This window comes from Haplochromis burtoni, unplaced genomic scaffold (assembly GCF_018398535.1).
Source record: "Haplochromis burtoni strain Fernald_Lab_line unplaced genomic scaffold, NCSU_Asbu1 Contig_9, whole genome shotgun sequence".
NCBI lineage: Eukaryota > Metazoa > Chordata > Actinopteri > Cichliformes > Cichlidae > Haplochromis > Haplochromis burtoni.
This window is the reverse complement of record NW_024582370.1, coordinates 887,729-959,817: the sequence shown is the minus strand read 5'-3', so window position 1 is coordinate 959,817 and position 72,089 is coordinate 887,729. Positions and strand designations below refer to the sequence as shown.

Sequence of the window (72,089 nt, the reverse complement as noted above, 5' to 3'; positions counted from 1 at the left end):
CTTGTGTGTCTTGTTCAGTGGTGGTCGTCTTTCAGCCTTTCTTACCTTGGCCATGTCTCTGAGTATTGCACACCTTGTGCTTTTGGGCACTCCAGTGATGTTGCAGCTCTGAAATATGGCCAAACTGGTGGCAAGTGGCATCTTGGCAGCTGCACGCTTGACTTTTCTCAGTTCATGGGCAGTTATTTTGCGCCTTGGTTTTTCCACACGCTTCTTGCGACCCTGTTGACTATTTTGAATGAAACGCTTGATTGTTCGATGATCACGCTTCAGAAGCTTTGCAATTTTGAGACTGCTGCATCCCTCTGCAAGATATCTCACTATTTTTGACTTTTCTGAGCCTGTCAAGTCCTTCTTTTGACCCATTTTGCCAAAGGAAAGGACGTTGCCTAATAATTATGCACACCTGATATAGGGTGTTGATGTCATTAGACCACACCCCTTCTCATTACAGAGATGCACATCACCTAATATGCTTAATTGGTAGTAGGCTTTCGAGCCTATACAGCTTGGAGTAAGACAACATGCATGAAGAGGATGATGTGGACAAAATACTCATTTGCCTAATAATTCTGCACTCCCTGTATACTCTGAAATATCAGTCAAGTAATTATAAATTAAATATTGACTATCACTCTTATATATGATACTGATGAACAGAAGAATGTATCGCAGAAACGTTTTATTGGCAACAGCTGGGAGTTGATCAGTTTATGTGCACTCAGTAAAACTTTCCACCTTCTCTCATCTTGTTTAAAGTGTTTTTATTCAAATAGTATATATGCGAAAGTATTTTGGTTTATGCATTGCAACCATGGAGCTACACAACCTCCCAACATTAGAAATCCTTGTTTTACCCCTGTTCACATGAGCGTGACCAACATGCTATGTCTAATTGCAATGGATTTAAAAACACTGACTGTGAAACCCTCTCCCAAGATCTGAGTGGATAGTTCATCTAAGTTCGCCTTAGCTTGTTCTCCATTAAAAAAAAAAGTTTTTCTCCATTTACAATATTTAAACAGATCATTGAAAATGACCCCCGGAGTTTCCAGTTATCAGTACACTGAAGGTCCTCAGTCCATCTCCTTTTCTGGATCAGGGTTCCTGGCCACCTACCAGTTAGGCGTCGCCCAGTGCTTCCTACATTATGCACCCTGGATACTTCACTCCGCACCTAGCATCCTTGGCTCATCTGCTGGTTCTCTGGTAGCAGCTGCTGTGGTTTGTGAAATGAATCTAAGTAAGTGACTCTTTCTTATGTTCTGCAATGACTTCTGTTGGATGTATTCATTACACATTTATTCCCCCAATCCTCTAATTCACAGTTACCATTCGGGATGAGATGATTCATTTTGCCAAGGAAGTGAAGTCTTTTACCCTTGGACCACTGAACCCCTCAGTCAAGCTTTTTCACTGGCTGGAATGTATTTTAAACAAGCATCTTCCGCCTAATGCGCACCAACTGGCCAACCGTCGCCTTGCTGTTACCATGACCCGTCTGACGGATGGCGAGCAAATTCTCATGTCTGATTTTGACTCCAAAGAAGATGTAGTACAGGTACGCTTGCTCTGCTGTTTTGGAGCTCAGAAATAAGAAAAGTAAAAAACAAACCTTAATAACTATGTTGACTAAAAACTGTTGTGTGCTGTGTTCAGGCACTGCTTTGTAGCTGTTTTTTGCCTGGTTACTGTGGTTTTGTACCTCCATCATTCAAAGGAGTAGTGAGTATTTGGTGGCCTCAAAACTTCCCTCCACGCACCTTGTGAGCCCTGTTTTCAAAATAAAAATCCCAAATGTTAATCTCTGCTGCAGTTCTATTTGGATGGTGGCTTAAGCGGCATTCAGCCTATAGCGCCTGGATCCTCCAGTCGCACACTGACCGTGTGCCCATTTTCTGGAGAGAGTGACATCTGCCCTGGCGACGCACCATGTTGGCTGGACATTGTAACGCATGGTGTCACTTTAAAGGGCAATTTAGACAACAGCTTCAGGTTCATCAATGCCATTTACCCAACTTTGGAGGTCAGACCCAAACTATATGTGGCCATATCCTATACTGCCTGTATCCCCATCTCTATCCTCAATCTATTATTGTGTAATAGTAGCAGTTTGTGTTTAACATTTTTAGAAATATAGCAAAGGAAATTAAACATTATGCTACAAAACATTACATTATTTTTGATCTTTCATTTCATTGTGTCACATTTAATTATGTTTATGTCATTTTTTCCTCTCCAGAATATGGAGGAAGCCTTTCACAGTGGCTACAAAGATGCTGTTCATTTCCTTCAGAGTAATGGTGAGTCAGGTGCTAGTTACAAACAAACAAACAAACAAACAAACAAACAGTTTTTCTTGACTAAACTTAATCTACCTAACTTTCTCTTTAATTCCTTTCTCTCATGTTCAAAACTGTCCCAAGGGCCACTTAGCGTTAATCAGAATATCACATGGCTTCATCTGGAAACCATGAAAGATGAAGAGGAGAAGAAGAAGCTGGAAAACGGGACGACCCAGCTGACATCTTTTATAGACAACGGAACCATTCAGATGAGCGACTCGACCACACAGGAAGCTGCACAATATCCTCCTCTCCATTTTGATACTGTGAAAAACGGCATGTTTTGAACACACTCGCAGGCACAAATATTACTAATAGGGAAATAGCAATTTCATAGCAATGTAAATGAAATCTGACGTTGGTCAGTTTGTCAATGTGATGTCAACAGAACGATGAATGATTCAGTAGAAACTCAACCAGAACATTCATATTGTTCCACTTTGCCTTTGCAAAGCTATCTTTGTTCATGTCTGCGTTTCAGTGTTGCTGAGCAACGTGATGACTTATCTGAACATGTTTGGACTCCCTGCAAGAATCCTATCCTACCTGCTCCTGCCCCTCATGCTGTCTTATTACGCTGTGCTGCAGAACAGGGACAGGTAATGAACACACTGAACACAGACAGGCCGGCAGAAACTCCGAAGCTCTGAAACTCTCTTTGTTTTTGTTTGATAAACAAAGAAGAAAGAAAACAGCTCGATCGTTTCACTAATGACCATAACTTTCTGAGATGATGTGATCATCATGAGGTTGCTGGATAATTCCAGGAAACGGCTGCTAATAGATGGTGACGGAGTTCTGTAATTCCTACTTTTGTGCAGAGACATAATGTGGTAATGTCTCTTATACCTTTTAGAATTACTGATAGCAGTGCTTTCCATTGTTTATCATTATGCAACACTACATTAGCTGCAACCTGCAGCTTTTTACTTAGCTTCTTAATTTTTGTTTTTAGAATGACTGATCTCGCTCAATGTTCTGCAAGAAAATAAAGAAGTCCCAGATTGTCAGACTATGGCCTTAAACAGAGGCAGCATCTCTGTAACACATCCTAATCATCCCAATACAGCACGATGACCAGCAGCTACACCTCAGACTGTACAGACTGAAGTTAGCATGTTAAAAATTAAAGTTCATGAGAGTACAGTTAGAGAAGATTGACCAAGGAGGAGTTTTTTCTAATAGTTGAGAAGGCCTCTTCTCTCTAAAAAGAAGATCGCAGCATGCCTTAAGTTTACAAAGCTGCATCTGGAACAATGTACTGTGGAGAGCCAAGATCAACGTGGGGACGTTGGATTTAATGCCCTGCGCCATATTTAGAGAAAACCAAACAGAGCATGTCGACACAAACACGCCATACAAACTGGTTCTGCCAGAACTTTCCTTCCCACTGTCTCCAGTGTAGAGCGCCTTGAGACAATTATTGGTGTTTTTTGGCACATATATATAGATCAACTTTAATTGAATTGAAGAAATCTTGTAAAGAAAATGGGCTTAAATCCCAACACAGTGATGTGAAAGACTGATTAGTCATACACAAAAAGCTCTTGCTGTTAAAGGTGTGCTTAGTTTCCTTCGTATTTTGCTAAACCAATAATTACACATTGTAATGTGTCATGTTTTATTGTTCATCTGAAGCTGTATTTATCTCATTTTAACTTCTGGTGAGGACCAGACGATATTTCCTAATATGTAAAACAATTAAAGACAGCGTATTTTCTTTTTCACATTACTGTACTTGTAGTTTGTTATTTACTTTTTATGCAGATGCAATCACTGTGACCTCTCTATTTCCACCAGGCTGGAGTTGCTGTTCAAGCAGATGCCTGAGCTTCTTCTGTTGACTTGGCACACCATGAGAGTTTTCACCTTTTTCTTTTTCGAAGGAGCTGTCTCTACCATCAAGAAGAATATAAATGAAAAGTAAGATGGCATCTCGTATCTTAAATTATTACACTGTTTATAGGATTTATATAGAATTATTTTACATGAAATCTTAACCGTTTTCAATCTCAAGTATTTCAGCCAAACTCAACTGAACTTGAATATCTGTGTTTTAGCATCATGCCGGTCGCCCGGGCGCTGTGGCAGAAAGACCAGGCGCAGGCTGAGGCATCACAAGGCCGGAGGCAGCCATCGCCTTTCAATGAGTTTTCTTCACGTTCAGAGAATGCCAGTGAAAAATCATCTCCGGTTTACAAGAAACCAAAACAACAGTCTTTGTGAAATACTGCTGTAAACAAGTGAAGTGCAGATTTCCATTTAACATTTTCTAAAGTGTTGAAGAGTTTGCAGGCTTGTAATTTACGAAAGCTGAGTACAGTATCTGTATCTATGTTTTCATACTTGTGAAATTGTGTTGCTGAGGCAGTGGAGTGCAGACCTTCACAGTTGTTTTGTCATTATTGGTTCTTTAACACTCAACGTTGTGCTGGATGTAGAATCCTTTAAAGAATTTATGAAGAAGTTATGAAACCAAACAAAACCTGAAGGTGTTTGACCTGAAGATGGTAGGATGTAAAAGGCCATTGAAAGGTGGTAATCAACCCTTCAGAATTACTTTCATTTCCTTGGAGAACATTATAACTACAATCTTTAAAATGCACTATAGTTAAGCTCTTCTAGGAAAAAGTCAACATGTCTTAGTCTTCAAAGAAACTAATGAAATGTTTTATAGTTTAACGTCATTTTTAAGCACAAAATGTGACAGCAAGTGGTTGTGGTCTGTCTGAAAATGCCGTCCTGTTTGTCTACAGTAAGTGCTCTTTCAGAGTTGAAAAATCAGAACATCACTGACAAAAACACTCATGGTTAAGAATTTAGCTGCAGGGTGACGGTCAGTCCTGTGATGAGCTGTTACACAATAGGGCTCTTTCATCGTTACCTCACTATCATTTTACAGCGATTCGGTGGTGAACCGCTGTTGCCTACGGCATGTCTTCATTTCATTTCCAGACGTAGCTTCATAACGATCAAGGAATTCTGGAAAGGGCACAAATACTAATGTGTGACAAGGCAAGTTTGATGTCAAAGGAGCAGAAACCTACTTTCTAAGGCTTATTTGCCTTGTTTCAAGTCTTTGTGTTGCTTTTCTAAAATGTAGCTGTTAAAAGCTCCTGTCTTCCAGTCTGTGCTTGATGCTTTTGGTTTCATTTGATCAGCCTGTTGTTATAAATTAGGCTAAATTGAGTTGTAGCCTTAGGACCTTCTTCATGTTTGATGCTTTTCTGCTTAATGACATTTACAATATTGGGATTAAAATAAAGCAGTTTTTTTTAAATGATATTGTGTTTGAAAAATAGATTTTATTCAAAACTACAAAATCCACCAGGATTTTATCTCAGTTGCTGAAATCATGTCACGTGCACGTGCCTGCTGCATCTGCTTTTTCATGCTGTTCAGGAAGAGTACAGTGTATTTTTAAATCGCCCAGATACATTCTATACATTGTATTTTAATTTTTTTACAAAGGCCACAACATTTAGACTTCAGCAATGTTGCCATTTGTAGCTGTTGACATTGATCGGTCTGTAAATGTCCGACCTTGTACTTATTCCCGGATTCTCCGCTAAGATTTTTCAGTAGTTCATGTTAATATTTGTAGCCTTAAGTATAAGATTCAGGAAATTCAGTCACTGTTGTCAACAAACAGTCAAATAACTGTGCTGGCTATTTCCGAGACTCATTATAAGTTGTATAGGAAAGACAGAAACAGGCCTATACTGTCAGGGCTCTGTGTGCGGGCAGGCGGAGAGGAGGATCCAAACGCAGGACTCAGACACAAACGTGAAACTCAAAACCTCAGCTTTATTGCTGACATGAAAACCAAACGTGAAGTGACCACTGAAACCGGAGACCAGGAACACACAGGCATAATCTGAGGGTACGACGCGACACTGAGCACAGGAAAACACAGGGCTAATATACACAGGGTGGTAATCAGCAAATGGGCAACAGGAGGGAGACACAGCTGGGAGAGATCAGGGTTAACGAGACGGGGGGAACCAAGCTGCCCACACCAACATAAGACGCAGACCTTCACAATAAAACAGGAACAAGAAACATCACACTAAGACACAGACTTGACATTTGAGAGACAGACAGAAAATGACACATGGAACTAGACATATACTAAGCAGACCCAACCGAAGAACAAATCCTAAACACAAACATGAAACTCTAATAATAAACATCATAATCATCATCATCATTAACACAACAAGAGAACAAGAAAACAATCCCTGATGCAAAATTACACCAAAACATAATAAACTCAAAATACTGGGTCCAACGGACCCAGAACCGTGACATATACATCAATGAGAGCAAAGCAAACTACGAATGGACTTAATGTTTGACGACCTGGAAACTGTGTGGGTTCAGTTACACCCGCTCTATGGCAGGCCTGTATTAGCAGGTTGCTGCTACAGAATATGTTGTATGTAGAACGAATCTGTGAAATGCTGGAAAGAGTAACTGAGGAAAACAAAGACAAGATCTTATTAGGAGACTTTAACATCAGTTGGTCAGCTCCTTCTTGTCCTTTAGGGAAAAAGTTCATCAGCGTCGGCTTGTTGCCTGTCTCAGATCGTCAACATTCCCACCCGGGTCACGGTCAATGCAGGAGGTCATAGGTCATCATCATGTATTGATCATATATATACAAATGTTCCTGAGCATTGCTCTAATATTGTTTCTGTTCCAGTTGGTTATAGTGACCATAATATTGTAGGTTTGACCAAGAAAACGAAACCACTGAAAACTGCACAAAAGATTATTTTTCACAGATCATGCAAAAATGTCAATGCAGACAATGTAAAGGAAATTCACTGGACTGACATCTGCCTCGAGCGTGACCCTGATTATCTATGTTTATTAAAAACTTTTGCTACCTGGCTGACAAACATGCCCCGTATGGAGATGTACTGTTAAAAAGAACTTGGCTAGATAATGAATTTAAGGCTGCAACGTCAGAAAGAGATATAGCAAAAGCAAATAAGTCTGTCAGTCCACAAGAGTGGGCAAGATATCGCGAGTTAAGAAATCAAGTAACTAAACTGAATATGTGCAAGAAGAAAGAATATTATCAACTGAAGCTCAAGGAGGCCAGTAAGGACAGAAAGCAGGTGTGGGAAGTTTTAAATATAACGGGTAGAGATCTTGCTCCGGTGGTGTCTCACATCTACACGGGTGGAACGTTTATGAGTGAAGCTAAGGCCAATAATGTTTTTAATTACTACAGCAATAAAATAACACATTTAAAATCTAATATGAGCCGAGGCGATCCCACCTTATCACTTATACAGGATGTTATCGTGAATAATAAGCAAAGCCAATTTAAGTTTGAGGCAGTGAGTGTTGAGATGGTAGAGCGTTTATTGATATCACTTCCTGACGATACATCCTCTGGTAACACAGACAGCAAACTGCTCAAAGTTGCAGCCAAGTTTGTGTCCCTATGTCACATATGTAATAGATCTTTGGCATGCAGCTCATTTCCATTGTAGTGGAAAGAATCGAAAATAATTCCCATTCCTAAAAACAAGAACGACGTTTTTAATGGTGTCAATAGCAGACCCATTACTGTTCTAAGCAAAATTATGGAGAGGATCGTCTATGATCAAATCCAACATTACCTAACAGAAAATCAGTTACTCACTCAGTTTCAACATGCCTACAAACCTGGTCACTCCACCAGCTCAGCTCAGATAACTGGTGTAAACATCTAGATGATGGGAACCTGGTCGGGTTGGCATTTGTGGACTTTAGTGCTGCATTTGATTTGATAAATCACGATCTTTTGATAGATAAACTACAATGTTATTGATTTTCACCAGCTGCTTTGTGCTGGATGGAAAGTTATTTGTCTGGAAGAAGGCAACAGGTTTATTATGATGGCTATTTCTCTGAGGGCTGTGAAATGAACTGTGCTCTACCCCAAGGCAGCTGCCTCGGTCCACTTCTCTATTCAGTCTCCATGAATGATCTGCCGTACGTCCTGGATAAATCTCATCTTGTAATGTATGCTGATGACTCCACCATGTTTTTGTCAGCCAGTGCAACTCTGAATTGACCAGTACAACAAGATTTGCTGAACATATTTGACTGAATAAGTAAAAACAACATGATTTTAAACGTATCCAAATCCATGTTAATAGGAAGTAGAGGACGCTTAGTCAACAGCTCACAGCTAAATCTTTCCATAGCTGGATCGGTATTAGAACAGGTCACCCAGACTAAATTACTTGGTGTTACCATGAACCACCACCTTTCATGGTCTCAGCACATCAACTCTGCTATAAGGAAAATGGGACAGAGCATAGCGATAGCTAGGAAATGCTCCTTTTGTATTACTTCTGTTATGAAAGATGTCATTAATGCACTAGTGTTATCTCATCTAGAGTGCTGCTCAGTCATTTGGTCAGCAGCTAATAAGACAGATCTGAACTTCAGTTAGTCCAGAACAAGGCGGCCAGATTAGTGTTAAGGTGTTCATACAATACAAATATCGATAAAATGCACAATAAACTTCCTTGGCTTTCTGTAAAAGCCAAATTATACAATGACTTACTTGTATTTTTAAAGAAAGCAATACTGGTAAACACACCATATTTGTTTTCTGCTCAGTTGCAGCATCCAGATGAAATGCATAATCATAGTACATTTGGTAACTCCTCCGGTTAAAAGCAACTTTTTGTTATATTTAGAGCATCTTTTCAGTGGAATAAGTTGCCTTATGCAATTAGAGAACTGGCTTCTATTCATAATTTTAAAAATGACTTAAAAGCCTATTTAGGCAGCTTTTAAATTATTGTAAATATTGTAAGAGGGTAAGGTCATTTGTAATGGAAATTTGTGTATTTTGTCATAGTGTTTTTCCTGGGGGTTTGGGCCCCAGGAAGACTAATGGGGTTCCTTTTAAATAAGCAAACAAATAAACAGAGATGACAGAAAAACACATCAATGGTGTCTAGACAGGCTTAAATCAGGGGTGTGGCTTTATTAACGAAAGTACACCGCTTTCTCGGGTGACCATCTAATCCACTTTCACACTCCTGTCTGAATGGTAACATGTGTCGACACAGAGAGGAACAGATGATTTTGATCTCTCAGCTCCATGTCCTTTTTCATACAGATGGCCTGCTACCTGCAGACAGATCCTCTTATATAATAAATGTGGATGGATGATACAGATAACACACACATCTGGTGCTGTTCCGCATCAGCCGCTGATCCAGCCAGTCAACTGGCAGTAAGCTGGCTTTGTGAAGAAAGAAAGATGCCCTTGCTGGTTTTTCAGTTTTTGAGAGTATGTGGCAGACTTGTCATATAAAGACAACATGGGATAAAGGCTGGAAATGCACAAGTTCTTTTTTTGTGTACTTTTAACGTTAAATTAAAAAAAACTTGTGCCAAACTAGGTCATAACGTAACGCAGAATGAGATTCATCGTCTGTCAGGATGTAAAAAATGTAACAGCATTCTCAAAAAAATGAAATGAATGTGTGCATTTTCCATCGGGCCCTGAATTATATATTGTTGTTTTTGTTTTTTGTTTTAACTGGGCCCTTACTCGTCAAACCCTCTGCTCAAAAGCAATAAAAAATTTGGACTGACATCAGTAAAACTGAGTTCACATTGGTCACTGTCTCTTTAACGACGATATCTCTAAAAGTACATTCAGTAATCTGCAACTCAGTGAGTATACCGTAGAGTGATTGCTATGTGAGTTGAGGAATAATTGATTCTAGGTTGTTTTTTTGCTTCTTTATGAAATTTCTGTCACTGATAAAATGCTGCAGAGACACATCTGGAGGTTGACTTGTTTTTTAATGATAGTCTTAATGCTTTTTTGTTGCTTGAGATGATGAAAATGGGTTTTGACAAATACTGCCTTAAAGGTATAGATGATCTCCATCTGGTTCTCCGTGCTATTAAAGCACACACGCATAAACACAACGTCAAACCAAGAGAAACACATCAGATATGTGTCTCAGTAAAAATATGTATCTTGTGTTTGTGTGAGAGTTTATGCTCGTTTATCTTTGCCCAGTGTCACTGAAAACACTTCTACAAATCAAAGTGAACCAAAATCTCTCCTCAAGTAAATACAAAAAGGCATTTTTAAAATTTATGATTTCATTTATTAACCTCCTGGCATCCACATATGTGGACATCACATTTTGGGTTATTTAGACCAAAATACTCAATTTTGCTCTACAAGGGCCTGATATCCACTGACGAGGACATCCTGCTGCTATTCTATCAAAATTTTAAACGAATATCCTCATATGTGGCTCTGATTTTTCTTAGAAACAAAAATAAGGTGAAAAAAACCCTGGTAATTCTTTGTTTTAACATTCATCAGGTCCCAGTCAGCCCAAATATCAAAGAGAAATAAAAAATGCTGCTGTGGAAGCTCTCCGTGTGTCTACCTGGCCCCATGTGAAAAAGTAGTTGCCCCCTAATGGTAATAACTGGTTGTGCCACCCTTGCCAGCAAGAACTGCAATCCAGTGTTTGCGGTAGCTTGCAATAAGTCTTTCCTATCGCTTTTAGTCTACTCTTCTTTGAAGGATTGTTTTAATTCATCCACACAGGGGGATTTTCAAAGTTTAAAGTCAGGCTAAAGCATCTAAACTGTTGCTTTGAGTCAGTCGGAGATAGATTTTCTGCTGTGTTTCAGATCATCGTCCTGCTGCAAAACCCAAGTGTGCTTGAGCTGCTTAGGGTACGAGCATTATCAGCATCTACATAACTCTTGGAAATTGTTTGAATTACACTTTCATGATTAAAAATTATATAATTTATGTGTAGTTAATATAAAAATGTGGCTGTAACTGACTACTTCGTCTTACACAGTGAACATGTTTCATTGTGTAGCGGGCAGGAAATAGAACGCAAGCGCAGGACTCATACGAGGGGAGGGATGAACTCAAAACGGCAGCTTTACTGCTGAAAAAAAAAACAGATTGGTACTGAACTAAACACAAGGAGCTATAAACAAGAAACTCAAATCAAAAACCAGAGACATGAGGGAGCTACACTGGGAACACAGGGAACTGGAGCACGGAGGAAACACACAGCGTGAGGGAACGATGCGACAATGAATGGAGGTGAGCACAGACAATAAATGCACAACGAGACCCTAACCCCCCTCCGACAGCCAAACCCATCTGTTCTCTGATTGGATTGTTACATTTGTGATTGACATGAGATTGACCAATCAGATGAAAGGAAGAAAAATAGGGTCAAAATTCGTACTTGTAACTTGCAGGGGTTTTTTTTGGCTAAGTGCACACACAAATTCTTTTTACACATACAAATCCCGATTTACAAGTACAAAAATATTGCTTTGATTTATTTATTTTATTATTATTATTTGCCTGTCATATCTGGCACTGTAGCAATCAGAAGTATTGTCCTAAGGCCAAGCAAAATGCCCAACAGATTTATTTTCCCAATTGGACCATCATGGCTTTTGCTATACTGGTCCACTTGATTGTCATAGTTTATTTGATCTTTATTATCATTATATTTTTATTTTAAGTCAATACAATCAGAAGGGACAGGACCAGAGGACGGGAAAGAGAAAGAAGAAGGAAAGAGACGTTTGTAAGAGAGTTAACAGAAGGCGAGGAGGGATAGAGAGAGGACAGACACTAAAAATCAGCTTTCACCTGCTGAAAAACAGACACAAGCAAAAAGCAGACAACACAACACAGTCGGGAAACCATAGCAACAACGAACACAACAGTAATAATAATTAATAAATATGATTATTTGAATAAATGTAAATAAATTGAATGTAAGTAAATAATAAATATTGAATGTTACTGAGCAGCATACAGTACTAATGCATGATATGTTTAGATGCAGCAGCCAACCCAGACAGTGTGTGTCTGTGGGTACCTGTGTGCACACCTGTGTGTGCGAGCTCGTTTGTATTCATAAAGTTCTCCATATAAGTGTCTAGTAGGTGTGGCCCTGCCCCCCAGGACATGAAGCAGGCATGGACGAGACCCAGGCCCCAGACATCTAGATGCCCCCCAGAGCACGAGAGCCCGAGGACGACCACTGCAGAGGCAATCGTGCCACCCACCCAGAAAAGAGCTGAGGAGTGCCTTGGACGGGTGTCACCCGGCAGCCACGGTGCAGGAGTCACAGGGCTACGCCAGAGCAGACCAAGGCCCGGGCCCAGAGGTCCACGATCTGAGGGGCCCCCACACTCAAGGGGTCCAACCGAGCTGGGGGGGCTTGGTCAGATTTGGTTTTTGTGGTTAGAAAAGCTGATGAAAGTTGATAATAGTTAGGAGTTATTTTAAAATAAAACAGATTATGTGGTGTCACCATTCTAAATTAAGCTGTAGCAACGCTGTTTGTTGTGTCAGGAAAACCAGTGAAATGAATATCGAAGTATTATCTACTGTTTAATATGCCCTCATGTGTGAGACATAAATAACAAGAGCCAACTGCTGTGTATCTCATGACTGGATATGGTGAAACACTGTTGTGTTGTGAAATTGTTGCACAAGAACGTGGTTTAACCACCGTTCCCGTGTTACCGCCTCATGACGGGCAGATAAGCACAGTGGAAACTCTTCACAGATGAGATGATTGTATCCATGCTGATGTTTTCATGCTGTTATTCCCCCTGTCCTCCCCAACCCCATCCAGAACACGAAGCTTCCCTCTGCACAGTTGAATAAATTCCCCTGTTGAGATGAGAGATGAGAGATGAGAGAGCCTTTATTTGTCAGTTGCAGGTCTTTTGCCCACAACCGAGATGACAGACCTTGCCGACCGTACATACAATACACAAACATCACATTGGGGAGACAGGTCAGGCTAAGTAGCGAGGAAAAAAACATCGAAATGTGTAACACAAAAGGATAATCCAGATAATACTGTTGTGTTGGCCTTAGGTGATCCAGCTAACCAAAATGAAAACAGGGTTTTTGTTTTGTATGTGGCGTTGTATTCTGCTGGTCCCTGAAGTTTTTGATTACCTTCTACATAAACCATTTCTACACAGTCTTGCCTTGTTAATGGTTTACTGTTTGACATTTATCTCATTAAACTCCATTTATACCATCTGACAATTTTTAATAGAAAAAACTAAAACAAAACATTTCGTTATAGCTGTAAGGCTTTGTTGAGGATTGCCACTCCCAACAGAATCAGTGTTACTTTTTTTCTTTTTAGTTGCTTCTTCTTCTTTGTGATTGGCAAAGATGCAAAAATAACTATCATATTAACAAAAGATTTCTTACTGTCCTGGCAATGCAGACAAACATCACTCTGTGTGTAGAATTAAATACCCATTCCCGCTGCCTTCTCCTTTGCACAGTGGAAACACCAGTTCTAATCAAAACTGTGAAAATGGAGAGGAAAATAAATAATACAGGGCCTTTAACCCCCCCCCCTGCCCTCCTCCAAAAAAAGCCTAAAATCAATCACAAGGAGAAAAACAACAACAACAACAACCAGTGAGCCAATAAATCTGTCAGGGTCTGTTCTGTAATGTATGTATACACACCATGACAGCAGGATCACCGGATGCAGTTAATTATGGATGAAAGCACACACACACATGCACACACATGCACACACACGCACACTCGCACACACACATGCACACACACACACACACATGCACACACATCACATGCACACCACACACACATAGCACCACACACACACACACACACACACACACACACACACACGCACGCACCACACACAGCACAGCACACACACAACACACACACAGCACACATGCACACACACGATCCCCACACCACACGCACACACACGCCACACACGCACACACGCACACACACGCACACACACACACACACACACACACACACACACACACACATGCACACACACATGCACACACACACACTGAAGTTCAAAAGAGGGACACACCAGTCCTCACAGAAATTCTCTCTCCCATGTGTCACACAGACTCTGTCTGCAACACTGTGCGCTCCTCTGTCTTCCTTCATATCTCGCTCCGTTTATCTCGCACTCAGTTGTGGAATTTTCCATCAAAGCAGCTCGTTAATGATGGAGCACCTTCATGCATCTTTAAGCATTTGACAGGGATCTTCCACTGTGCAGTTTCAGCCCAACGCTCACACAAATCACACTGAAACCACTTTTTCTTTGTTTAATGTTTCCTTTTTTTGATAAAAGTCAACAATGTAGCTACTTTGTTAACAACAGAGCATGAAAAACAAAACCAGGCCCAATCCTCATTTGATGCTTAAATGTTTAAAAGTTATGTGCACACATCTTTGTGGGTATTTACAACTGTTTGGATCCATGTGAATGAAATCCTGTCATTTACATCGTGTGTGTAAATGTAGACAACCTCCTGCTGTCACCTCCACCTACACAATGAGTGTTGAGGCAAAACAAAGCGCTCCCTGAGCCAGTCACTCAAAATGTTATTTTCACTGTACCTGAATTGACCTGACTGTTGATGGCTGCTGCCATCATTATGTTTTCAAATTCCACTATATTCCCACCTTGTATACATGTGTGTGGTGCCCTCTGTACATGCATAGGACAGTGAAATATTTATGCTTTTTTGAGGTTTTCATATAAGTATAACTGATTTTATGATGGCCACAACACCACAAAAACACACAAAATAAAACACACTAGTCATACATAATAAAAACCCACATTATTGAAAGGATATTCCTTTAGGATAGTTTTGAGGGGAGAGTGAGAACCAAGAATTCAAAGAAAAAAAAAGAGGAGACCGTCATGTCTTTATGAAAAGTAAAAAAGTTTCAGATGCCATGGTTTGACATTTGTAAATTTATATATCATTCAATATATATGTTTCTACAACAAATCCTGAAGGTAATCTGGAAGTATCTTTTACTCTGTTTGGGTAACCCCTGGGATTATATTACCAATTACAATTTTGATGAGGTATCTAGTGTCTGTAATGGACACAATTTTAGAAACCTAACCAACCTTGCCAGGGATGTAGTCGGATTGACTGGATGTTGTTAAAACCCCACTCCAAGAGAAAATGGGACACACACAAACACAAGCCAACATAAACACATTCTGGATAAATAAGCAGGAGGATTAATATCAAAAGCTGTTTTTACTTCTAGCTGATTTGATGGCTGATATTTTCATTTAGCATTTTAGATGGGTAAGTCCTCTTCAAATTTCTCTCGTAATCCATGTTAGCGATGAGGCTCAGTTGTGTTACTTGTGAAAATACAGCTGTTGCAAGCTTAGAGACCTGAACGATCATCAAAGACAACAATGATGTGTTGGTATGAAGGCCTCCTCTTAATCTGCTAAAGGATAGGAAATTGGTTTAGCATTAATGATATGAATGAGGAAAGTCCTTTTGTCTGTTGTCTTAGAACACATAGCAACAGGCACCAAAGCAGCTCCACTGTATATCTGACAACAATAAAAACAACTCTTACCCAGAACAAAGAACTGCAAAGTGTGTAAACCTGACAGTTAGATGAAAATCATTTCACTGAAATGCAAGTATGAAAACACAAACTTTATTTTTGATGCTATGGTTTACTGTGCAATTTTCTACACTAACAGACCCTCCAAGCTCCACTTTGCACTCCAATGTGTTGAATCAAATTGTAATATTTTAGTTTTTATATCACTTAGCAGGTATTTGATGCACACATTCAAAACAAGCAAAAGAGAGTAACAACAACAACAACAACAACAACAACAACAATCTGTATAAATACAATACAATGTGCCGTTTTTTAATTAGGGAATTTTCTGTATATTTGTTTAAGGTTTTGTTTTTTGTTTTTTTCTTTGCTGCACCTGAATGTGCAGTGTTTAAGTTTGCCAAGGATTCTTTTTCCCACTGTACTTTTTAACCACACATTTGTCCATTTATGGAATTATCAGTTTAAAAATGTAGTGACAGGACATTTTCTGTTTTTTAAGCTTTTTTTTCCACTGTAGCTGTTAATTCAGCCAACAGGAGTCGTGAAGTTTCTTTAACAGGCAGATTTGCATCGTCGTTAATGTGAAATGTCACCCACTGCCTTTGTGATAATAATAATAATTTAGATTTTCATAGCATCTTTCAAGAAAGAAAATTAATAACCGGGGGTTTAATGGACAAATGTTACTCCTGTTGCATTCTACATGATGGAAGTAGTAACCTCTGTTTATAAAAAAGGACTTGATAACTACAATGTGCTAAAGTTCATCACAATTCTGACTTTTATTAGCTTGTTGTTCTTCTTGAAACTCTAATTATTGTTTGATTTCCATTGTGTGCGCGTGTGTGTGTGTCTGTACGGGTTCTTATACTGGTGGGGACCAGAATCCAGGCCCGCACAGGGTTGAAGACATTTTTCACATTCAAAATGTGAAAAAGCAGCTGGGAAAGCATTATGTCATTGGGATGTCCCCACGAGGATAGCAAACCAGACATCTGTCTATGTGTGTGATCTTTGTGTGTGCCAGATGTCTGTTTCACTCGCAACCTTCTGCACCTGCTTGTAACTTATATGACAGTCCACTACCACGGACCAGGTGGCGTGTCAACTCTCACCTTCCATCTCCTCCCAGGTGTCATTCAGTCCTCCTTTCTCCCAGCCAGGTGGCTGTAGCTCAGGTGGCAGAGCAGGTCAGCCACTAATCAGAAGGTCGGTGGTTCGATCCCAGGCTGCATGCCAAATATCCTTGGGCAAGATACTAACCCCGTGTTTGCCTACTGGTGGTGGTCAGAGGGCCCGTTGGCGCCAGTGTCCGGCAGCCTCGCCTCTGTCAGTGCGCCCCAGGGCGGCTGTGGCTCCAATGTAGCTGCCATCACGAATGTGTGGATGACTGAATGTAGTGTGAAGCGCTTTGGGGACTAGAAAAGCGCTATACAAATGCAGGCCATTTTCACTCATTGCCTTGGACGCCTCTCATTATGATCATAATCTGGGTCATATATTCATTTTTTGAGGTTCCTGTTATAGAAATTTCCTGGAGAAAACAACCTGTTCTAGTAAAGCACCCACAAAGTCATCTGAGGAGCAAGAACTCTCAAAGAGTAATCATCTGTTCTCTTCAGCAGCATTTAATTTGAAATGTCAAAAGCACTGCTTGCTTTATTGTTCCCACTATGAATATTTATATTGTGTTTAGGCACAGTTGGTGTGGAGCACCTGCAAGTTCATTGTACATGTACAATGACAATAAAGGGCTATTTTATTCTAACCTTGCAAAATAACACAGCATTTGTGATGTGACACAGGAGGAAATTCAGCTGCTGCTAACAGGAATTTCTTGCAAATTCGAGGTTAGAAAGACAGTGTTGTTAATCATCTTCATTTTATCTTCTGTTTTCAAGATGAATGTGTAAAGGCACACTACAACAATCACACAGTCTGTCCGCTCAGGAATGTGGTCGTGTATTCTCTGGTTACGTTTATGTCACTCAGAGACACAATTGTTGCACCGACAGTCATCATACCAACTTACTCTAATAGCACATCTTCACTCAACATAATCAAGGCATAATTATATGATGAAACTGCTTTCTGAAGTGTATATATGGGGGAAAAAATCCGACTTTAAGTTCTATTCAAAGTGTTTTATACATTTCTCATTTCTCATGAGGTGTGTGATATCTTGTAAATTTGCATTTAAGCTACATTAGTAATATATAAACATTTTCTTGAATGTCTGTATTAGATATACAGATGTACACTTTTACAGCCTTCAGAATGCCTTCATTCTTTGTAGCATGGATTCAGCGTGGTGCTGGGAATATTCCTCAGTGATTTTGGTCCATATTCAGATGATGGCATCATACAGATGCCACAGATGTGGTGAATGAACACCCATGATGGGAATTTCCCATTACATCCCATCGCAAAGGTGATCTACTGGATTGAGATCTGATGACTGTGCAGGGCACGAGTACAGAGAACTCATCATGTTCAAGAAACCAGTTTGAGATGATGTGAGCTTTGTGACATGGAGTATTATCCTGCTTTGAGCAGCTTCATGGGCACACTCTGGTCATAAAGAGATGGACATGGCCAGCAACAATATTCAGGTACAAGCTGGCATTTAAACAATTCTCAGTTTGTTCTAAGCCACACCAATATATCACCACCAGCAGCAGCCTGAGCTGTTCATGCCAAACAGGGGGCTTCCATGGTGTTTAGCTAAATTTGACTCGACCATCCAAAAGCTAAAGTAGAAAATGAGACTCATCAGACCAGCAATATTTTCAGTCTTTGGTTTGGTTTTGGTCAGCACGTCCAGATTGTTGTCTCAGTTAACTGTTGGTAGTCCTGTGCTGCCTATTTAAACTTCAAGAGGTCACAATCAGAGCACGTTGCTATTATGTTATGTTGCAGAAATTCTGGAATACTGGATATGCAATCATTAACATCATAAATAAAAGTAGAAACTTTTAATCACTCACATGATTGTGGTGTCAGTATCGCCGTTGTTGCCGTTCACCTTTGCACCCTGTTAAGTGTCTTTTCCTTTTCACTGGCCGTGATTTGGTTTCTGTTCACTTCAGCCTCATTCACTTGATGAGCACTATCATGAGGATTCGTGAAATTCTGCTGATAAGTGAAATTTATTTAAAATTATTTTTATTATACAGACACAATATTTTGTATTATTGTTTGCCAGATCTGGAGAATCCAAAAATACCTACATGGTTAAAAAAAAAAAAAAAAAAAGAGACCACCAGTGTTGATAACTATATTGCAAGTGGGCACAATAGACTATTTCACTGAGTCCACATTTAGGCCAACACCTAATGTGCAGTACAGTTTAGATGATGTACTTTATTGTACTGGTTTATTTCACTGAGATGAGCTGTTATATCTACAGACAACAGTATCAGGTGATAGCAGACTTCTCCATGTGAACCAGAGACTGGCATCCTGCTGGTACCTCACAGACTACCAGTGTTTGTGTGTGTGTGGCACTAGCATTACAGTGAAAGCAGAGACTGCTGAATGAAAGTCATGACGAAATCTTATATAACGTTGGGGATTTTCTTACCTGAAGGGGGAACACAGAGGGAATACAAGAAAGTTCACTCCTCTCTATCTCTTTCACCAAACATGCACACCTATGTATCTCCATTCACACAAGCACAACTTTCTATAAACACACCAGTGCACATAAAACATGAGAAGCAAACATTTAAAATCCCAGGATGTATTACATCTTCATTACAGTAAATCGTATGTTTTCATACATATAAATACAGTGTAAAGGTCTTCGTAATGAAATAAACTCTGGCTTATGGTTTTCATGAGTATGCTGTTATCATTTATTAGTTTACCAGCTGAACAAGCGATTACCTGTATCAACAAAAACGGGCATCAAACCATACAGTTAGTTATCATTATGACCGCAAAGCTGATTGTCAAACACACAGAAAGTAACATAGTGACAAGAAAAAGAAGTGAATTGCTTGGATTCACTTACATTTACATGAAATTAGAATATGGGTAGATCTTCAGGTTATCGTTCCACTATTATTATTATTACTGCTATACAATATGATGCAAAATGTGAACCCTTATGCTTATAAAATTAGCAAACATGTAAGTCTCAGTCATACAGGCCTAGAGAGCGATCGGTGCAAGGGGCAACATTTTTTCCCAGTAATCTGTGGTTGCCAGGGAGGTTAATGACCAGTCTAGACCTGTGTGACTTTAGGAATCGATTTCACAATGATAGCCAACAACGTCCACTTGCCAGGTGGTTGGAGAGTACACATTTCCCCAGTGATTTCAGTTGAGTTACCAGAATGTTGCTGACCTGTCTCTAGCCTCTGCAAGTGGTGCCTAATCCAGCAAAGCTCCATCTAAGGTGCAACATTTTTTATTTAAAATTGTCATGTACACCAAGCTACATATAGACATTACTGACATTACTGTCAATAATGTGAGAGTCTGTGTCTGTAGGCCTATTATAAGCCAATCATTATCAATTTCTAATTAATGAAAGTATCCTATATTGCCAGAATAGTTCCCACCTGATAAAACTGAACCCGGGCAAACAAGGGAACAAGTAAATCTAAACAAAGCCCAATTAAAACCCAATAAAGATCCTGATGCATGAGTGCAGTTTAGTAATAAGCTAATTGTGTAAAAACCTTCAAAGATCACATTGTGTAGAAAACCAAGTAACTCCGATGGGCTCACTTGTTGTTGCCACCGTATAATCTCATTTTCATCATATGCTCAACCACCACGCTCTAAAGTGTGTCCAAAGTTGGATGTTATGTATTTTGAGATAAAAATTTAAAAAAAAATCACATCCTTGGATCCAGATTATCTCAATTTTTCTTTCCAGAATTTATTTTTATAAGCCACTTTTCAAAGACCCAACTCTATATTACCTTGCAAAAGCACAGTTTTTGAGTTATGGGATAACAGATCCCTTTATAAGCAATTATCTTTGGCTTCTTTCATCTCTCATTCATATTTTCTTTGACACAGAGAGAAATTCTCTATAACTGAAGTTTCTTTGTCTACAATAAGACAGTGAATGAAAGGAAAAAAAGGATGAAATCCAAATTTGAGAGAACTGATGTGACCCCATAAAGAGTGTAGATCCATTACACTTCACATAACTTCTTTCAAGATTCATTCAGATCCAGAATATTATGTTGGACACTCCTTTTCTTTAAATAACACACAAATGCATGAAAGGGACAAAATGGTTATAACCTTTATAATACCAGTCAAATATGAAACCAAAAATACTGAGCATATATGTGTGACAGACAGAGGTATTACAGTGGAATTATATATGGCATATTCAACAGTATCCCAACATTGCATGATTTAAGGCACTCCATTACAATACAACAAATAAAAACAACAACTATATGAAGTGGAATCAGTCTGACTGTGAGTTGTGGAGAATCCTTACTCGGTCAACCCAGTGAGAACGAATGAATACTTCACAATTATGATCCAGTTTTTGTGTAAATAAATAAATAAATAAATAAATATGTGATGGCTCTAATCTAGACAATAAGCACAACACAAATTAGTCTTTGAAGACACTTAGAGGAAAGGAGGGACCTTTGTTTGTTCAGAACTGGCCAGCAATTCAGTTTTGCAGAGTTGCAATTTTAATCGGAAAATATAGAAGATTTCAGTTAAGCAGTGAGATGAAAAGTGGGCCGTGTGAGGCATTGCAGACACTGTAAATATTATATAAGCATCAGTTTTTGAGCAGGAGAGAATTTATTCCAATAGGATGAAATGTTGAATTATTAGAGAGGAATAAAATACATTAACAATGTGACAGTTAAGAATTTTCTTTACTTTAGATGAACTTTAAATGGTTTAATACTTTATGGCCCATTAAAATGCTGTTGGAAAGCTGTGTTAAACATCCTCGAGGACAAAATCACAACATGTTGTAAACATTAGGATTACTGGCCAATGCAATGAACAGAAGGTTTCCTTTAAAAGGATCTGTTAGACACACACGAGAATGAAGAACGTTTCTCGGGTGTGTGCAACCTAAACATGAAACATAATAACATGAATTCCTAAACATTAATATGGGGAACTCATTCTCAAAATGTCATTTCCATATTGGACAAAAAGAGGTAAATGTGGTACAACCAGTTTATAATTAAAAAACATATTTTTCACAAGGTGCAGTGCAGATCTAATGAAGCCAACTGGCCACTCGTAACAGTGACTATTTAATATTTACTGCTTAGTGGCAAAGTTTCACCTCCTATTGAACAGTGTTCTTCTGACGTCAGTTCCCTTTGTCACTCTGCCAGATCCCGTTGGCTTTATTGAGCGAGGTGTTGCTACCCTGTGTGGTATCCTTTATGGCTTTCTCGACAGCATCAGCCAAGGGCAACTTGTCCTCTGCTTCTGCCTCTCTATGGTAGAAATAGTTGAAGTTGGAAACAATGACGGGAACAGGCAAGGCAATAGTCAGCACACCTGCAATGGCACACAAGGTGCCCACCATCTTACCCCCCATGGTAATGGGACACATGTCTCCGTAGCCTACAGTGGTCATGGTAACAACAGCCCACCAGAAGCCATCAGGTATGCTGACAAACACTGTATTTGGCTCGTCTACCTCAGCAAAGTAGATAGCGCTGGAGAAAAGGATAACTCCAATAAAGAGGAAAAAGATGAGCAACCCGAGCTCACGCATGCTGGCCTTCAGAGTCTGTCCCAGGATCTGGAGCCCTTTAGAGTGACGAGATAGTTTGAATATACGAAACACCCGCACCAAGCGGATGATACGTAGAATGGCCAAAGACATGTTCTGCCCTGAGCTTTCTGCTGGAGTTGTGGCCAATTCTGTAATCACAGTGACAAAATAAGGGATGATAGATATGATGTCAATAATGTTCATGAGGTTGTGGAAAAACTCTCTTTTGCTAGGGCAGACCACAAATCGCACACACAGCTCAAAGAAAAACCAACCAATGCAGGCAGTTTCAATGATGAAGAAAGGATCAGAGAAGGTTGTGGGCTTTACACCAGGCGGACCCACAGTTTGGTTAAAAGGTTGTACAGCTGTGGGAACAACTGGGTCGGTCTCATCTCTGAATTCTGGTAGTGTTTCCATGCAGAAAATAATAATGGATATGACGATGACAAGGACGGACACCAGCGCTACACCTCGTGCTGCATTGGAGCTCTCTGGGTACTCAAACAGCAGCCAGAATTGTCTGTACACATCATTACTAGGAAGAGGAATCTCAACGTCTTTTAAGAATCCTTCTTCTTCTCTGAACTGCTCCATAGCCTCGTTTCCAAGCTCATAGAACAGAATTTCATCTGCAAACACATCGAGGGGAACGTTAGCTGGTCGCCTAACTTTACCTCCTGACTGGTAGTAATATAAAATTCCATCAAAGCTGGGTCTGTTCCGATCAAAGAAGTACTCGTTCCTCATTGGATCAAAGTATTCCATCCTCTTCAAAGGGTCCCCTAGAAGTGTCTCAGGAAACTGGTCCAGTGTTTTAAGCTGCGTCTCAAAACGAAGACCGGCAATGTTGATGATGACTTTCTGATCTCCATCATCCAAGCCTCGTTTATCAACAAAGAGATCCTCACAGCACTCCTTAGCAAGCCGGTTAAAGATCATCTCACTTTCCTTGCTGCCCTCACTGCTTAGCAGCAGTTTAAAGTTTGAGATCATGCTAGCACAGCTGCTACGCCCCTTTCTAGTTGGAGTTGGCATCGTCGGGGACTGTGGTACTGTAAGTGTCTGCGGAATGGGTGAAGATGAGGTCGATTCCCAAATGTATGGGGGTATAGGGCTGCAGTGGGAAGGTGTAGGTGTCAGGTCTGTGGCTCTTAGATGGTAGTTGCTGGTTGGGCTGCTGTGCTCAGGGGGCATGTCCACTGTGAGAGCTGTGGTCTCATCAGCATAGGTGTCCACCTCATCTCCAAGGTTGCCAGCAAGGTCATCCAGGCTCTCAAAGTCTACCAAGGCCACCTCCATGGCTTTGGTTCAGCCAGTGCAACACACAGACTGACAGATGGGAGGTTCACACACCAGAGTCAGCAGCTCCAGCAGCGTAGCAGAGCATTCAGGCTACAGTGTGACTGACGTAAATACAAAAACTCCTTCAACTTGTTTTTTAAAAATCCAGTTCCTGTAGAGTTGAAGAGGAGAGACAAAGATTATCAGTGTGTTTCTGTTAGCTGTGCAGAGCTCACCAAGGCAAGCATCAGGTCATTAGAATATGATAAACACAAATGCTAGTTTCTTGGAGAATTATTTGGAAACAGAAAGTGAGAGACATAGTTTAAGATGAAAAGAAAAGAAACTGGGAACCAGCAACGTTATCTACCAGCAATACAGCTAGAACATGGGGGAGAGAAAGAACAAAAACTAGTAAATTCTTTGCTGGTTCTTTCTTTTGCCTGCTTTGGCAGTGGCACTGCGATGGGTCATGTAACTTTGAAAACAGCCGACATTAAATAGGAGAGCAACTCAAGGGTAGCTACAGTAGGGCCTGACATGTTCACATATCTCTGACTGATCAAATCATTATCAAATTGTTGACATAAACTTTACTACTATTCCTTTAAATAAGTAATACTAGTTAGCAATACATACTAACCAGTGCATATACTGGACACTGAAGTTATTTTAACAAACAACTTGAAATGAAAGAAAAGGGATGAGAGCTGCACCACCTGTCATGACCCCGAGGGTTGTAGGAAAGGAGGACAGTCCGAGGTAACTGGGACTCTGCATACATTAGTGCATAATTAACTGACTGTGCAGTGATAGCATGAGCCTAGTTTCTACCAGACGCCAAGGCTCACATTTAAACTCCACTGTGCCATATCTTTAGTCTTAGCTGTAAAAATAAGCTCTGTTCCAGCTTTGCTCTTTATATTTGTATTTACCTGTGTGCGTTTTTTCATCAGCATTCACATAGTATGAAATAGTGAGGTTGTGTGAAAGGTGTATTTGTGCCTGTCGGTGTGTGTGCCTGTGTGGGGTTGTACTGTATAGGTGTGTATGTGTGTGTGTGGGTGTGCATGCATGTGTGTAACTGTGTGAATGGGTGCTAAAGCCTGCAGATGTTTAATTAAAGACTCCAGAGATGAGTCACCATCTAAAACCAGAGCCAGTGATACCAATCCTCCTTGGAGACAAAGAGAGAGAGCGAGAATAACGAGGATGATATGAAAATTATTGGGGAAGCGGATGTGGGTGGATGGGATGAGGACAGCATTGCAAAAAAAAGGGAATGTGTCAATGAGACAGAATGGGACTTGATAGGTGGGTGGATGGATAGACAGGATGATGAGAGAGGACCCCGACAAAAAAAAGGAGTCTGATCGATCAAAATCAGGCAAAAAAAATGGGACACAGAAAAGCATCATGGTGACTACTGTCTTTCACAGGAATAAAATATGAAACAAGGATGAACAAGGCCTAAATAACTCTTTAGGATTGCAAAATGTTAAAATCATGTGCTGAATCATACGATATGAAAAACACAAACTGGTAAATCATACAATGGAAGTCTCATTTCCTCCTGAGACCTCCTGACTGGAACAACGTCAGTTTCCTCAATTGGGACTTTCTAATGATCTTGAAACAGAATCTGAAAATCAGGCTCAACTGTCAACTTAATACTCAGAAATCATTGACATAGACCTGCCAAACCAATTTATCAACATTTTCTGCCCCAAACTAAATGTACTTATAGTGTTCATTTACATTATTGCACACTAAATTATTAGATGACTGATTCACAAAGCACAAATTAGGGCAATTTTCTCAGTTTGGCATTCTGTTTATTCCTAAACCAGGGTAGAATCTAAAGGAAGACATATGATATACAGTTAAATATGTTGCAACCACTCTAAAGTCAAATCTGCTTCCCTTTAATGTTGAGGAATGAACAAAGTAATCAATAGCAACAATATTCCCAAACAGACTCACACAAAGCATATCAAACAAGCAACAAACTTTTACCTTCCTTTGCAAGAGGTTTTTATACCATCGGCATCAAAGAATAAAAACAAGAGTAAGAGAAAAAGGGTCCTGCACAAGTCCAGCCGCTTTACCAACTTTTCACTTGGGATCAGAATGGTCAGCCTCTCATGGACTACTTTAGGTAACCTTATGCTTGAGTAGAAACTAGAGCTGCGGCAAAGGGTACAGGCATAACGATGCACACACACACACACACACACACACACACACACACACACACACACACACACACACACACACACACACACCGCAGAAAAACAAAGTCAGCAGTGGAAAGCAAACTCATTCTCAATATTGTTAATTTTGCATGTGTGTGTGTGTGTGTTTGTGTGTGCATGCATGAGTTAGATTGTTTCCCAAACCATGCATATCATAAGCTGTCTGTCAGGAATCTGAGTGAGGTACTCAAAGCTTTCTAGAGTGGAACATTGCAATTAGATCCTCAGATTTCTCCATGCTTGACTTGGGCCACACAGACACACACACACACACGTCTGTTGTTGCTATCCTCGTGGGGACATCTCATTGATATTAACCATCCAAATTGCATGCCTAACTCTAACCCTTTCCCTAAACCTAACCATAACCCAATTGTAACCTTGACTGTAAAACCACATTTTGAGTGTGAAAAATGCCTTCAAACTCAAATTTAAGTAAGTTTTAAGTAAAATTTCAGATTTGGTCCCCACTAAGATAGGAAAACCGGTACACAAACACACACACACACACAGGTCGTATCCATATCTGAGTTACTTACACTATCACAATCAATAATTGATTTTTAGCAACTCTCACATGTTCGACATCAGAGGAGTAGAAAGAGTGATGACAGAGTGACAAGGGCAGAGAAACCAAAGCCTCCATTCTCAACCAGCACAGCCTTCCATCTCCCACTGCCAACTCTGCAACGCTCACTGCTTCAATACTAATGTAACTATGTTTTTTCACTCTAGCATTCTGTATTACATATCCCAGCATTTGTGGAAAAAAAAAAATTGGACATATGTGCTTATAGCTCAAAAACTACCGGTAGTAAAAAAGAAAAATAGACAATTAATGAACAAATATTTAATGGAAATGGAAGTGATAAATACTTCAAATATACAGAACAGTGAAAACAAAATATCTTGTGTCCCTGACTATGACAGGACATCGTAAAACAAAGGTTTCATATGGGCCAATGTTAATGCATGGTGGGTAACCATTTTTACCATGCTATTAATATTCAGGATATCATATTGAGAAAAACTCACAAGTCCTTGTTACATATGATCCTTTAATGCTCACTAGAAAGCCCAGCACACAACAGAGAGACAGCACAGGGATTTACATCCAAGCTATGGTCATGCATGTTGCAATGAGCAGTAACTTTAAGTAAGCTATCCCTCGTGACTTTATCACATGTGTGTAAACATGAACAGATGTCAAGGCCGATCTGGCTTCATTGCAACCCAATCCTTTGCTGGTCAGATGAAAAAACATGTATATTTATGTCCAACATTTAACTTTGAGAGCTGCGTTCATTTGGTGAAATGTTTCTGTTTGAATAAAAATGAGTGTATGCTATACGAGCCACGGTCACTGAACATGTGTGAGACACATGCAGTGTTTCCACAAAACAATATCAACTTATTCAGGAAAACTGAAGCAAAATGTAACCTTCACACATGCACAGCGTGACAAGTCATGGGGGCTCTCTCAGATGTACTCGCCAACTCATTTCCAGCAAATTGGGTCTGTTTTAACAGCTTTGTCCAAATCTAAACATCGGAATAAAATAATATGTAGTACAAACTATTAAAACAAAATGCAAGATTTACACTTTGTTAAAAGTTGTTTCAATTCCACTTAATTCCTGTAAACTAATTGAAATGTATCTCCTCTAAATGATGCATTGTAGTCTTTGACACAAACTGCGCTTTACTGAAGAACATTTGTGATCACAAGAATAAATTTACAGCTGAGCACAGATGTTTGCTCACCAGTGTGCACTAATTCCTGTTAACTTCCCTTTGTGTGTGAAGAACTAGCATAAAGCACTCTCTTCCTTCAAGGCCCAGTAAGTATGGTTGACCTTGCATGATGGACCCTGTGTTATGCTCCTGGGATGAGGTGGGTGGGGTGGTCTCTGGCTGTGTGAAGGCATTAGATGATATTTTTGGATCAGAGTTTTGACCCTATTAAGAAGATTAATGCAGGCTGAGCAGCTCAGTGCTATAAGCCGAGGGATCTCTTCCGTCAGATTAACACAGATACCAGTGAGTTCACACACACACACACACACACACACACACACACACACACACACACACACACACACACACACACCACACACACACACACACACACACACACACCGCACACACACACACACACCACACACACACACACGCGCGCACGCACGCACGCACGCACGCACACACACACACACACACACACACACACGCACACACACACACACACACGCACGCACGCACGCACGCACACTGCCCCTGGAGTCGCCTATTCTAAATTCACATTTCCTTATCGCTCACATATCACACATAAATTCTGTATGAATGGTGTCTTAAGAATCTCCAAAAATGTTGTCATTCTGTAAATGACAACATGATGCAATCATTTTATTCACAATAGAAAAGATATCAAATTGTTAAATTGAGAAAATTTACATTTTCTCTTTAGCAACTACATGGGCTCCAGAATGCTACGACTAAGTTCCCTTTCTGTTACTTGGTTGTAGAGTTTTATTTCCAAAGGTGGCAAAAGTACAGATACTTGTGTTAAAAAAAATACTCCACTTCTTTACTCAAGTAAAAGAGATACTCAAATGGCTCAAAGTAAAAAAGTAAAAAGTAGCTCTTTAAAGAACATTTCTACCAGCTACTTTTTGTGCAAAAGAAACTGAACCTTGTGCTACATTAATGTAAAAATAAAAGATTGTTGTAGTGGTGTGGCGCAGCGCGGCCACACCACTTTTCAGTTTTCAGTTTGAAAAGTTGCATTTGCAATTACCTGCCACTTAAAAAATGTATTCCCTTTATGCTTCCTCCTCTTTTGTTAACTATATGCTGACCACAACTTATGGACAACAAAAGCACCATTCAGCCCACTTTAAAACCTGAGCGCGTGTTATTATTCCTTTTATTTAGATTAAAATAAGTTTGATATCCCAAAAGCAAACTGTGAAAGAAAATCATTTCCCCCAAATTATATGTATGACTATACAGTTAACTATACAAACTGGAGAGTCCGTCATAGACCTCGTGCTCCACTTTTGGTGAGTGATAATTTAGCTTTTTATTGGTATGTTACTTCACACTAATTAGCAGGTTTTTGTATTTGTTGAAGCTAGTTGTAAACTGATGCATGCACTGCTTTGCAGATGCTCTAGCTGTGTATTGCCACCAGGAGGCACTGTCAGAATTCTTATTTGTGCCATTGTTGGTCCTTCAGTCTGCTGTGGAGAAGACCGAAGTTACAAAGAGGGAAAACACATGTCTCCGCCTTGTGGACTGCTCACTGCCACTCCACTTCCTAGTTACACCCACTTTTTCAGCGTTCAATCTATGAATAACATCACTGCTTTTGGCCTATGCCCTATAGGTTTTTTGCACAATGACTGAAACCAGCACCACTGAATGACCAATGGGCTGTGAGGTCAGTTCCTTGAGAATTAAATATGCAAATTGTCATGACTATTGTCCATCCAGGTTTTGTCATAACAACCCTTCTTGTACTCTAGTTTAATTGTACTATATTGTCCTGTTATCTTATACATGTTTTTGAACATTAAACATTGTATCAGCCTTTGTTAGAAAAAGAATGGACATAAATGACACCAGTGTCCATTTGGTAAAACAGTTTTCATAACCTGAGCCAAATGCAGCCTTTCATTAGTGTAGTTATAAAATAGATGCACAATAGACCCTCAGTCTCTGTCTATACAGTATTTACTGTTCCTGGGGTCATGTGTATGCTGTGTGTACTTTAGCAGTATGCATTTGAACCGGAACCTCTGATGTAAGAAGGCGTGTCCAGTTCAATAAATGAACATGTCAGAAATATGAAGTCCCAAACAAACACACGGTAATATTACTAGAAAACTGTATTAATGAAAAAAATAATTATATAATAAATTAATAAATTGTGTAATAAATTGTGACTACAGCATAAGAGTATTTTTGTTTTCTTTTATCTTAACTATTAGAACCTATTTTGCATCAGTTATTTATATTTAGTTGCTTATATTTAGCCACATAAACTGTGGTGGCTAAATGATGCTGATGCTGTTTATTATGATTATTATTTAGTAAGTACATAATAATAGTAATAATAATAATATAGTGTTTACATCATAGTTATTTATAGTTTAATGTTGTGCAATGTAGCAGTTTGTGGGTCTAAATGGAGATAAAAGTTAGGTGTCTTATGTTGTGAGTTTATCATGCTGTGATAGATTTAAGAAGATTATCCTAAGAGAAACTATGGTTTGGTTATCAACTACAGTTTAAGACCTGTCCATATGAGCTAGAGTATGTAAAACATCTGGAGACAGTTGCATAACCCTCTGTGTAGATGGTCATACAGCTGTGTGTGCACAAAGAAAAAGATGTGCAGGTGAATTCTTTTCATGTTCATAAAGTGCATCCTCTAATGTAATCCTCAGTCATTGGGAAGTTGTAGGCAATTAGACAAGTCTTACTTCCACACTTATCGTTAGCAGTGGATGCAGACTGCCCTTCAATCAACCACTTCAGTGTGAATTCTGTTCGCACCTGACGTTTTAAATCTTGGGTAGAACAATATCACCAAATGTGAAATTGGTATTTGCATTATGGACATCAGGAAAAAAATGAGAGCAAAGCAGAAGAAAAAGTAATGAATTGAAAAAGAAAAATAGAATATCAAATGTGTCACAAAAGCAAAGGAACAATTAACAACAACAACAACAATAATAACAGTAATAATAATATTAAATTACAGAATTTAGAGCATTTAAAGCTTTTTACAGCAAAATCATCCAAAAAAAATAAATAATAATAATAATAGGCAATTATCTCCAAAGCATTTGTACATATTAATACACATACACAAATAAGTATTAATAGTGTGAAAACTTACTTTTAAAGGAATAGTACTGCATTTTTTACATATTCATTTCACAGGTTAGTATAAATAAATACATTTGTTACTGTAAGTAGAATTTTAAGGTATCTGTATTTTACTTGAGTATTTATTTTTCATTTATTTACTTTTTACGTTTACTTCCTACATTTCAACACAAATACTTGCATTTTCAAAACAGGCTCGTTATTGTAGGTTCAACTGTATCATTTATAGAGCTTATACTCTGGAGTTACAGTGGGCCAGGACAAGTGCAGGTATGTTGTAGTCAGCTTCAAGCCAGCGCTACAGAAGAGGAACGTGCATAAAGGGAGAAGTATTTCAACATGACAATGTTTCTACAACACTTTTATGAGCTAAACACACAAACTCTTCATGTGCACTTTGTCACACAGTATGTTGTTAGCTAAAAGGCCAGCTGCTGGGATTACATGGAATGTCATAATTTTTAATCACATATTGGATTATTATTTATTATTATTAACCTTTATTTAACCAGGAAAAGTCCCATTGAGATTAAAAACCTCTTTTGGATTTGTCAATTAATCAGATTTCATCTACATTTATACTAATAATGCTTAGATTCGCTGGCTGAATTCAATAATCATACCAGCTTTATATTTCTACTGCAAAGACAATGTATAGAATACTGTTAGTGTAGGAAATGGAACTCAGCTGTGAAACATCTGCTTGCGTCTTGTTGATTTCAGTTGTGTAAATCCACAAAGAGCAGCAGGCCAGCTGATCACAGCCTGTCCACTAAGAAAATCTAATGAAACTCACATTAGAAATTATTGTGAGCTGTTAGTATTTCCCCCACACTGAGCCACGACAACAGATTTTAGTGTTCCTCCACCTGCTGAATCACACTTGAAACCCCAGACTGTTCTCATTTTTCTGTTTAGGTGCAGAGGCAAAAAGTAACCCCCATTTATTTTTTCTTCTTTATTGCTTGTGTCCTAAATAACAGATTAAAGACGAGTACATTCATTAGAATTAGAATTTAGATTTGAATAAATTTGTATTTTCAGGTGCTAATATTTTGTATTACATTAATATAGGAGAAGGTCTAACTACCTGTGCATCAAATAGATTGTAGAATTGTCCTTCAGGGAGCAACTTTTGCACTTTTTTCTGTACTTTTGGCACCTTCGTTCATTTTGATTTGTTCTGTCTAAACATACTTTAAGACGTCTGGAGTGCAGTAAAATTCAGACATAGGTAACTTGACAGATGCTGATTTGAAAACAACTGGACATGGATAACTTGAGTTTTTTGTGTAATATTACTAATTAGGCAGCTCATTATCTTTCTCTTGACAACAATTTTAAGATATAACGTTTTGGGTCAGCCTTAAAGAAAGATAGAAATGTAAAAGTGACTTACAATAAATGCAGCTGAATTTTAAGCAAAGTTTAAAAAAAGACATTTTTATCTTTCACAACATTCCCTATGATGTCAATACCAACAATGGCAGTAAAAAACATATCTAGCTCTACATAGCATTATTATCACTTTGACCTTCAGATCAATCTATTGACCCTGAAGGAGAGGTCGGTGGTCACATGGGACACAATATTTTTTAATCCTTATGCGGTAATTTCTATATGTTGATAATACACACTGCATAGTTTCCAAGTTATGGGACTTTTTGCGTATTTTTAACCAATAAACCATTAAGTTGACCTTAAAGATACTGGTAGATGTTAGCCAAATTTTCATACATCCCAACAATGTTTTATCAGAATTCATTCAAAACTTTTAGAGCTACTGTGTTGCGTTTACAGACAGAATGAAGGCATGCATGCATGTGCTACATGCCAACTGCTTTTGTACAAGTAATATTACAATGATAAGAAGGAACACAAACTGTGAAATCATATTTGTTGTCTCTTCCATATCAGGCTTTGCTAGCTCTAAAATACATGAGTAATATGGTCTAAGGTATGTGTGAGATATTAATTAATTTTTCTGTTTAAAAAAATATTTTTTTAATAGGGTCAACATATGCCAGTGTATTTGTGGAAAAGGGGTATCGGTTTTATTTGTCCATACAAATTGGTTAAAACTCTTTACAGAGACATAATTCTAAATGACAAGCCATCATTTGAAAGAAACACACTGATCTGCAACACGACATCCACATATTCCCATATTAAGATTTCCTTCTCCATGTGTTTGCCTGGAGCAGATTGATAATTTAAGTGCAGTCTCCGTGAGGCATTTATAAGATGTAAGCTGTTGATGCTGACATGGGTGTGTCTGCAGGCTGCAGGCCACGTCTCAGTGCACAACAGCTGGGACTAAAATCCTCCCTTGGCATTTAGACAAGACACACATATAACAACAGCAACAGCCAAAATGAATTCCTAGTAAATTAAAAACTTCCTGTGGAGCATCTTAATGCAAAATAGTAGGCACGGTATCTGTGGAGGCAATTACATGAGTCTAACAGTGCACACTGTTGACATTCATTCAGATGAACAGATTCAAATGTTTAACTGTGATATATCACAGATCATTTACAGTTTCTTTCTCTCAAACACTAAGAAGTATAACAGCAATTCACATTTTGTATGCCAATCTACACAATAAAGTCAGCAGAATTCAATGATAGGAATCCAAGCATACAAAAGGAAACAACAAGCAACCACCAGCAACAATAAAAACAAACTTATACTATGTGGGGTTCTTCCTACTAAAGCTATTTTAAGATGTCCCAAAGACAATACAGATCTTTCTCAACCAATACAGAAAAGCGTGTGGCCCCTCTTCCATGAGCGATGTTGAGCCATGGCTGCAAGAGCTCATAAATACCCTTTCAAAAGTTAAATGTTTCTCAAGCTTATGTTTTTAATGCCCCCTTGTTATCCTCATGACCTACCTACCTCCTGCCTTCCCCATGGCCTGGCACTTTCCCTCCACTGTGTGGATTAAGCCTGTTTCAGTTACAGAAATATTGAATTATTTTTCAGAAGCTTTTTTTGTGGCAAATCCAGACAGAGAAAATATGGCCATCTGGTCTGACTCTATTACATACCACTAATCTCAGGTGGCATACAAACAAGCAACACACATCCACATGCAGGCTTAAACACATACGCACACATACAAAATACACTGTGCATGTTTTCACCTGTATTTCTGAAATGACCATATGACACACTGTACAATTTTTCATCCATGGAGACTCTTTTCAAGCAACGAGAGACTAAGTCCATGTATGCATTGTTTCTACAATCTCTTATATATGAGCTCAAGTGGAACACGATTCCACGTAGTTTCCTTGGGGATTACTAAAGTATGTTGATTCTGATTAATCGAGTAAATAATATCATTTTGTTGGCATTCAGAAGAAAGTGCTAAGGACACCTGTGCAGAGCTCATGGCTTTAGCTTTAGCCACTAGTTGAAAGTTTCAAAAACACAGATGCTAAATATGGGGAGACATAAATCAATATAATATTGATAATTAATAAAATTATTAATACAAGAGTGAATTTAATGAAGCTGAAATTACTCAAACGATCAGATCATCTATAGCCTACTTCACATTCCTTGGCGGGGGGGCATCAATGCACCAATAAATGGAGCTAATGGATCTAAATCATTTACAAATTGAAGTTATTGCTTACTTTTTGTTTTTAAGAAGCAGGCTTTTAGCTCTATGGCTGCAAAAGTAAAAGACTCTAAATAGCATCTCTAAAATATGGGGAAATTATAATGTCACGTTATAGGACGTGAGTCGCTCAGTCTTGACGTAATGTGAGCCACTGTTTTCAAAGTTTCTTCCGTTTCCCTCCTTAACCACAATAAAATAAAAACCAACCATTTTCCCAGTTGCCATCGTTGCCATCGTTCAGCACTTCAGCCGTGAAATAGATGGTAAGCTGAAGGAAGCTGTGCAACTTTAGGAAAGTTGCCTACCTTGATTGCCGTGACGATCGCGCAAACTTCCGGGCGTTGTTGGCGAAAGTTTGACGCGCCGGGCCGTGCAGTGCCGATGGCATGATGAATGTCAGCTTAAAACCACAATGCGCTTTCTGTCAGCCCCCATGCTGACCGCGCCGACAGCACGTACGGCCGAGGTGCCCCGGCCAATTATCCAGGGGCCAGATGCGAGAGTGATATAACAACAGCATGATTCCGTTTAATTTGGGCAATTCCCTAAAAATCCTTGTTTTTCTGCGTCCTCCAACCAAATCTGTCTCTTTATCTCAAAAGGGGAGGAGAGAGGGAGAGAGAGGGGGAGAGAGCGAGACTGAGAGGCAGATTAAAGCCCCAACCTCTGCCCATCTATTTTATGCTCTCTTGGCTGCAACATCACGATAACTTTCTATTTTCATTTCTAATTACATTGCTGAAGGAAGAAGTCTGATTCTCATTTCGTATGTTACACTTTGCTTTTAAAATGGATTCGATTTTTTGCGAACTATTTGAAAAAGAGCAGGCTACTCCACAAATTAAGCATTGTGTTAAATTACAATCTTAAGGTAAATAATTCAAATTATGTTGTAGGCCAGTAATTAATGCACTGTTGAGAATAGTGCAAGTCTTTTGACAGGTTCACTGACTGGCGATCATACCACTTAAACGGAGTGATGGCTAAATTACTCAGACTCATACTGTTTCCTTTCTTGCCTGGCAGGTAAGGAAGGAAACAGAATGAGCCTGAGTAATTTAGGCATCCCTATAAAAGCAGCAGGCAGAGAGGGAACACAGAAACCTGCTGGAGCTCAGTGCAGGGTTGGTTAGGATAAAATAATAACATTTGCAGACATTTAGAGACACATGGCATGCAGCAGTTTCTTGGAGTATTAAGTAAGAACCTCAAGTTGTCAAAGCCACTGTGAGTTTCTGCATGCTGCCTTTTTTGTAATACCATAATAGGCAACCACATACACTCACTGGCCACTTTATCTGTACACTTTTTCAACAGTAACTTGATGCTTTTAGGTGTGTTGACATGGTTAAGATCAACTGCTCAAACTGAAGTTGAGCATGTAAATAGGGAAGAAAGGTCATTTATGTGACTGAGTATGTTAGAAACTGCTGATCTGCTGGTTTAGGTTTTTCAGGTATTGGTAAAAAAAAAAGTGAGAGAATATCCAGTGAGCGACAATTCTCTGGGCAAAAATGCCTTGTTGATGTCAGAGTTCAGAGGAGAATGGACAGACTGCTTCCAAGATAGGAAGGTAATGGTAACACCAGTGCTGTTGCCAGTTCTGTGAGCTAAGGAGAGGAAACTGAGGCTATAATTCACACAAACTCACCAAAAATGAACAGTAAAAGCTTGGATAAAGGCTGCATGATTTGATTAGTCTCCATCTCTGCCTTAGATTTGAGATGGTAGAGTCAGAATTTGGTGTAAACAACATGAAAGAACACATTCAACCTGCCTTGTGTCTGCAGTTCAGGCTGACAATGGTGTTATAATGGTGTGTGGGATGTTTTCTTGTCACACTTTGGGCCGAGGATTTCACCCTAGGAAAATTTCACTAGAAATTTTGGCACGAGGGTGCCATGAATATCAAATTTAGTGGCAAAATGAAAGCCACGTTTTTACACATATGCTGGTGTTACATGCTGTAATATGCAAGAAGATCCTGAGTTCAATTCCCCCATCAGTTTGCATGTTCTCCCCGTGTTTGCATGGGCTCTCCCCGGGTACCTCCCACAGTCCAAAGACATGCAGTTAGTGGGGATAGGTTAATTGATCAATCTAAATTGCCCATAGGTGTGAATGTGAGTGCGAATGGTTGTCTGTCTTTGTGTGTTAGCCCTGCGATGACTGGCGACCTGTCTAGGGTGTACATGACAGCTGGGACTCCCCACGACCCTGAAAAGGATAAGTGGAAGTGAATGGATAGTTAAAATACACCAAATGCAGTAAAATGGTAAATGGCCTGTATTTGTATAGCGCTTTACTTGGTCCCTAAGGACCCCAAAGCGCTTTACACATTCAGTCATCCCCCAATTAACACACACATTCACACACTGATGATGGCAGCTACACTATAGCCACAGCCACCCAGTAATTATACACATGTGACATATAATACATACACTCTTTTTTTATCAGAAATAATTAAATTGTTGCTTAAAGTTTCACAAAATGCAGAAATCTGCACTTTCATGAAACACTTTTCACCAAAAATTGAAAACTGTTTTTTTTCCTGATTTATTGGGTTAAGTTACCTTTAAGCTGTACCTAAAAGGTGGCCGGTGAGTATTCATATTTCCTGAGGTGTCTCTTCCTGCTAGTTCAAATTGTCTTGAGCGGACTGTTGTACTGAAATAACACTTAACAAATAAAATAAATCAGACATTGAATTAAATATGTGAGTAATGTTTTAAGGTGGAATTCCCACTTACTCTGATTTCCTTTTATTTCCGGGAACCCATTTTACAGAGCAGCCGTTTAGACAATAAAAGCATAAAGCAGGTGTTACTAATTAAACCAATGAACATTCTGCTCCATTTAGATGCAGACCCCAGATTAATGTGAAGCACCTGGGTTTATGTGGTTTTTCATTGGAAAACAGTTCTACTGCAGGTTCACTGAAGCCCCATCTTGCATATTGAATGAGCCACTCAGGTCAAAAAGATACTCCTGCTGATTGAATAAGATATACTGACTGCAGAGCTGAATCCTAATGTCTAATCATCAGTGTTTAAATAGATGTGGCTGGCACAGATACTTTCACAGGCTGACCTCTGGACCAGCGAACAGCCTCAGGCTGGGGAGGGGAAGCCACTGTCTGGGATCAACACAGTCACGTGAGGTTGATATCCCTGTAAGGATGAAGGCTGCCCCCTGTAGGCTACTAGTGGGACTGCTCTTTGGGAAACCGTACGCATTTATTTGTATGTAACAGCAGTTTAACCTGTTACGACACCATTCACACAGTATATTTATTCATGATGATGTCATTTTGATCACAACAGCATAAATTTTGATCATAACACATTTCCCACCATACATGTGTCCGTTTGCTTCTCCCCTACACTAGTTTCTTATCTGTTTATTTAAGAAAAGAAATGAAAAGTTGTTTCAGAGTCATTTATGAATAAAATGTATGTTTGTAATACATTGTATGCTTTTATTTTATTGTAATTTCCCCACTTTGAATGATTTTGTAATCTTTTTCAATGTCTCCCAGACCTAGAAGTGATAAAGAAAACAGACAGCTGGGCCGCCTCCCTTTTGGATACAAATCATTGAAAACCACAGTTAATTAGGACATTTAAGGAAACAGTACAAATATGATAAACCCAAAGAGAAGCATTACAACCCCAAATTCGTCATTTAAGTTGCCAAAAATAGCTTCTCCTGATCCTTTCCCAAAGATAAACCCTGTCTATTTTCCCATAGGCATTGTTGAGTCAGTGGCCTATGCATTTTTTTGCTAAATGGACTTAGATTAGCAGACTGGCCACAGTTAGGTTATGTAACGATCTCATCTACATCTTTCTAAATCTGAAGTGAAGAGAGCAGATATCCATTTTGACTATTCACTAAGTGTAATCTTGTCCTGATTTCAGTGTTATGTAGCCTACATTTGCAAATACTTAGGATATGCCCTCAGATTTATGCTGCATCATTCAGCAATGTATAATTTACCTCACTACTCTGTTTGAAGACTGGACTTACTCCAACATATAAACATGTATCTCATAGTTTTCTTACTGCTATCCAGACAACACAGGCACACATCCATCTGTCCATTTTCTTAACTTTTTTTAAAAAAATTATTATTATTCAAAGCCATATGGGACTTGGAGGCTATCCCAATTATCATAAGGAAAGATGTAGGTTACCCCCTGGACAGGTCGCCTGTCGATCATGGGGCCATTTCTGGATAAGTCTGTTTTAACAATCTCAGTTCATACTCATGAGCATTGCTCTCTTCTTATGGGAATCCTGCGCTACATGTCTCAGCAGGCCTGAGCTACTGGGCTTCTCTCATTCATTCACACTTCTATTTCCCCTCCCAAAGCTGTTACTATCAACTCTTATTTCATTCGTGTGACAAAAATAACTCAGACAAAGCAGGGCAAGCCAACTACAAAGACAACACTTATGAGACAATGGGATGTGATAGGAAAACATAGGGAAAAAGAGGATTTCATGTCTGTTGTATCTAATATTATTAAAATAATTTATCATGAGATGAATAAGTTGTTTGACACCCTTTTAGAAGGCTAACTGATATCTTCAATGTGCTACATCCTTAAATGATGAGGTTTTAAAGTCCTTATTTTCTGTTTGAGGCAGATTAGTGATGGAAGAATTACTCAGATATTAGTTGATTGATGCACAAATGTGCATAAAGAACAAAGGAGCACTAACCAAATCTCTTAATGTGTGTTTGATGGAAATATGGCAGCACATGCATATCTGAAATTTTCTGTTTGCCAGTGTTGTAAGAGTGGAACGGAACAAAAGATACAGACAGAAAATAATTTCTTCACTGACACAAAGTTGAATCTGTGAGAAGGTTGAAAAAAGCTGCAGAAAGACAGAAATAAAAGAACAAGAAAGAAAAAGAAGTCCAGAAAGGGGACAGGACATGATTGTTGAGCTTAGGAATTATTAATGGAAGTAGGATATATTAAGACTCTAATACTGTGCTGAATCTCAAATGTGAGCAATGACTGGGTGGAGGACAAGAGGAAGTAGATATAATTTGCTCCCCCAACTTACTGGCAGATACACAAAACCAAAAAAACATTTCTCAAATCGACATAAGTACTAAAAAAATATGTGTATGTATGTATCAGTTTCTTGGTACTGCATTATTATTCTTATTATTCTTATTCTTATTCTTATTCTTATTCTTATTATTCTTAGTAGTAGTAGTAGTAGTAGTCGTATTTCTGATCTTATTTTCTGCTGCTGGTGCTTTTTCATTCTTAAAAGGGATACAAGCTGGTCCAACCTCCTATTTTTTCACATTAGTTTTGGGAAATGTCTGTCTTCTATGCATTAACCTAAAACAGAGAAAGTAATAAAATCATTCCATCAAATAAATAAAATAAGATATTGGTTCAGTTAACACTGTCATGCCACCTTGTCGACACCAGGGGGCAGACGAAAATAACGCATGAAGGAGACATATGGTTAAGCAGCCCACTCCAGTCTGCCAGACAGACTAATAGAAAGCCGCACAGCTCATGAACGAAAGGCACTTCAGTCGGGTTCAGTTCATGTATCAAACCCAAGAATGTTGATGTGCGTCCCAACTTTGAAACAATCTCACTGCCTGCAAATTTCACACTTGAGGAAATCATGAAAACAGCAGGATTTGCAGATGCCATGTTCTATTAGTCAAATGAGGTTAAAAAGGAAAGTAAATGTATCAGTTTGTTGTCTGAAGTAGTGACCAGTCTCACTGTGTTCCTATTATGTGGAAATATGACATAATGGAACATGAAGCCCTGAGTGAATGTGTCTTTTATCCCAGAATGCTCGATCATCATATCAGCGTTTTGTATCCTGGATTAAATTAGTCTTAGATATCTGAGTGTGTTCTCAGTGGCTTGTGTTTTATTGGTGTGTGGGTGGGGACATTTACTGGAAAAGATGAAGATGGAGAACTGAAAGAAAGATCAAAACCACCACCTGGGGGATTACACAAAGTATTACTGTAATGAGGTTTGTGAGTATGTGTGTCTATAAATAAAGATATAGAGATAAACTAAACAATGGCCTTATAATCAAGCTCTGGTTGGAGGGGTAGTGGAGGAATCCAACACTACAGATGGACAGATGAAAGACAGATGGAGCTCAGTAAGACAGGGAAGTTAGAACATTAGCAGTTGAGTCTTTGTTTCGCCGCAATCACGTGTCTCTGTTATGTGGATCGATTTATTAATGGGTGTCAAAGCAAGTCAGCTGCAACAATTAAAGAGAATACTGAAGATTAACAGGTCACTGGAAGCAAAGGTATATTGTGAAAGCTGGCTATAGATTTTATGTCAAAGCTATAAATAACATCAGGTCATCTACAGCACAGACAGGCTGTCAGCCATCCACCATCGAATATCTGGCATATTAATTAACCTTTTTATAGGTTTATGCGTTTATCTTTGTCTTCCTTACCCAATATGATTATGGAGTGTTCACATAACACAGTCCTCTAGCTGCTTAAATCATAAACCTGTGAACAGAAAAAAGAAAACCTAGTGTTATTAAAACGGGGTCTTTCACCATTCATACAGGACTGATGAAAAAGGAAACTCCCCTCCTCCACACACGTGAATGTAAAGATGCACTCAGGCTATTAAGAGGGCTGCATGTTCGGGTATAAATCAGCTCACAGTACATCAGGGAAATATGTCCTGCACATGAGACACTCTCTTGGCCTAATAGATATTACCTCATACAGCATAAAAGCAAATGCACTTATGTCAATCAAAATGACTAGCTCTACAAAAACATATTGGTAATATTGTGAATGAATGTCACTACTTTTCAAGGCCACTAAATCAAGAGTAATTAAAATTGCCCCAAAGCGTCACTAAAGACAAGAGACAATAACCCTGCAGGGAGGAGGAACCACTAGTGGGCAATATGACTGGAATATTGGCTATATGGGTGAGTTGATGTTTAATACAATCAGATATCAATCAGTGGGAAAACACCATCAGTTACCTCCTCCCACTGCTGTCCTTACCTGACTTTCCGGACCCAGCCTACTGAGACGTCCAGAGAGAAAATTATACTGATATATGTCTGGGAAGGGGGATCAAATCATCCACTGTGCATCATTTAGTGTTTAGAGCGCTGCAGAGAGGGAGACAGATGAACTCACGAGGAAAATGTGTGGCAAATGAAAGTCGAGGGCCAAATAATAGAGAGGGGAAGGCAGACTTACTCAAGCAGCAGTGATAAGAGCACAAGTGAGCAAGGCGACGTGAGGAGAAACAAACCAGGTACAAGGGGGAGTGCCAAATGGTACTGATTCAGAGAAATGTTTGCACTTGTCCCACTTTGATGAATTACAAGTCAAGGGCCTTTTGCTCTCTCTCGCTCACTCCCCTCCTTGCTGGTTTTATAAATAGGCCACTTTGCTTTCTCAGTAATCCACAGAGAGCACAAGATTCACTTAAGGCGAAAAGCGGGACACGAAGCCATTTAGGTGGTGAGGGTTGATACACCGTATGTAATGGACATGAGAGCAGATGCTCCAGTAGCGGTTCCCTCGATGTATACGCTCTGTTACAGCTTTTTCCTTTTTGTTTTGTTTTCTTTCTCACACAAAATGATGTCACAGCCGATTTCACTATCGTTTCTGTGACAGCTGCTTATAGGACACCACGGTGTGAATCCACATGAGAAAAACACAACAGTAGCTGCATGTTAGCATAAATATATTCTTGATGTTATCAATGAGACCAGTATAATTCATAATAACTTTATAATATACATTTATTTTAAATAATGAAAGTATCTCTGAATAGATATTTTCTGGTTTTAGTTTATGTTCATAGGACATGATAAGGACAGACATTCAAATCCATATTTCTTTGGGTGTAATAATATACAGCTTGATTCTTAGTTCCTTCTTTTGCATACAATAGCAGATAAATCCTTGTACATATAGTGAGCATAGACAGCTGTAAGTATAGACAACAACACAGTCAATGAGCTGAGGATTATCTTATATTTCATTCACACACGTTTTTGCCTGTCAAACAGTTGAAGAAGACAGAGCAGAGCGACTGGTTTTCTGAGAGTAACTTTGTACTGAGACAGGATTTATTTGACCAAGGTCTGCATCAAACCTCAGTCCATCCACTTCTGAGGCTCAACGGCAGCTAATTAATACAAAAACAGAGTGAAAAACAACAGGATTTTATCATTTCTGACAAAGCAAATCAGTTTCATGGATTTTCTATTACGCAGGAACCTACACATGGCAGAGTCTGGTTCTAAAGCATTAGGTACTTGACGACATAATTAAAGCAGCTCTAACTCTTAGATACATTTACATGGCTGCAGTTGTGCAAACCCCACAATCGGCAGGTTTAGGTCCGTTGTGGCAGCGAAGTCTGTCACAGAAATGCGTCTGCCAGACATGTCCATAAGATTACATGTCACGGGTAAGCATCTGTGTACACTGTCTGTATGTTTTAAAATGCCCAGTGTTTGTATGAATGTGTGTCTGTGTACAAGTCCACTCGTGTTGTGCAGTACAGCAAAGCCGTGTTATCCATGACTTAGATCCTGATGTGCCACGCTGTTGGTTTCTCTGAGAGTTTGTTGTCATTTCAGGTGTTGTATGCTTGCTAAGAAGAGCAGCAAAGACAGCGTCCAGCCTAAGCCTGAAGTGACATATATACGCAGGTGTTCCTGTACACAGGAGCAGCTCATAGTAATGCAAATACACATAAGAAAAATACAAGGGAGAAAATTGCGGCAGTGTTGTCTCACTTGAATGATCATACTTCCCTTCACAGACTTTGCTCTACTTCCTTATATTTTAAGTCTTCAGTAACTTGCCTTTGCAGACACTGTAGCTTATCTCACAGGTCCACACGCACTGTGGACATCATCACAACGGAGTGTTTCCTTTCAGTTTGCTTTGTTTAATATACTATGTGCATGTGTTTAATATATGCAGTACATAGGCTGTAAACACTGTGCTAACGCTGAGCACCATTGTCATTCTAGCCTGGAAACAAGGGGAGCAGCATTTGAGAGCAGTGACGTCAGCTCTACGTTTCTCTCACAGTCTCTTTGTGTCTGAGTCTATTTCTCTCTCATAAGCTCTCTCACCCACAAAATATTACACACCGAGGTTGATGGACCTATATGTTAGAGATGGCAGCACTCATACAGATCCTTGGAGCATTACAAATACACTTGGGTGAGCAAAAACTCTGACTGATCAGCTATGAATCTCAGTGCATCCACTGAGCTGGGAGCAGACGGTGCGCTTTCACGATACATAGATACTAGGTCGTGACGGCAACAGACTATAACAAATAGAAAAGTGAAGAGTTTGGGATGTTGTTAGCATCCACAGGGCGGATCATAGTTTGATATCTTTCATCTCCTATGCTGGAGGTAGCTAATAAGCTGCCACATGAACACACTACCCTCTCTAGCTTAGAACTTTCCATGTATGTAATTAAGTACGTTTTCCTTTCTTTATTGTCAAATATTACTTATATTAATGCATGCACCAATGATTACTTTTGAGGACATGCAGCTTTGCAAAATCAGAACTGCATAAGTTTTGGTTAGTTAAATATGTTGGGCCAGGGGAATGATTTCTGAAATGGGTGCAGAAACGGAAAAAAATGTATACAAAATTAGCAAAAGAAAATTGATGTCTTTTACAAACCAAGATCCAATTTAGCAGGTGGTTGCACATAACAACTTTCAGAGGAAAACAAATGTTCCCTTTTCATGTCTGCCTTAGATGGAGGCCATTAAAGGATAACGCTGTGAAGCAGCTTGATTAGGTCAGATTACTCTGTTTTAACAGCTAACTGCTAAAGACGTCGTAAGCAGACTTGCAGTAAACTCAAATGCTGGCACTAAAGCTGAAGCTTAAAAATGACATATATACATTTCAGTTGATCATGAGACCTAAGCTGTGTTGATATATGCAACAGAATGTCAGCAATTTGCCCACAAAATCATTGTATCTATTCCTACACACATGGAATGCTTTGAAGTCAAGAACAGCAACGTTTATTTTGGGCAGTGATGTCAAGCTGAACACGTTTAACTGCGTGTCTAAGGTTACAGCAAAGAGGCTGGAAACTCACCCAGAACACTAAAAGAGTATTTCATTCAACATTAAGGCCATGAAAATATGTGTAATAAGACCACGTTGATCATAAATTAATTATATTAAAAACACTCATTAGTAGAATACGTTAAGACATTCACTCTGTTCAGTGTTCTGCTGTTCACCTGCTAATCTGCACTAATTAGAGGCAAGAAAAGGCTTCGAGTGGAGAGAGTCACGCACCCTGCATAGACATTGTAAATCATTTTGAACTTCATCAAGAAGAAATGGCAGGAAAAGAATGTGGTGTACAGAATTACAGCAAAGCACTCATTTAGACTGTTGGTATCTACCTGTCTCTGCTAGCTTGTACTAGACAAGATGTAGCAAGGGAATGAATACTAGTGCACATGGCCACCAGCATATTGGTGCTGCACTCTCGTTCTTTCTTTCTTAATTCGGTGTTCCCTCGAGAGAACAGCTGTGATCTGGTTGAAATGATCTTTCTGTGTATCTGGACCTTGGCAGTTAGAGCAGCAGATTAAAGCTGCCCATGAATGCTGATCGAGTGGCCTGTTTTATAAGTTATGACACGTCTGTAATATTGTTGGAATATTGTTATCATGCATCCTTTGTGCAGCAATTAGAGAAAGAAGATAAAAAAAAATTTGTGGTCCTTTTATATTGTTATTATTGATTATTATGGTTAGGCTACAATTTTGCTACTGTTGGAGGCAGGATAACTACTTTCACAGGTAAGACTAACTCCATGCAAACACTAACAATGTCGTGAATACGACAGCTGACAGTTCTATAGTATGAACATGATGTGGGAGAGGATGTGGTCTTCTCTACTGACCCTTTCTCCACGTTAATCTCACTGATCTGCTCTGTACTCTTATTCTGGGCCCCATACATTTATCAGTATGCGGACCTTTAGCTTCCTACTACAGTTATTGTAGATCCCAGCAGAAGTAAATCATCCGAGCTCGCATTATACATCTGTACGCATCTTGGTGATGTTTACATAGTTAGTGTTGGCCAGGGTGCAGTTTCCTGTTTTCCTGGCCTCTGATCTGAAGTCCTCCATACTGTGGTTCACTGCCTCTTGGATTTCCACATAGTCAGACTTACTGAGAGTGGATCCGCTGCCGCTCCGACCGCTCTTCTTCAGCTCGTCAGCTGAGCTGGCTTTAGGCACACTTGGCATATTCAGATACTGTGCCTGCTCCTCACCTTCTGTCTCTCTGTGGTAGAAGTAGTTGAAGTTTGATACAATGACCGGTACAGGCAGTGCAATAGTCAGCACACCGGCAATTGCACAGAGAGACCCCACAATCTTCCCCCCAATAGTTGTTGGGACCATGTCTCCGTAGCCTACGGTTGTCATGGAAACCACTGCCCACCAAAAGGCCTCGGGGATGCTGCTGAACTGAGAAACTGGCTCGTCTGCTTCTGCAAAGTAGACCGCACTAGAGAAGAGGATGACACCAATGAACAGGAAGAAGATGAGGAGGCCCAGCTCACGCATGCTGGCCTTCAGTGTCTGCCCTAAGATCTGGAGTCCCTTGGAATGACGTGAGAGTTTGAAGATACGAAATACCCTAACTAGACGGATGACACGGAGAATAGCCAACGACATGGCTTGCTGGCCTGCCTGGCCATCCTCTGGCCGCTCTGCTAGTTCTGTGCCGAGGGTGATGAAGTACGGGATGATTGCCACAATATCAATGATGTTCATGATGTTGCCAAAAAATCCAGTTTTGCTGGGACAGGCGAAGAACCTAACTAGGAACTCAAAAGAGAACCAGATGATGCAAAGCGTCTCAACAATGAAGAAAGGATCTGTAAAATAAAAGCTTGCAGATGGAGTGGTGGTGTTGTATGTGGACTGGAGTGAGTTATACATCTCATCTTCGTTTCGATTAAGTGGCAGTGTCTCCAGACAGAAACTGACAATAGAGATAAGAATCACCATGACAGAGATTATGGCAATGATGCGAGCTGGTCCTGAGCTCTCTGGATATTCAAACAGAAGCCACACTTGTCTCTGGAACTCGTTTTCTGGCAGAGGCCGCTCCTCTTCCCTTATAAAACCTTCATCCTCCCTGAAGATTTCCATAGCCTCTTCACCCAATTCATAAAATCGGATCTCCTCAGAAAAAATGTCAAGAGTCACGTTAACAGGCCGGCGCAGTCTCCCTCCAGACTGGTAATAATACAGAATAGCGTCAAAACTTGGTCGATTCCGATCAAAGAAGTATTCATTCCGGAGCGGATCAAAATACCTCATCCTTTTTTTAGGATCACCTAGCAGTGTCTCTGGAAACTGGGAAAGTGTCTTCAGCTGTGTCTCAAAGCGCAAGCCTGAGATGTTAATGACAACCCTCTCGCAGCATTCATGATCCGGATCCGAGTCGTAATGGTCATGAGACTGACCTGGATGTGCTGCTGCTTCATCCGCAGGGTCGCTGGTAGCGACCGTCATGATGGAAGAAGATGGGACCTGCAGCTTTCAGACCGGGCGGGGCCACGCTGGGCCACAAGTAGGTAAAGGCTCCACACACTTGTACAGTCAGGCAGATTTGCCTGCTAAAAGGAACAGACAGAAAGCAGAGGTAGGTTTAATATTAATGTGATCAGCACATGCTTCATGCTCTACTTTTTATGGGACTTTAAACGAATAACTTGTTCAGAAACTTGTATTCACTGGCAAACATTTATGATCCACTTATTTTGTCAATTTTTAAACCAAACATTTTTCAGCTGCTGTTATTTCCCAGAAAGGCCATGTTACTTCAAAGCCTTGAAAGCAGAGCATTTGAAAATAACAAGTTGGTGGGGGCAGAACCATTTGCGAGCGCTGGCTCCATTGTGTCTGTGTATTAGGTTATGAGTTCTCCCTCATATGAGCACACTGCAGGATCAATATGCAGGCCAGTAATACAGTATCCACTCTCACAGGGTGCAATTACAACCAACAAATCTGATTATGAGCTCAGTGCTCCACAGTCTCTGAGATGAGTTTCCTCTATAAATCTGGTGTTACCAGCATTTCCTACCAATGCTGAAAAACAAATCTTACCTAAATTAATAAACTTCGTAGTTTTTTCAGTAGAGAAGATTTTGGGAGATTTGTTAATTCACGTGTTTGACATAACACACATCTGTTCTGTTCATTAGCAGCTGCACAAAAGCAACGGTGGTGCACAAAAAAAACAAAAAACTTTTTTCAGCTTTTGATTTTTAAAATAAGGTCTGAAAAAATCAATCAATCAAAAGCCCCTACCTGCTACTTTTCACAGGCACGTATTGGGCTTGTTTACAGTCTCTGTCCTCTGCTGGTAAATCTTAAGCAGAGTGCCCGGTCCTGAGTCACTCCCCTCGGTCCAAGCAGCTCCTTCCTGTCACTCATATATCATCCGAAGCTCTGGCGCTGCAGCAAGGCGGCAGTGGGAATGGGAGAGGGGACAAGGTGTGAGGATGCAGGAGTTACCTCCATCGCTTCAGTGACCAGCGGGCACATGCCGAGATGCAGCTACGCTACAGGCTGAAGCTGGTCGGGGACGACGGTGGGGGCAAGTGGTTTGCACATAAACACACTTAAAATCCTGACATTAGTTAAATTTAACATGACACTGCCGTCGCCCAAAACAAAAACAACGACAGCCTTGTTGCCTGGCATCAGTGGACTTACTGAAGAAAAGATACTCTGAAAGCCGCCGAGGAGATTTAAGAAATAACGCGGAATCACCTGTTTGATTCCTAAGTTGTTTAAAAAAATGTTACTTTTTTAATTATTTCAACGTAAATATCACCATCCTTTTTTTCGGATGGGGAAAATCCATATGACTACACCAGTGATGCACATTACTAAGAAACAGAATGCATTCACAACTCCATGGATGAAACCAACCCTCTGATGGCGAAATAAGCTATTGCTAATAAATGTGAGTCCAAGCAGCCAAGTTCATGCATTTCAGACATTAAATGGAAATGTTGTAGTTGACTGCAAGCGCGAGTTAGTTTGGAGGGGCAGGTGCCAGACATGCTCAAGCCATTTGCAGCCCTATCCTGTGCGGATCATGGAAATCCACAACAGTCTCCATGCACTAAACAAAGCAGCATAGCATTATCTGTCCGAGTACAGGCAGCATTATTTCAGATAGGCTAATGGCATGCAGGAATTCACCGCGATTGTCTTGTTGTTGTGCAGACGCATGTAGCCTATTAATGTTTTGTTAAATCCAGTTTTTCTCTTCTCAAAAGGTGTCTTGAGGTCGTTCGTCTATTTCTTCATATGTGCCCTTCTTCCCCTATTTGACTAATCAGTCCAGCGGCTGTGTCATCTCATCACGTCTAACTGTTTTTGAGCTGCCGGCTCTTCCCGTGTTTCTCATATTTCACCATAATTCACCATAGTAGAGATGCGTGGGCTGCAGTTAGGCATTGCAGCGCATACTAAAAGCTTCTTGTGCGCCTCGCCCCATCCCTTTGCGCTCCCCACCCCCGACACTCCTGTCCTCACTCTTCCACATTAAAGAGGAAGCATCGCCCACTAGAGAGTGGAAGCGTTTCTAAGCAAAACCCGCGCTGCTCAGAAGAGATTAAGGGGAAGAAGAAGAAGAAGAAGAAAAAAACCCTTAGAGGCAGAGAATGTCCGAAAAAATTTGAGCGATAAAATGTTGTTAATGACTTGGCTTCTGTTGTGTTTCCGATGTGGATATATATCCACATAACAAATTAGAATTGGGCTTAAGAGAGGCACAAAAACACCGTGAACAACAGTGAGGGAGAATTGTAGGGGAAATTACACGTTTAAAGAGCTAATGCACAAAACAACAAAATCCCAGGTGTTCAAAGTTATTTTTGACGGTCTTGAATAGTTTTGGAATTCATGTCTCTCTAATGATTATAATAGTTAATCTTTATATGTATGACATAGAAACACCCCTGTCCTGATCGCTTTGTGTGTGTGTGTGTGTGTGTGTGTGTGTGTGTGTGTGTGTGTGTGTGTGTGTGTGTGTGTTGTGTGTGTGTGTGAGAGAGAGAGAGAGAGAGATGATATTTTAAAAGATTACATTTTTAAAAATTATTCTATTTATTAAGGAAAAAACCTGTCCAAACCTGACTGGCCCTATTTAAAATAGTAATTGCCCACCTCGTTATCAACTGTGATTAAGCTCATTTGTTGAAAAGTTGAGTTCAAATTCACTTGCCATATCCAGGCCTGATTACTGCCAGACCTGCACAATCGAGAAACCCTTACATAGAACATGTCTGACAAAGTGAAAGAGGCTAAAAGATCTCAAATTGAATCACCACAATCTAAAGAAACTCAGGAACAGATGAGAAACAAAGTCACTGACATCTATCACTTTGGGTTACAAAGCCATTTCCAAGGCTTTGAGACTCCAGTAAACCACTGGTGAGAGCCATTACCCACAAATGGAGATATCCTGGAACCTTCCCAGGAGTGGCCAGCATACCAAAGTTACTCCAAGAGTAAATCAATGACCTGGGAGGTCACCAAAGAACTGAGAACAACATCTAAAAAAACTGCAGGGTTCACTTGCATGAGTTAAGGACAGCCTTCATGTTTCAAAAATTGGACAGGAACTGGGCAAAAGTGGCATCCATGGGAGAGCTACATAGTTAAAACCACTGAGAACACCAAGGCTCGTCTTGCATTCACCAAATAACGTCATGGTGAACCCCGAGACTTTTGGTGAAATATTTTGTGAACTGACAAGACAAGAGTTGAACTTTTTGGAAGGTTTGAGTCCCCAAACCAACACAGCATTTCATAAGAACAACATCATACCAACAGTCAGACATGGTGGTGGTAGCATGATGATCTGGTCAAAGGAGCTTGCGAAAGAAAAGCGTCTGGACTTCTTTAAGTTGCTTGAAGACGTTTCACCTCTCATCCGAGAAGCTTCTTCAGTTCTAAGGTCAAATGGTGGAGAGTCCCAGATTTAAACCTAGTGGGAGTTTCCCCCCACAGAGGGACAAAAGGACCCCCTGATGATCCTCTAATCGCCTGAGCCAAGGTGTGAAACTGGGTGTGGGTCCCAATCAGCCAGAGTTTCGGGTGAGCTTCATTGTGAAACCTGGCCCCACCTTATCATGTGATTTCCTGAGGTCAGATGGCCCAGGATGTGAGTGGGCGTTAAGGCGTCTGGGAAGGGATCTCAAAACTGGATTATAGATGGCAGAGAGTTGGTGTCGTAAACCCCCGCCTCTGTTCAAAGATGGTCGCTCACAGTGGACATAGATGGCTTCTTTCACTCCTCTTTCAAACCATCTGTCCTCTCTGTCCAAAATGTGAACATTGGCATCCTCGAAAGAGTGTCCTTTATCCTTAAGATGCAGATGGACTGCTGAGTCTTGTCCTGTGGAGGTGGCTCTTCTATGTTGTGCCATGCGCTTGTGAAGTGGCTGTTTGGTCTCTCCAATGTAGAGGTCTGGCATTCCTCGCTGCACTGTACAGCATACACCACATTGTTAAGTTGTGTTTTGGCGTTTTGTCTTTCGGGTGAACCAGTTTCTGTCTGAGCGTGTTGCTGGGTCTGAAATACACTGGGATGTCGTGCTTGGAGAAAACTCTCCTGAGTTTCTCTGATACACCGGCTACATAGGGGATGACAATGTTGTTGCGTCTGTCCTTCTTATCCTCCCTCGCTGGTGTCTGGTCTTCTTATCTGTGCCTCCTTTGACTACGATGACCTGGATGACTGAGAACCTTCACAGACACATGATGATCTGGGGCTCCTTTGCTGCTTCAGGACCTGGACGACTTGCTCTAAATGATGTAACCATGAATTCTGCTCTCTATCAGAAAATCCTGAAGGAGAATGTCCAGGCATCAGTTAATGCCATGAGGCTCAAGCTGACTTGGTTTATAGTTTGGATTTAAACAGCACAGCTAGGTTTGGCCCGTTCCTCTTCCCCGAAATGAAATAATCATTTTAATAACTACATGTGCAAACGGCATTTATCTAAATTTATTTGATGATCTGAAGCATGATGAAGCAAGTGTGATAAATACAAACCATAAGACATCAGGAAGGGAACAAATACTTTTTATGGTACTGCACTGTATTTGCCACTCTGGTGTTATCAGGTTCTACTGATAAATGCCCTGGAACTCTTAAATCTTCAGTTGTTTGTGAATGTAAATGAACACAGCCCATTTCTAAATGCAGGAGCAAGCCCAGCTTCCAATATCCCGCGCTGGGTGTCAGTAGAACAATGATTCATCTTCCACCACCATGTTGAAAGCAATTATCTAAACACACTTTCACTCACGGGATGAGGAAGAGTGCACTTAGAGCATGTTATAGAATATGGGATTCAGAAAGGGTCACAGTGACGTGAGGTTTATTTAATTGTTGCAGCTGTTTGGTGTTTTTGTTTTAAGATCCAACATCAGTTTTTCATGTTAGAATTCACTGTTCTAAACCATGAATACATTTTTTCAAAAGTGTTTTATTTCTTTAACCAAATAAAAAAATCATCAGCTAACTGAAGTCTTATTGGAATCCCACTGTTAATTACTGTTGTATGTAGAGCTGTATAAGTTACAACAGTCAGGGCAGGGATGAGTCATCTTTTATCATAGGTTGGAAACCTACTACACAATGATTCAGGATTTTTTTTTACATATATGCAGGGCATACTGCAGATATTCTAAAGCACTGACAAAGCAGTCTGATACACTGAACATACTGAACTGTCAACTCTGTCAAAACTCAGCACAGGCGATATACACAGGACTCTGCTTCTGCTCCCATCGCAGGATGACTTTATTCTCGCAAGCAACTTCAGACATGCATCAGCTGTAACATTCAGTTGCTGCTGATCTCTGGAACCGTGGATGAGGGAGAGTTTATTATTGTGTTATTGCATGTGACTAATCTGCATATGTGTGGATGGAAACGTCGTGTTTTTCTTTTGTATTGTAAAGCACTTAGGTGAATAAAATGTGATCACTCACTGTACATAAACTAAAAACTCTTTGTAACTCTACAGTGTGTCTGACATACGTCAAATTCACACTTTCATAGCACACAGGCATCGTGTAATACTTCAGATGAAACCAGGGTACCAATACACACATACATACATATATATATATATATATATATATATATATATATATGTATATTATATTATATATATATATATATATATATATATACATATATATACATATATATACATATATTGAGAACGAGACTGAGTGAGGGAGAGAGGTTGTTTATCTAAGTTATGACAGATGACTGCAGGGAGGAGCTTTGTCCTGTGTGACCTCTGCTGGTGCTGCAGCAGGTGATATCTTACTAGATGCAGCACACTCACACGTGCAGTGATGAGCTGTTGTTATCCGTACATTCCTTAACATACTGACTCCCTGTTTCTTTGTGGCTTCAAGCCCACAAAAATCCAAGTGCAAAAACACACCCATTTCTTTATACATGTATAAATGAATATGAATATGTTTCTGAATTTACATCTAATGAAACTGCAGTTAATGTAAATGGAGAACAAAAATAAACTAATCTTTGTTGCAGAACTCGGCTCCTGTATGACACACCAAGGAGTTCATCAGCTTATTCTGGCCATTCATCCCTCCTTTTCCTCTCATTTTCTCCACCCACTCTTCACGTTCTCTGCATGTCTCCCCCTGGGGTCTCTCTCTATATTTAGAAAATGACCTTGCAAGTTCTATACCTGTCTGTTGAAAGCAACCGGTTTTCACGATGAGATATGTCCTTACCTCCAGAGCAGAGTGCTCCGGTATTGATTCTAGATGTGGTTTCACTTTCCGTTGTTTTCTCCACCTTAGAAAACAAGAGAAAATCAATGATCTTGCTGATCTGGAGGGTGTGGTTTAGCAAAGAGAGGAGTATACAAATGGCATGTATTCTGTATCACTAGATATGTGCTGCTGAATCTATAAGCAACATATTAAAAACATCACCTTTGCAAGGAGGCTCTTGGTGGCCTGACACGTCCACTGAACATTCATTTTCCCTAAGGAATTTCTGAAACTGTGGGCAGCAGTTAAGTGCTCTCTGTCTGGACAATTCAGCTAAATGAACAGTTAATGTATACAAACCATAGTCTGTCAGCCACAAGCATCAAGCACCAGTCTGCCTGTAGTCTGTCTGTGTATATTTGTATTATATTACTAAGAGTTGTGGAAAAACAACTATTGGGAAAGACACCAGAGAAATGGTGGAAATTGTGTCAGGAAGAGCTTATATTTATGGATCAGAAGACACTAGATTAGGGAGGATGGAAAAAAGGCCATCAGGAAATGCAGAAATGAGGGGTGCAGAAAATGAAAACGAAGGGGAGGGATGGAAGAACAGAGGTGGAGAGGGCAGCAGATAAAGGTCACGGTGACAGTGATGAGTCATGCAGCAGAATGCAGGAGCGTCTTTGTGTCTCTGTGTTAAACTGTCAGCCTCTCTACCATTTGTCTCTTTGTTTTGGCAGCAAAAGATTGCAAATGAACATCCTGCTCTTGCTTAATCTAAATCTTCTTGCAGGCCCGCATGTGTCAGACTGTGTATATTTGTATTTCTAAGGTATTTCTTTCTTTGCATTTGTATACAGAACTGGACAGGGAGTCCTGTGTTCTCTGCTACGCCTGCGGCTGGAAACTGGTACTGATCAGCCAATCAGCAGTAAGAAATAATCTGATTTTAGTGGAAGCACTAGCAACAGCATCATCATCCTTAGCAACCATCGTTTCCTGCAGTGCCAAGACTGTAGCTCTGCAAGTGAACATGGAAATATCACACAACTGGGAGTCACTAGAGGAAAAAACAACAAGAGGCGTGTGTACTGTGTCACATGACCAGGGCATAAAATGCTTTATTATACTTTATGTTAAGAAAGTCACGAGTTTATTGTGAAAGTTCTTTTATGAAGAATTTTGAAGCTGAAATCAGTCGACACCTTCCTTTAGAACATTAGTGTGTTCACTCTAATCTGGACTCTGATTTTAAGACAAAATGTAATCATGATTAAAAATAACAATTAGCTGTTGGTACTGTTAGAAGATGTCAAGCAGCCAATAAATAAAAAATGGTTTAAATTAACATAAAATTAAAAATTTAATCATCAACAAACTGATCTCGCCTCGGGTCGAAAGCATAAGCATATATTTTAGAGAATAACATTCAAATATACCAAAGTATGCAATGGGAATGATTAAAAAAGCTTACCCATGTGTTGATAATTGATAAGTCCTGGCACTCTGTGGACATAGAATTTTATTCTGTGGAGTTATTTGATTATATTTTTGGGGTGGCTGTAGCTCAGGTGGCAGAGCAGGTCAGCCACTATTCAGAAGGTTGGTGGTTCGATCCCAGGCTGCCTCCTGGCTGCATGTCAAATATCCTTGGGCAATACTAACCCCATGTTTGCCTACTGGTGGTGGTCAGAGGGCCCGGTGGCGCCTGTGTCCGGGAGCCTCGCCTCTGTCAGTGCGCCCCAGGGCAGCTGTGGCTACAATTTAGCTTGCCAGTGTGTGTGAATGTGTGTGTGAATGACTGAATGTAGTGTAAAGCGCTTTGGGGTCCTATGGACTAGAAAAGCGCTATACAAATGCAGGCCATATATTTTCCGCTCATGTCTTAAAGTCGTGCTGTTTCTCAAAAACAACAGACGAAAATTGAAAATTCAAATTATGAAAACCAAATGAAGTGAGAAAGATGATGTGTGAAGGCTGTATGGAGGGGATTTACTTGTAATGAGGGCTCTGTAGACTTTCTGGGCCTCAGCTTCTCTATTCCCATCCCTGAAAGCATTGGTTTGGGCCACAGTATGCAGCTGTTTCAGTTGCTTCATATTTATTAAGCGAGGAGCATTTTGCAGCTAATGATCCAGACTTTCCCCTAAAGTGTTAGTAGAAGCCAAAAAAGACTCAAAAGGGAACAAATTATGGATTAAAATTTGCCCCAAAGTGCAGTGTCTCTTGTGATAATATTAACCTTGGAAAATTTATGTCAATTTTGTGTCTACGACTTTTTTCCTCTGATCACAGGTGACCAGAAACATCCAAAGGGACATTCCATCATCTCCCTTCAAGATCTGTTGGCATTTTGATTGTGAAGGTTTTATACTATGTGTGTGCTGGGATGATGTTGGCTCACAATATTGAAATTGTTTCAACTTAAACTTGCTGTTCACATCGAGTCCGTGCATGGTGAAACCCAGTCTACACAGTGTACAATTCTAATAAACACACTGATACACAAAATTAGACTTTGCTAGCCTCTACCTTTCCCTGTGCACAGTTTACAGTAACACCAACAGCTCAAGAGATTAGCTCTGAAATACACCTGCAGAGGGCTGAATCTGCCACCAGCAGCCCTCCCCTGTTACTATGGAGAGTTGTTGTGCATTAGCCCTGTGGCTAGTGTGAGGTCTGATGACATCATTTTTGTGATCGGCTGCCACATTGTGCCTTCTCCTATGTTTGATACTGAAGGAACAGACAAGCAAAAGAATGAAAACAGACACAAATAGACTGTGGGGGGGATTTGCTGCGCATGTAAGAGGGGACAACCAAAGATATAGTGGTTTGATTCTTTCAGCCATACTTTTGCCAAGAGAGATGGCAGAGTGGTTAGTGAACTGGCAGGCTCGTCGCAGCAATAAAGCACACTTTCTCATACACAGCATGACAGCATGATTGCTGCAAACCTTTGTTACAATGTTAATATTTACCTCTTCGCCTGGGAGATGACATGAAGTTTTCCACTGTGCTCTGACACAGCTCAGTGCTCTTTAAGGTGCAACCAGACAAACCAGGGGGCATCCAAACGTCTGACGTAGAATTACATTTAGGAATCACCAAATGTTTCTTTCTAAATCTGTCAGAGAGACGTCTCTTTTATTTTCAATATTGCCCTTCTAGTTCATTGATGGAGTACTCCGTCATAAGCTTCCTGTCTGGTCCTGCTGCTACAGAGAGCTCTCTTTGTTCTTTCTTCTGTTGTGTTAGTGTTTTCCTGTAACCAAAGGACTCTGGGCCAGCACTGTTTTTCACTATTAAAAGACTGTCACGTTGCAAGGCTTTTCACGGGAAACACTTGTTAAACAGTGGCACATCCTGTGTGCCAACAGCATTTCTGCACACAGCAGAATCCAGAAAAACCCATGAAATGATTGAATATTGCAGTACTGAAGGATTAAACCATTTTATATCATGTACTTAATTGCATTACATGTTGCACAGGTAAGGCAGTCACTAATTCTTTGCCCAGCTATAAAACATTTCATGTATTTTCATTCTATTAACGCTTAACTGCAAATTTAATAGGTTTCTTTTATTGAACAATTTAGAGTGAGAGAAAGGCAGAGGGATACTAAACACAGGTTGTTAGTCTCCCTTCTAGTTAACTTAAAAGTGGAAATGTACTTTGGAAATGTATTGAATCCAGACATCCCTCTGGACGTAGCTGCAGGAAGGTTTTCTGAAACTTTTCAGAGTGTCTATATTTCTACCTAAAAGCTAGTTAAACAGACCAACAAAAAGTATGAAACTTGTTCACTGATTTATTGAGGAAAATGATCCAACATTATATATCAGTAAGTGGCACTAAAACTTTGCCTTGCAACTGTAAATGAGTGCATTTTCCTTTACAATTTGGCTACTTTCAGACTCTCTTTACATGGGTCATGTTTAAGACAGCACAAAAATAACACAGAACAAACAAGCCGCCCCATGACAACATTTTGCCCTTTCCCATAAATCAAGAGTGCACTCTGGGAAGGAGAAAGCCGTCCAAAGGCATGTGTATGTGCTGCATGTGTCTGTGTTTGTGTCTGCATAAACGCCTTTGTATTTTCCTCCACGTACAGTATATGTCAATGGAATAGCAGCGACCAGCACATGTACATATGCGTTTGTCTCACATATTACAAATACACAACACATAGAACTAACAAAGGCAAATGACTAACAGTCGTTGAATTTGTATCACAGTTTTATAGCAGTAAATTGTGGATAGCCTTGGTTTTTGCCACTTCTGTCTTAATGTTGGTCAGCTGTTGTCCATGATGAACATCTCCTCCTGGAAAGGTGAATACAGAATGCAAAAATCCTTGATATTCCAGTAACGCGAAAGTGCTTTGCAAAATTGCTGTCTTGTTTTCTGCATCTATCCTTTTGAATTTTATATAGAAAGCATGTGGTGAAAAAGTCCATTGCAGCTGAATCCTGTCACTGTCTCAACAACTTCTGACCCTGCGATGGTTCCATTCACAGTGCTTTAGCCTCAGCGCGGAAGCAGCTACAAAACTGCAGCTACAAAACTGGATGTTGAGTGTCCATTATAAGCTTTTCAAAACTGCATGTTGTTGCATTTTGGAATGAGCTGTGGTTCGCTGGAGGGGCGTGGCAGGGTGATTAATAGGCACAACTTGTTAATTCAGGTTCAAGGGCACCAGCATGAGCAAGAAGGCAGGGCGGGAAGAATTAATCCAGAGAGATTTCTGTCTCAATTGCTAACTTGGCCAATCTGGCCCAACAGGAAGACCGGAGTCGCATCGCCCCTAAATGGAAAAATAAGGTCACTGCAGGCTAATGGCTAATCTAAATGCCTTCAAAATGACTCAGCTTTTCTAAGTAATTAGCACCTGTATCAAATCAATTTAGTTTGTTTACCTAAATGGGAGGCAGTCTAACTGGTTTCGTTGGGGGTTCCAGGAGGTCTGAGCAGAGAAAGAGTTCACCTAAGAGAGAAAAACACAAAATGGGGAAGGAAAAGCAAAACTATTAGTTTTGTGGTCTCTGCAAAAGCAAAGCTACTTCTCTTCCTTCTTTTGTCTCATTAACAGTCGGGCAAGAACTGTGTAACTCTGAATAACGTCTTAGTGAGGAGAGCGTTAAGGACAGGAAATTAAAGTCTGACAGACATGATTGTAACTCTCAAGTGACCTGAGTCGACTTGAAATTAGCAGAAGTGAACAAAAATTGAAAGGATGAGTGCACTGCAGTGTGCAATGTCTCTAACAATCGTGTGGATTATTAGAGGCCCGGGTAATAAAGGCTTCCAGACTGGCCAATCCAGTTAGGTGAAAAACAAGTGGCTCCCATTTCTGCTTATTCACTTTCTGATCTATTAGTGTTTTCCTCTGCTAGAGATTTTATGTAACATGAGAAATGAGCAGGCTTTCAACTGATGATCAATATGGAGCTCACCATTGAAAAAATATAAAAATGCCAGGGATCAAATTGAAAACTTATAAACAATCAACGAAAAGGTTTAATCTGAGGCACCTCCCACTTTGCCTTTTAGGGTGTCCCTCCAAATGAAGCTACCATGATTATCACTAACTGGAAAGGTACACAAAAGATGTAATTTTGTGTAATCATTTAATTGCGTAGTCAATAGTTTAAGAATAATTATATTTCCCTTGTCCTGGCTTTCGAAAGTTTTATCTCTGCCTCACTCTCGTCTCTGCTTTCAATTAAGTGACCAGAGTCAGGGCGGACACTGGGCATAAATCTGGAGGATCATCAGTGCAACGGTATCAAAGATAGGACTGTGTTACATGAAAACGCACGAGTATTTTAAGACTTTTAAGACCAAGCAAACAACAGAAAATCCCCATTACAGATTCCATTTCTTACTTTTTAAATAATTACAATGTATTCAGTTATTACAAGTACAAGCCTTCTTTTTTTCTCTTGCTTTCTAATATCACATCCCCTTCATATCCATGAGAAATGACAAAGGTCACAAAGCACCTGTTCAATTAGGAGATTACGGCCACCAGGGGGCAGCACAGTACACAACCTGTGTGAGCACGCCTTCGGTGTTCTTACTCATTTCTTAGACAGCGTCAGCCGAAGGTGAAAGACACGAGGATCACAAATCCTGCACAAAGACTGACGAGGGTCTAAACATTAAAACACATACATGCATGCATGACATCACTACACTGTTCGATGAAGGACGAAAGCCAAAAACCTTCTTACGTTACAATAACGATATAAAATGGATTTGTAGATAACTGACTGGCCTTTAACCTGAGTGCAGGTTAATTGAGCGTCAGTGCGTCTCGTGATGATAACTTGTTAGATTGAAATGACCTGCCTGAACTTTCCATTCAGTAAATTGTAAATTGTAAATCTCCAAACAACAAAAGCACGGGTCTTATGTTATGACTTACGCCACAGTGATCGTTCAGAATGAGGCGAGCACCACAGCGCTTAGAACTTACCAGTTGCTTTAGTGGGAGAACAGCAGCCTCTGCTGAACGCCGACAGCAGCGCACTCAGGGCAGCCAGACAATGTGCTCCCAGTCCATTCACAATTTCCTCACATGTCTCTTCTTCGGCCTCTCTTGACAGACAGCTTTGGAGCTATCTGTGTCGAGCCTGTGCTGTTTTGTAGGACTGTTGTGATTAACAACCTCCTTGGTGGGATTTGTTTCGTGTCGTTGTTCTGGTCACTGGGGGGGCTTGCAGATTAGCGTTAGTGGGCGTGTTTGGGCGTCTATTTTTTATGCAGCGAAGCACGGTGCCCCAACATCCTTCTTACACACCGAAGACAACCCATTAAGATGAAAATCTTCAATATTGCTTCCAAGCAATCTGGGAGGTTACTGTGGAAACAAAGGTGCCATGGTAACGGTGACTGGGGGGGTTACCGAGGTAACGACCGTCGCCATGGAGACTGCATCACAGTGGGCTATATTCGAGGCATCCGAAAAGAGACACGCTCCATCTTTGATCACTGTTTGTGTGCGCAAAAAAAAAGCTCAGTGTTTCTTCGCTGCACGTGTGTCTTGCATCGATAATGAGAACTGGAGTCGGCTGGCCCCTGTGTTTACATGTCGCCGTTTAACCATTAAAATAGCCAACCAGGAGAATGCATACAAAGAAATTGTTGGGAATTCTTATATATATGTTTTTTTTTTAAAGAGAATAGCATTTGGACTAGACTTTAACGCACAATAAAGGCATAGCACAAAACGCTCTAATTGAGATATTATATGCTGAACTGTGTTTTTCAGACGTCACATGTGTTTAAACACGCACACACAAACATATTTAAATGATTTTGGATATTATACATAGCCGATGATGGACGGATCACGACCCATAACGCATGTTAATACAATGTGAGTGCCCTTCAAGTATTATACATTTGTGCACATCTGTCACAGTTATACAGCTTCTATGTCTACCTGTTGTGAAACATATACTCACTATTGCCCGACTCACAACAGGTCAACCCCCCTCACTCAGAGAAGAATGGTAGGCCTAAAACTTTATAAGGAGCTCTTCATCTTCTTACAAGCGCGAATGGAACCACACAGAATTATGAATTCATACCACTGAAATGAAAAATCCCGATTCTTTGAATGGACAGCAAAGCAGCATCTCTGAACGTACAGGTTTCGTTCTTTCGCTTCTTTTTTCTGTTTTTTTTTCTTCTTCTTTCTTTCTGATCTACAGCTGCTTCCACACGCTGGTGCGCAACGGCAGAACCAGCTGTGTGTTGATTCGTCACCACGTCCTGTGTTCAATGTTATGGCTCTAAAATAATGGCTACACGTCGGTGAAAATCTTTTTGTTTATATTCACACAATTCTGCGAGTTGTTCTGAGCGGTAGTGGGGAAGTTGGGCTGCTGTTTGAACGTGCTGTTTATCCCGTGCTCTTCTATCACCATGTACTCGCTCTTGCTGAGTGAAGAAGAAGAGCGAGTCTTCCTCAGCTCCTCGGTGTCTGCTAAAGGCTGACAGCTGCCCACGTGCAAGTACTGTGCCTGCTCCTCGCCCTCCGTTTCTCTGTGGTAGAAATAATTAAAATTGGAGACGATGACAGGTACAGGCAGGGCAATAGTCAGCACGCCAGCAATTGCGCACAAAGACCCCACAATCTTTCCCCCAATTGTCACGGGGTGCATGTCTCCGTAGCCCACTGTGGTCATGGTGACAACAGCCCACCAGAATGCGTCCGGGATGCTGTTGAAACCCGATTCTGGGTCGTCTGCCTCAGCAAAGTAGACAGCACTGGAGAAGAGGATGACACCGATGAATAAGAAGAAGATGAGCAGGCCCAGCTCACGCATACTGGCCTTTAGAGTCTGTCCTAAAATCTGAAGCCCCTTAGAGTGACGCGACAGTTTGAAGATACGGAACACCCGAACAAGCCTAATTACGCGCAGAATGGCTAAAGACATGGCCTGCTGTCCGTTCCCTTGTCTTTCTGCCAGCTCTGTGCCCAGTGTGATGAAATAGGGAACAATGGCCACAATGTCTATAATGTTCATAATATTTTTGGAGAACGTGGCCTTACTCGGGCATGCAAAGAAGCGCACTAGCAGCTCGAATGAGAACCAGATTATACACAACGTCTCCACGACAAAGAAGGGGTCCGAGAACGGGCTGATGAAATAGGGGAGTGTGCCATTTATCACAGGCGCAATGGTGATTGGATCCCTGTTCTCATCCCTGAACTCCGGCAATGTCTCTAAGCAGAAAATGACAATGGAGATGAGAATGACCAAGACTGAGACTATTGCGATTCCCCGGGCGGGACCAGAGCTCTCTGGGTACTCAAAAAGCAGCCACACCTGTCTTTGAAATTCATTTTCAGGCAACGGTCGCTCCTCCTCCTTTATGAAACCCTCATCCTCCCTGAACTTCTCCATAGCCTCCTCGCCCAGCTCGTAGAAGCGTATCTCCTCAGAAAAAATGTCAATGGGCACATTCACAGGTCTTCTTATGCGTCCGCCAGACTGGTAGTAATAGAGGATGGCATCAAAGCTGGGTCTGTTCCGATCGAAAAAGTATTCATTCCTGAGGGGATCAAAGTACCTCATCCTCTTCTTGGGGTCACCCAGCAGCGTCTCTGGAAACTGCGAGAGAGTCTTTAGCTGCGTTTCAAATCGTAACCCTGAGATGTTGATGACCACCCTCTCGCAGCATTCGTGATCCGGTTCATAACGGTCCAGAGAGTGGTGGCCCGGGAGAGCCGCTGACTCTTCTAGCATGTTGTCACAAGCCACAACAGTCATCACGTCGGCTTCTGTCTCGGTGTATCCGTGGTTCACCAGGTTGTCGCCCCGGGTTTTGGTTGCGCTTGGCGGGGGTGATTGAAGGAGGCTGAGGTGGTCGTCCATGCGCGGTTGAAGACGCATACAGGGGCGGCCGCCTCGCCCCCTCCGCGGACCCCGGTCAACCACAGCCGTCGCCACCACAGCCTTGTCTCCTCTACGTCTCTCTCACTTTCTTCTCTCGCTTCACTTTCACTCCCCACTGTTGCTCTTCCCGCCCACGAGGAAAGATCTGGGTTTATAAACAGCCCTTCCACCCGCCCACGACGCGCCAGCGCTGGGTAACTTCACCCTCCTCCTCCAATCGTTGGACGCTCCTTTATACAGAAAAAGCAACAGACGGGCGTCACTCAGCACATCGTTTGGGCGTGCCCACCTTCTTCTACCCCTCTCCCCGTCTTCTAGACGCGCGCTGACACACACAGACTCTCTCACACACACTTGGCGAGTACAAACAGTCTCCTTTTAAACAAGGTCATTGCCCATAGATGGGATATTTTCAAATAGGCTGCTCATGAATATATCACAGCTTCATTTCCACTCGAAAGTATCATAAAAGATGCACCAGCACCAGAAATAAATTAGGGTGTGTCCTGGTAAAGTACTGCACCTAATTCTGCAGGCGATAATATTATTTAAATTAGGCTCAAGGAAAATGGTTAACGATTGATATCCCGTCTGAAATCTGAGAGATAATTAATGCCGAGTCCCAATGGTACGTGTTAAAGTGATGATCAGCGAGCGCGGGGATGAGAAAGACAGGAGGTAGTTCAGTCAGGTCGATGTGTGGTGAATACATAACAGCAGCAGCATAAAATTAAATTCAATGTTTGGTGAAAAGCTTAAAAAGAAGCAAGTGCCGAAGAAATCATTATTAATAAGACATTAAGAGACACGCAGATCCTACCTCAGCTCATATGATACAAGGTCAGGTGACCTTAATAATGATGAATGTCAAAAGGGCAGGTACAGTACACAGCACTGTCCTGGGGTAGGTCTGATTATATATTGTCAAAAGGCAATCTGAAACGTGACTTTTCCCCCCACTGCTAAAACTGACCACATTTGGGAAACTTCTAGTAAGGGGATGTGTGTGACTGACAAGCAAGCTCATGTTATCATTATCCAGTATGGCAGGAAAACGACAAGCAAATAGAAATTATAACATTTTTTATTGCTTCAGACAGTGTTGTATAATTTCAGTGTACAGTTTCCAGGTGTCACTTGAGTGGTTGCTGTCCGAGGTACTGAAAGGGGGGGAGGGGGGGGGTGACTATTCAAACTATTCATTTATATTATTGTGTGTTTGTTTTTAACTCAAGTATGTCTGAGGCAGAACTTTAAACACAGCTTTAAACCCACTCTTTGCTTGAATCAGCACTTGCATCAAACAGTCCTTTGACACAGCTGCTAAAACTGATCATGAATTACTCAAAGACTCAGTGCAGCTTCTCTTATCTATTTTTTCATGTTGTCATTTTGAACTACGTTGAGATAAACATGTACATTGGCTTCATTTCTTAATGTTTAACATTTAAAGGGGTACAGCCTACTACTGAGTCAGATATGTCAACCTTCACGGTACCACGCAAACACACCGTTATAAGTACCTTTAAATGCTAAACTAAACCGATAAATTAACTAAATAAACAACAAAGGTTGCATCATAGTTTGGGCCACTGTATAGCACTCACCTCAAATAAAGTGACTACACCCAAAATACCTTACAGACAATTTCACTACAAAAGCTTTGAAAAGACACAAAATTACCATAAAATAACTGTCATATCTAACAAAAAACACCATTATTATGATGATGATGATGATGATGATGATGATGATGATGATGATGATGATGATGATGATTATTATTATTATTATTATTATTATTATTATGATGATGATGATGATGATGATGATTATTATTATTATTATTATTATTATGATGATGATTATTATTATTATTATGTGAAAACACAATCTAAAGGACACATACAGCAATTAGGCTCAACCATGCCATACACAACAATACATAAGTATCAGTTTTATTCTACATATGGTCTCAATAAGTCTCAGAAGTAAATGAATCAATATTTACTTCATGTTTCTCCTGACGTGCAGAAAACATTCAATCCCAGGTTATCAGATATTCTGCTGTATCAACTTACTTAGCCCAGATTTTTCTTTGGCAAGCAACTCGTTTTCATATCTTAGTGAGGACATCTAATTGACATATTGCTTTCCCTAGCCACTTACCCTAACCCTAGCCATCAAAAATAAATACCTAACCATTAACCATTAAGAAATTGTAGATTTTCCAAGCAGTTTCACGGCAGGGCAAAGTGATGATGCGATGGTTATCACTTTCATCTCATGGCTCGGGTGTTTCTCTTTTGGATTTGCAGACTTTCCCTCTCCCTGTACTCCTGCTTCCTTTCACATTCCATACCTTGGCTCTCATTCAGTGGAGTAGATGTGAGAGTTTCCAAAGCTTGCCCGAGCTAAATAAACTCAGAAAGCTTCAAAAACACATTTTGCCCTTCATTATTTGGAGATTTGTCAAGCTGCTTTTTGCTGTCCATTTTTAAATAAGGGTCATGAAGATGGATGTCCACTTAGGTTACACGTGGCCTGCTTATATATTTATAGCTGTTACCAAATATTTTCTTGACCATCTATAAGGTGCAGGTACAGCAGAGAAAGGCTTGGGATTGGAGAGAATTTCACTTTGTCATTGGAAAGATCAAAGACCGTGAAAAGGTTACAAGAAATGAGGACAGTCCCTGAAGGGGAGGACATTGTGCTGTTTCACACTTCTACAAAGAGCTGCTCTGGATTTGGGGATAAATGTAGAAATAAGAGAACACTTGTGCAAACATCACTGTGCACGTATGTGCCTGTATACTTGTGTACGTGCGTCTTTGTTATGTGGGTGTGGGTGGGTGTTGGTGGATGTGAGCTGAAAATAAAATGAGATGAATGCATGAAAGAATGAAAGCTGCCTGCTTTAGCAAACTGTATCTGAGAACAGAAGAAACACCAGATACAAATAGTGTCATTAAGATTTTAAGAGCTCTCTTTTAACACCTTGGGAATGCTAAAGCTCTTTTTGTGCCCTCACTCCCTGAACATCTTAGCCTCAGACAACATTTCAACAAGTGGAAGGAAGAAAGAAACCAAAGGGAGGAAAGAGACCTAATTGTAAGCTATGCAACTGTGAAAGATGGCAGTGCTTGGTGCTCATGAACACCTGCTTCCTCCAGATTAAATTAAATGACCATTAGATATGTGGACTAATCTGAAATTCCCCCATCAACAATCTGTAGAAACTCCCACCCAGATCCTCACACACTATTTGCACTGAGCTTTTCTGGAAGCATAGAGTATTTTTACATCCATTTACATAACACTTATTTGAAACAGACCTACCTTAAATATAACGACTAATCATATAGTAAAACCAACCAATGGTGTCTTTTTTTATTACCACTCTGAGGGCCTAAGTGGATTTCAAATAAATAAACTGTGAAACTTGCAGAGACTAACCTTTCCATAGAAGAAGTGAGTTACCAGGGAGAGCGACAGAGAGCACGGCAGTAAAACTTGATGCTCATAACATCCCCTCCCTTCTCTCAGAGGCAGAAACCTTCAGCTTTCAGGTTCCTCTTCTGTGGAAATAGCTCTCAGTTTGGATTGGGGAGACAAACCCCGCTCTACTCTTAAGATTACGTTTAAACTTTCCTTTTTGACAAAGCATACACTTATAGGGCCGGATCAGGTCACCCTGAATCCTCCCTTAGTTACTTTGCAATAGGCTTAGGCTGCCTGGGGTTTCCCATGATGCACTGAGTGCTTCTTATTCACTTTGTGCTCATACACGACTCTGCATTTAATCATTAGGTGTCATTCATCTTTGGCTCTCTTCCACAGTCATGGATGGCTGTCCCTCACTGGCCTTAGCTCAGTCGGAGGTTTCTACCTGTTAAAAGGGAGTTTTTTTCATCTGATTGTTTTCTCTGCATTATAGTAAAGTCTTTACCTTCAGTGTAAGGCACCTTGAGGTGACTGATTTGTGATTATATAAATACAACTGAATATATTTTAGACCTATACATTAGAAGAGGAAATTACTGTAACAGACACTTTTCTTAGTGTAGATATTTAATCAATTAAGCATTTAAAGTTAATAAATTTAAAGTTAATAAATTAAGGAAAAAACACATTTTTGCAGATTAAGCTGCCTAACAACTGATAGCTCCTTGAGTCAGGTGACATTTATTTATTTTTATGCAATTATAGTCCAATAAATACATTATAATGAACCATAACGTATTTCTGACTGGGGCCATTGCTTCACTATAAATACAACGACGTCTGTTTGGTTGATTATATTCTTAAAGTTAAAAGTAATATTTTTAATAGAAGAATGTTTCGGTATGGTAGTATAGATTCATGTAGTAAAGGATCTGACTGCTGAACAGAAGATGTTGTTTTTATTTATTTTTCATTATTATTTTCTAGAAGCTCAACTTTAAATTGACTGATTTAATATAAGCAGTACAGACAGGGGATTTCTGCAAATGTTAAAAGTTATATTTGGTAAATGTTATATTTTGGCACGTCTGTGTATGACAATAACTGAAATGTGTTTAATGAGCGTAATGCAAACCTATTAGATAGGATGTAGACTCTGTCTTCTTATTGAGGCCACATTGAAGCTGTCTTGTATTAAAAAGGCCAGTCAGTCCACAGAGAAAAAGCTCAGGGACCGCCGAAGGGCTTTCTAATGTGGTTTCCACTCCCCATGTTAAATATAGGACCACCCCAACTCCCATATCAACCTACGAAATTAGGCTACCTTGCGAATTGCACTCGAATTCTTCGAACTGGACTGAAAGGCGAGGAAACAAGAGCAAAGAGCAAGTGAGAGAGAACTGGGTCGGTTTGCATGAGGAACAGGTTTGCTGCTTGAGGTCGTGGAAATCTGGTTACATTTGAGTAATTGCTCTATTTGGTTCTTCTACAAGGGATGCATAGCAGCCACCTTTCATGCAGCTTCTGGGGAAAATAGTGAATTTAATATTTTACTTAAAATTAAATAAAAAACTGTGACACATCTCATATCTGGCACGTCATCCCAAGATTTTCATCTCTGATCTCATAATCATGATCTCGTCTTGTGTTTTCTCTTATCCTCAGGAAATGTTTTTATTTGTCTGATTACCACCAACAACACCAGTGCCACTGATGCTGCTGTGTTATCTCCCTGGAACTGTAGAAAAAGTTTGGTTTTTTAGATATAAATCTCAGGAGAGGCCTTAGTTAGTCAAGCTACGCAGGATTTATGTACAAATTATACATTTTTATGACCTTTACTATTTTTCTCCTGTAAACATTTTTCAGATTACTACATTTTTAAATCAGCCTTGAATATCTTAATTAAAGCAACCATTGTCTTGAGCCCGAGTGTTTTTAACCCTTTGAATCTACTAGTATCTGTATTATAAATGAGAAACAGATTCTGTGGACTCCACTTTTACAAGCAGTGCCTTCCCGTTACTCACCCAGTGACATGTCCACCACAATCCCACATCCTTTTCCTATACACATGCACATAAACTGTAAAAGCACTTCGGGGCACTGTAAATAGATGTTTACTAATGAAGAGGCGGCCCATATGGAAAAAGAACTTTTATGTGTGCACTAATTAATCAACTGTTCATATTTGCATAACGACAGATATCGGGGCTGAAGTGCAGCTGCACATGACAAAGACCAAGAGGAGGTCGACAGGAGGAGAAACGACGAGGCCAGGGCCATCTGTAGAACAAAGGCTGACTGGAAAGGAGCCACATCAGGTCCTGCTGTAACCCCAGCAACGGAGAGAGGGATGTGGGGGGAAAGGGTCGGCACAGAGGGAGGAACACAGCTGAATCTCGGCTGGCTGTGACACTTTGTGTTTTTTTAAACCTGATGATTGCCTTCTCTCAGCAGGCAGAAACAAAGAGATAAACAAACATGGGCATTGGGATAAAGGATGGATGTGGACCACCACACATGACTGCACTCATTTTTTTAAAAAGGAAAGGGAAACACACAAGATTAAACACACTTTGGTTCCATCCGAAAACTGACTTTCCTGCTAAGTGAATCTGCTTTTTTTGAGAGTTCAAACATGACTGGAGCATCATAAATATGAAGATGTAGCGGCAGGCGATATGTATGCATAATAGATGCAGTCCTACCAGAGCATATCAGCTGTACCACTAAGAGAGAAGGGGTTCCCTGCTTCACACATCAACCGTCAGTCCTATTTCGACACAAAATGAGGGCAGAAAATGACAAAAAAAAAACGTTGTAGGAAAAAGTACAGCAAGAATGAAGTTGACTAAACCGAGTGCACACATAAAGCGATCACACAGGACTTTGATGAATTATAAAACCTTGTAATTATCTATTAATTAGTGTTTGTCTTTTTGTAGTACTGTTTTGTAGGAAGGTTCAGAGGAGGTTGGAGATTGTTACCATCATGGGCTCATCCGGTCAGGATGAGAATGAACAGTCAGTAATCACTTGCAGGGTTTTTCGTTTTATTGAATAATGAGCAAAAGGAAAGACACACATGGACTGCTATCTCTGAAAAGAAATAAAGTAACTCAGTAACTCAAAATAATACATGAAGGAGACTCAACCAGAAACTCGCCTCAGCTGCCGCCCCATGTGGGAGCGAAGATGGAGTGAGCTGTAGGTGAGTGCAGTCCTTATATAACCAGTGACAGGTGAGTGCAATTAAGGGAAAGCACCACACCCAATAAAAGGTGAGGAAAAGAAACAATGTGAAGTGAATGTGCTGAAAGGTGAGCCTTTACAACAAGTATTCAAGCCATGGTTAGGAAACACGTTTTTGTTAGCCTGGCTCTTAAGAATAGATAAACAGTTGATCCATAATTGTAACATGTGCCGTTTATTTCATATATTAATCCATGAAACGTAAACCGGGACACATATTCTGTTCTGCCAGTCAGCTGTGGTAGCAAAGACCGTGTTGACAGCAGTCCCAGATTAACAAGGAAAAATGTAAGAAATGTGAGAAGTGTCCTCCTCCTCATCCACATGTTGACACTTCTTACATTAAACTTTTCACATCATCTGTGTCCATGTCACATGCCTGTCTCTTCTCAGATATAATCGGCTATCATCTCCTCCCCTTTCAGCTTCATTATTTCCCCACTACAGTCTGGATGTGGTACGTTTTTGCATTCTCTTTGATTTCACGTTTTACAATATTTTGTGTTTACCAAGCAAGTTATTTGTATTATTTTCATTTACTGGTTCTGGTTTTTATACTTTCTTTTATATTTTATATTTCAGATATATACTTGTGGCCACTTGTGTTTACACTTTATCTCTGTTTAACATATTGCTCTCTGTGCTGAGGTCTGGCTCTTTCTTTCCACAGCTCAGGAAAGCCACAGTGTCCCTACTTGGTCCAGATGGTGTCTGGTACATACAGTGAAACATGCTGTCTTCCACTTTACAGAGTAAAGGCCCTCTGTCAGCACATGAAATATTTTTAGACAAATTAATAAAACATTGCTTGAAAATATTTTGATTATCAACAGTGGATGTTGTCTTTGCGAGTAAAGTGGAGTGCATTTACAATGTGCAGTCGTCTGGTTATGTGATAAAACAGAAAAATGCACATATTTATTTAAGAAATTTACTTTAGCCTTTACCCAGTGAGAGAAATCTTGGGTTAGCACTGTGAAGAGCAACTGAAACATTTAGCGAGAGCTTAAAGTTATGTCACATCAAAAGATTGAACATACTGCAAGACGGAGCATCATACAGGGCTAACATTTGTTTTTCAATAAAAGGACTTTATTTATTAAATTTCTTATTGTTTTGGCGGTACTGCTACTTAACTGAATGTCACATACAGCTATGTAGCAGTATCTACATTAACACATGGACCAGTCAGACTCTAATGGTAAATTAAAATGATCAATGGGGACTGTAACAAAGCAGTATTTATCTGAACAAACCATGCAGACCATCTGATGGATGGCTCTGCTAACCTCCAAGACCCCACACTGTCTCCATCAATATCTTCTGTCAGAATATGTTGATCTTCTTCAGCTGCTTCCCACTGATCTGAATTCCAGTGCTACTTCTGAGAAGAAACATGGATAAAATCCACTGTACTGTGTTATTGGGATTAATAGATTACTCTGTGCATCTACTTCTTTCAGATCCACTAATTTGGAGCAACCCCTGGTAGAATGAACGGGTTCTGTGTGTGCGCTTAAACAAGTAAATTGTTTTATTTTTTATTTTATTTTTATTGTGGTCTTACAATAGCTTTCCCATCCATCCATTTTCTACTTCCTGTCAAGGGAGCAGCAGTCTGAGCAGAAAAGACCAGACTTCCTTCATTAACTATCAACCATCTCTTACAGGGGCAGACCGAGTTGTTCTCTCCCCCAGGGAGTCCTGGGTCTGCCCAGGGGCTTCCTCCCACTAGGACATTCCCAAAATACCTCACCTAGGAGGCATCCATGAGGCATCCTAGTCAGATGCCTGAACCACCTCAACTGGCCACTTAAGGCCAATTAAGCACTGCTGCTGACCTGCACAAAACTCAAAATCTAAAAAATGTATAATGTTGATTCTAATTATAATTATCATTGCATTTAAAATCTGATAACACTGTGAAAATGGTACTGGTTCTGTATATATGTAGACCTAGACCAACATTAAACAGACATAGGCAATAGAGGAAATTACTACAATTCATTGCATTTTGACTGATAGCGTACAAGTATGTCTGTACCAACTTTCCTAATAATTCAGTGTGGAACAAATTATTTGTGTTTATTTTTATTAATCGATGAAAGGAAAATGGAGAACTGGGCTGTTTCCATATTTCTATTCTGTGGCTTTTTCTCATTAAGTTTTACAGATGGACGGAAAGGTTTCAGGAAGGTGCTGAGCCTCAGGATGTGTGTGTGTGTGTGTGTGTGTGTGTGTGTGTGTGTGTGCGTGTGTGTGCGCGTGTGTGCGCGTGTGTGTGTGCGTGTGTGCGTGCGTGTGCGCGTGTGCGTGTGTGGGCGGGTGTGTGTGTGTGTGTGTGTGTGTGTGTGTGTGTGTGTGTGTGTGTGTGTGTGGGTGTGCGTGTGTTTGTGTGGTTCTGGTACCATGGGAGATCCAGTACTTTTTCAAAGTAACATTTTCTCAAGTGAGAGAGTCTGAAT

The 72,089-nt window shown here is 40.2% G+C and overlaps 4 protein-coding genes across 9 annotated transcripts; 1 reads left to right on the top strand and 3 right to left on the bottom strand.

The window, feature by feature from the left end:
* Positions 1 to 935: 935 nt before the first annotated feature.
* Positions 936 to 5,630, top strand: LOC102291172 (patatin-like phospholipase domain-containing protein 2). Of its 2 annotated transcripts, XM_005914669.2 has the most exons (9): positions 936 to 1,243; positions 1,329 to 1,561; positions 1,660 to 1,725; positions 1,817 to 2,026; positions 2,243 to 2,303; positions 2,427 to 2,621; positions 2,827 to 2,944; positions 4,146 to 4,268; positions 4,406 to 5,630. In XM_005914669.2, exons 1-9 carry the CDS (start codon positions 1,036 to 1,038, stop codon positions 4,569 to 4,571), a joined length of 1,380 nt encoding a protein of 459 aa, XP_005914731.1. In that variant the 5' UTR covers positions 936 to 1,035; the 3' UTR covers positions 4,572 to 5,630. The 2 variants fall into 2 exon arrangements, with proteins under 2 accessions (XP_005914731.1, XP_014194369.1); XM_014338883.2 differs by lacking the exons at positions 1,660 to 1,725; positions 1,817 to 2,026.
* A 13,438-nt stretch (positions 5,631 to 19,068) lies between these two features.
* On the bottom strand, positions 19,069 to 35,184 carry LOC102290646 (potassium voltage-gated channel subfamily A member 10). 2 transcript variants are annotated; one of them, XM_005914668.3, is made up of 2 exons: positions 34,820 to 35,184; positions 19,069 to 24,002 (listed from the first exon to the last, which is right to left on the bottom strand). In XM_005914668.3, exon 2 carries the CDS (start codon positions 23,846 to 23,848, stop codon positions 22,133 to 22,135), a length of 1,716 nt encoding a protein of 571 aa, XP_005914730.1. In that variant the 5' UTR covers positions 23,849 to 24,002; positions 34,820 to 35,184; the 3' UTR covers positions 19,069 to 22,132. The 2 variants fall into 2 exon arrangements, with proteins under 2 accessions (XP_005914730.1, XP_005914729.1); XM_005914667.3 differs by having other exon boundaries at positions 34,918 to 35,184.
* Positions 35,185 to 41,119: 5,935 nt separating this feature from the next.
* On the bottom strand, positions 41,120 to 49,274 carry kcna2b (potassium voltage-gated channel, shaker-related subfamily, member 2b). Of its 2 annotated transcripts, XM_005914666.2 has the most exons (3): positions 48,931 to 49,274; positions 48,028 to 48,174; positions 41,120 to 47,330 (listed from the first exon to the last, which is right to left on the bottom strand). In XM_005914666.2, exon 3 carries the CDS (start codon positions 47,224 to 47,226, stop codon positions 45,733 to 45,735), a length of 1,494 nt encoding a protein of 497 aa, XP_005914728.1. In that variant the 5' UTR covers positions 47,227 to 47,330; positions 48,028 to 48,174; positions 48,931 to 49,274; the 3' UTR covers positions 41,120 to 45,732. The 2 variants fall into 2 exon arrangements, with proteins under 2 accessions (XP_005914728.1, XP_005914727.1); XM_005914665.2 differs by having other exon boundaries at positions 48,028 to 49,274.
* A 6,095-nt stretch (positions 49,275 to 55,369) lies between these two features.
* Positions 55,370 to 63,195, bottom strand: LOC102289438 (potassium voltage-gated channel subfamily A member 3). 3 transcript variants are annotated; one of them, XM_005914664.3, is made up of 3 exons: positions 59,991 to 63,195; positions 58,429 to 58,496; positions 57,791 to 57,835 (listed from the first exon to the last, which is right to left on the bottom strand). In XM_005914664.3, the coding sequence occupies exon 1, from the start codon at positions 62,917 to 62,919 to the stop codon at positions 61,324 to 61,326; it is 1,596 nt and encodes a 531-aa protein (XP_005914726.1). In that variant the 5' UTR covers positions 62,920 to 63,195; the 3' UTR covers positions 57,791 to 57,835; positions 58,429 to 58,496; positions 59,991 to 61,323. The 3 variants fall into 3 exon arrangements, with proteins under 3 accessions (XP_005914724.1, XP_005914726.1, XP_005914725.1); XM_005914663.3 differs by lacking the exon at positions 57,791 to 57,835 and adding an exon at positions 58,277 to 58,316; XM_005914662.3 differs by having other exon boundaries at positions 55,370 to 58,496.
* Between the last annotated feature and the right edge of the window lie 8,894 nt (positions 63,196 to 72,089).

What these genes read in the sequence shown, in the direction of transcription:
- LOC102291172 (XM_005914669.2), top strand. Translation starts at nt 1,036, where the DNA reads ATGACCCCCGGAGTTTCCAGTTATCAGTACACTGAAGGTCCTCAGTCC. An exon ending in CTCCATCATTCAAAGGAGTA is followed by an intron (nt 1,726 to 1,816) that starts GTGAGTATTTGG and finishes TCTCTGCTGCAG; the next exon opens with TTCTATTTGGATGGTGGCTT. An exon ending in TTTTGATACTGTGAAAAACG is followed by an intron (nt 2,622 to 2,826) that starts GCATGTTTTGAA and finishes TCTGCGTTTCAG; the next exon opens with TGTTGCTGAGCAACGTGATG.
- LOC102290646 (XM_005914668.3), bottom strand. Translation starts at nt 23,848, where the DNA reads ATGGAGGTGGCCTTGGTAGACTTTGAGAGCCTGGATGACCTTGCTGGC.
- kcna2b (XM_005914665.2), bottom strand. Translation starts at nt 47,226, where the DNA reads ATGACGGTCGCTACCAGCGACCCTGCGGATGAAGCAGCAGCACATCCA.
- LOC102289438 (XM_005914662.3), bottom strand. Translation starts at nt 62,919, where the DNA reads ATGCGTCTTCAACCGCGCATGGACGACCACCTCAGCCTCCTTCAATCA.